Source organism: Tiliqua scincoides, chromosome 1 (genome assembly GCF_035046505.1).
Source record: "Tiliqua scincoides isolate rTilSci1 chromosome 1, rTilSci1.hap2, whole genome shotgun sequence".
Lineage (NCBI taxonomy): Eukaryota > Metazoa > Chordata > Lepidosauria > Squamata > Scincidae > Tiliqua > Tiliqua scincoides.
In genome coordinates this window covers 296,551,739-296,623,827 of record NC_089821.1, presented here as the reverse complement: position 1 = coordinate 296,623,827, position 72,089 = coordinate 296,551,739, and the positions used below count along the sequence as shown (strand labels likewise).

At 45.7% G+C, this 72,089-nt stretch overlaps 1 protein-coding gene and 1 long non-coding RNA gene across 2 annotated transcripts; both read right to left on the bottom strand.

The window, feature by feature from the left end:
• Nucleotides 1-15,064: 15,064 nt before the first annotated feature.
• Nucleotides 15,065-33,169, bottom strand: LOC136648079 (uncharacterized). Its single transcript, XM_066624070.1, has 3 exons — nt 32,556-33,169; nt 27,958-28,091; nt 15,065-15,182 (listed from the first exon to the last, which is right to left on the bottom strand). Exons 1-2 carry the CDS (start codon nt 33,167-33,169, stop codon nt 27,992-27,994), a joined length of 714 nt encoding a protein of 237 aa, XP_066480167.1. The 3' UTR covers nt 15,065-15,182; nt 27,958-27,991.
• A 37-nt stretch (nt 33,170-33,206) lies between these two features.
• On the bottom strand, nt 33,207-33,969 carry LOC136639606 (uncharacterized). Its single transcript, XR_010793704.1, has 4 exons — nt 33,811-33,969; nt 33,602-33,727; nt 33,442-33,528; nt 33,207-33,363 (listed from the first exon to the last, which is right to left on the bottom strand). It is a non-coding gene; the product is annotated as an uncharacterized lncRNA (long non-coding RNA).
• Between the last annotated feature and the right edge of the window lie 38,120 nt (nt 33,970-72,089).

Below are 72,089 nucleotides of genomic sequence, written 5' to 3'. Positions count from 1 at the left end.
CTGTCATTCATCATCTTTAACCATCCTCTGCTAGTTCCATTTTAATCCCTGCTAACTGGGCAAAGAGGCATTTTCCAAGTGGTGCTCCTCTTATATTTTGCATGGGGAGAGCAACTGTCCCTCTCGCCAGCCCAGGTCATTTCTAGAAGCTGTTGATGGTGTTCTTCTGCCTCTTTTTAGATTGTGAGTCCTTTTGAGGCAGAGTCGTTTAGTCATTTGATTTTCTCTGTAAACCACTTTGTGAACTTTTTTTGTTGGAAAGCGGTACATAAATACACAACATCATCATTGTGTGTGTTACATATTCTGTCTGAGCATCCTATATACTCGTATATAATCATTTCAGATAACTTCCAAGCACTGCAGAGAGATTTGACTCTCTTGACTTTTCTCGGCAACCATCGCCCAAAGTCAAGGAGTTATCTCTTTGAAATTAAATGTGAGTATGTTGGATTTCCTTGGCAAGAGTCCGCTGACATATTTGTTGAACCTAATGGCCCAGTAATCACTTACCCCAGCCAATTCAGCAGCACTTACAGCTCACCCCAGGTGCCTGGCACCATTAAGATGAAATGAAACAAAAATTTCAAAGCACTTTGTACATTAAATGCTGAATGCTTGGAAGAAGACAAAAGAGAGAGTTCAATACCTAAAGGAGACCAAGGAGGCAAGGAAAATGCTAGAAAACCAGGCTACTTCCTTAGCCTGTACTGAAAAGCCCACTATTGATAGCCAAGCAGTTGTCATTACTTTCATAGGAGGAATGAGCTAAGATGAGTTTTCAAGGGAACTCATTGTTTTCTCTTAGCTGAGTGTGGCCTAGTGGGGCTCACTTGCTTCCCTGCTGCTGCAGGGGAGCCTGTCCCTTTCAGTGCTGCTTCCTGCATTTTCTCTGGTCTGGCATGCCGTCCCCAAAAACAATTAAGGAAGTGTGTCTTAATGGGCAATCACAAGAAATAAAAACGGGAGACAGGAACCACTCCCCCAGGAGAGGCTGCGTGCAGCCACCAGGTAGATGACATGCTGAGAGATGGAGACATTATAGTTTCCAATTACAGTCTACGTGCTGTTCTGCCGAAGAAATAAAGCTAGCAGAGAAAAACAATTGCAAACCTCCCTATCCCATTTTGTGCCTGAAGTCAGTCAGTGTCTCTCTCTCTCTCTCTCTCTCTCTCACACACACACACACACACAGGGGAGAGAGAGAGAGAGAGAGAGAGAGAGAGAGAGAGAGAGAGAGAATTCTGTTAAAGTCAAAGGATGGTATGCTGTCCACCCAGCACTCTTTTCTGTGACCTCTTTTGAGACTTTCCAAAGTCACAGCTTAACCTTTTCAAGTTGTTCCTCTCTCCCTCTGGAGAACATAAGAAGGGTCTTTCTGGATCAAATAAAAGGTCCATCAAATTACCAGAGTAGCTGGAAGGTGTGCTCCCCCAATGTATACCTTCCAGGGCCATCCCCTGACCTGGACCATCCCAGCAACCCTCCAAACACAACTGGAGTGCCTTCCTAGAAGGTCTTATAAGGCTTAAAAAATTTCACTTCCAATTTTCGGCAAAACCAGAAGTGGCATTCTAAGGTCTCTTCCGGGGGCCTTAGATGGCCTCCTGAAGCCTGGGGAAGCCTCCCGGGGCCTCAGAAGGTCTTCTAAGGCCTTAAAATGTTACTTCAAGTTTTCCCCTGAAAACACCCACATGTGGCGTCCCTAGGTCTCTGAATACCCTCTGGACATGACCAGAGTGCAGCTCGGGATGTGTTCAAGGGGGTGCAGGGAGAGTGGGAAGGGCAGGACCCCAGTGGCTGCAGTGATAGCAGCACTGCTGCCCCCCCAAAAGAGTGCCAGCCAGGGTCCTGTGACCCCTGTGACCAGCCCGTCAGCTACGCTACTTCATCAGAACCAGCATTCTGTTTCCCGCAGTGGCTAGCCAGATGCTTCTAAGAGACCCATGAGCAGGACCTGAAGGCAAACAGCCTGTTCCACGGTTGGCCCCCAGCAACTGGTGTTCAGTGAAGGGAAGAGACTATCCTATATTCGCCAACAGTTACCTGACTGTCCTGCACATTGGTATGGCTTCCAAAGGAGATTACAGTTACAGTCCAACCTTGGTTGAAAAATGGGGTACAAATGTAATCAATTCTACATAAACAAATAAATGCTGTTCTTTCAAAACAAGAACTCCACCACTAAGGAGCCTGGATGCCTTGCACAGAGAAAGCTGTTCAGTCTCTACAGTGGAATCATCAAGCTGCTGTTAAAGGCACAAGAACAGGTCAAAGGAGGAGGAAGGCCTGGTCGGTTGACAAACTTAACTAAGATGGTTCATCAGTGAAAGGGGTCATTAGTAGGCAGAGCTATCCAAACCCCCCCTCCCAAGCTGGTGCAAGTCCCTTGCTCTGGCTTCCAAATGTCGCAAACTTGCTGAAAGCACATTTGTGGCTACTTGGGAGTTGGGTAGGCTGGTGCAAGGACACCCAAGAGAATGTGCTAGCCCAGGCAGGCCAGTGCAGGGGGTGGGTGGTGGAAGGGCACAACAGAGAAGCGGAGATGGCACTTTTGGGCAGGGAGGGTAGGCTAGTGGGGGGGAAGGGTTGGAACCAGCCTTGGCCTGGGAAGGGGTGGGACCAGCCTTGGCACTTTAGGCCAGATGCTAACCCCCCCCCCCCAGCCATCCCAGTGTTAAACTGGGCTGCTCGGATTTGTGTCAGTATTCACTGGCACAGATCTGAATAGCCAGGGGTGACCCGTAACCACAAAAGAAGACAAAGCACCCCAAAATGTCGGTCATCCAAGAAAAATGTAGGTGTTCCCTACAAAAACGGCTGGTATGCCCGAGGGCGGGTGGGTGGTGAGCGGGAGGCTGGGCCAGGATCCAGCAGTTATGCCGGATCCTAACCCAGTTCCCAGGCAGCCCAGGGCAGTCCCGGACTGCTCAGATTTGCACTACCTCTTGACGTGGCGCAGATCTAAGTAGTCTCATTGGGGCTGCTGCAGCTTTACCCAGGGTAAGGGGAAGTGATTCCCCTTGCCCAGGGCCGAGCCGCTTGCAGCCCCAATCCTGCCTTGGATTCCCCTTGCCCTGGGCTGAGCTGCTTGTAGCCCCAATCCTGCCTTGGATGAAGCACAGGACCGAAGGCCTGCCTGCTCCAGGGCAGGTTTGGATTGTGCCCTAAATAAAATACTGCATTAACATAAAGGTGGTCTATAGAAGATTCTTCCCCTCTGATTCCACAGATCTCATCCCATGATGAGTCAGACACACTTTTCCCCATGCAAGCAGCTACACAGGCAAAGGAATCCTTAATCCCGTTCTAGTTGTCCAGCAAGCAACAAGAAGCTGTAACCAATTTTTCTCCAGTGCACTTTGGCTGCTACCTCCTATATATAAATAAATGGGAGAGAGCTGCTGAAGATCAAACTTCATGTTATGGTAAGCACGTGGGTGTTTCTAATGTGCTGAATTTAACTTTCAAATGTATATAGATGTCTCAGAGTGACTTAGGCAGGCCATTGGTCTGCCTAGCTCCCTATTGCTTCATCTGACTGGAGGCAACACTCCAGAGTTTCAGGGACAGGAGGTCTTTCCCAGTCCTACTTGGAGATGCCAGGTATTGAACCTTGGACCTTCTGCATGCAAGGCATATGCTCTGGCCCCATTCCCTGGATCTGTTGCAGAGCCAGCATCTGCGAAAGAACAGTTGAGATGCATATCAGATCTTTCCCCTAATTGACAGTCTGCTTCTGTGGAAACCATTTAATCTCTCAGCTGGGACCATCTTTCCGATTTTTCATATTCTCTCCAGCTGATGAAGCTGATAAAATTGATGCTAGATTGTATGTATCCCCTGCTAGATTCCCCCCAAGGGAAGCACGGCTTTTACATAGAATCTCTTTTTACTAATTCATAAAGGTCCTTTGGTATTTGATGGGATTAAAACTTCATCAGCTTGTGAGTCTCCAATCCATTTCTTTATGGTGGTCAGCCTGTCTTTCTCCTCTTTCTAGAAATTTAAACCCCAGAGAGGAAGCCATGTTAAGTCTCTTGCAGTAAAAGCACAAAAGATCTTGGGGCAGCTCCATGAATGACCCATTTATTTCAGCATTGACTGTGGTGGACTACTGTCTTTCACAGGCTTGAAGTGCTATTCTCAGTTGGCAGGTGTTTATATCTACAGTGTCATAAGAACATAAGAACAGCCCCACTGGATCAGGCCATAGGCCCATCTAGTCCAGCTTCCTGTATCTCACAGCGGCCCACCAAATGCCCCAGGGAGCACACCAGATAACAAGAGACCACATCCTGGTGCCCTCCCTTGCATCTGGCATTCTGACATAGCCCATTTCTAAAATCAGGAGGTTGTGCATACACATCACGGCTTGTACCCCGTAATGGATTTTTCCTCCAGAAACTTGTCCAATCTCTAGCTGTGCTTTTAAAACTCATGTAATATGTGCACACGGGGTTGGGAGGGGTGAACAACTGTGTGCAGGGACCCAGAGTAATGGCCATTGGCAGGACAGTATAAGTATATAAATTTAACTTGTAATTATTTATAATTAAATAAACTGAATTTGGCTGTGAAGGAACAGAGACAAGGGTGAAGGCGCACAAAGGTTTACTGAAGTGCTCAAAATATTCAAGGAAGAAAGTCTCCCTTCCCTTTCTAAGTCAGGCTTAGGGACCAAGAAGTTTGGGCTTAGAGCAAAACAACTTATAAAGAGGAATTTTCTTCCATAAGAAATAATGCAAATAAGAGATAATGGGGACACTCAGTACAATGGAACCCTTGGTTTTCTTGCTAAAAAGCACCTTATTCTCATATTGACTTTCTCTGGGTGTTGCAACACTGACCATGTTCAGGAATAGGGTTTGTATCAGTAAAATTCTGTAGAAGGGGGTTTGTATGTTATGAAGTAGGAGGGAGAGTTACATGGTGCTTGATTTCTTGAAGTTTGTGTGTGTGGAGAACTCGTGCAAGGAAAGCGCCCTACAGGTAGACCACAGCTGCGATACAAGGACATCTGCAAGAGGGATCTGAAGGCCTTAGGGATGGACCTCAACAAGTGGGAAACCCTGGCCTCTGAGCGGCCCGCTTGGAGGCAGGCTGTGCAGCATGGCCTTTCCCAGTTTGAAGAGACACTTGGCCAACAGTCTGAGGCAAAGAGGCAAAGAAGGAAGGCCCATAGCCAGGGAGACAGACCAGGGACAGACTGCACTTGCTCCCGGTGTGGAAGGGATTGTCACTCCCGGATTGGCCTTTTCAGCCACACTAGACGCTGTGCCAGAACCACCTTTCAGAGCGCGATACCATAGTCTTTCGAGACTGAAGGTTGCCAATACAGCAGTGTGTGTGTGTGTGTGTGTGTAAACACACACATACATACATACATGCATACATACACATGTATACATGTATACATACTATACATGTATACATACATACATACATACATACACATACACACACACACACACACACACATGCACAAGTAATATAGAACTGATTGATCTTCTGTCTCCTATACCACGACTATTTCCACAATTTTGCACACTTGTAAACCTTCACAAAAGTGACTAATCCACTAAACTTTATACTAGTGTGCTATTCATACTTGAATATGTTTGAACAGGACGATCCATAGGGAAAAATAAACTGCTTTAAAAATTTTTTCCTGCAGGTCTCCTCAGGGCTATGCTTATTCTGCCAACAGCTCAATGCTTGGCATGTTTACTCAGAAATAAATCTCAGTTAAGTTCTATGGGAGGTATTCCCAAGTAAGCAAGAACAGAGCCCCGGTCTGTTCCCAGTACCACACCGCCTGCATCAAGGCTATTTCTGCCATGATATTGATCATTGTTACGCCTGCTGGCATCACCCTGTTTATAATTGTGTTTATATCGCTACATCAGCAATTCTCAACCTGGAATTCATCCCCAACATATAACATGGGGACCACTTTAAAAGTTTGTATTACAATACTGTATACAGTTGTCATTCTTAAAAAAAAAAAATTCTGAGCTACAGCAACATAAGAAAGTGGTACTGCTGCTGTCAGCATGACTTCCTTTTGGTTGGGATATGGTCCATGAAGGATCACAATGGCTGGGATATGGTCCACACGATGCACATTGCTTTATCACACTTGCAGCTACAAGCCCCAAGGCATTGACTTTCAACCTTCTCCGTCTCATGGCACACTGACAAGGTGCTGAAATTGTCAAGGCACACTCTCAGGTTTTTTTTTTTTGACAGTTGACAAGGCACACCACACTGCAGGTGGGGGCTCACATTCCCCAATGGCCCTACTCATAAATGACCCTCCTCCAGACTCCCATGGCACACCTGCAGATCGTTCATGGTGCACCAATGTGCCCCGGCAGTGGTTGAAAATCGCTGCCCCGAGATACAGATGATCCTATCTGAAACTCATTATGCTGCATTACTGTCATCACCAGCCAATCACCCACAAGCAAAATAGTGTCCGACACTTCTAACAGGGGAGTCCTGTTTTGAAATCACTGTTGTCATAACTTTCAAACCCAGCAATATATGCAAATCCACTGGCTAAATGGAATTGGAAGGCACATGGGCGCATGGTCCAAGTAGTTAATTGCATTCATCAATAAATCTGTATCTGCAACCACAACATAAGAAAGGAAAAGTTTTGTTAACAGGAAAAAGAGAGAGCCCTCTGTGTAACTACTAAGAAGAGACTTAGGAAAACTTGTCTGAAGTTAACAATCCACGTACATGTTCAGGAAGAAGCAGATGTACATACCTTCCCAGGAAAGACTTCAGTACTTCGTGGAGCAGGCAAGTAGCAGCTTCAGGGCACAGCAAAGCTGGGGCTGTTGGAGTGCTGTTGGAGTATTGTTCCATCTTATGTTTTGTTGGTGGTTTCTGGAAAAAGAACTGAAGCCGCTCCTCCCACTGTTGATGATGCTGGTAATCACTTCCACACCCATCTCTTGAAGCTTCCCCCCAAGAAGCTGCTTTGGATATAAGTCACTGGCCTTTGACTAACAGCTGTGAATAACACGCACAGCTGGAATCACTGATGATATTCTCAGAAACAAACACGGAGTGTGCAGATCCTGATGCTGGAAATTCATTTAGCTGAGTTGGTTGTAATACTTTTTTTTTTTTTTCTTCAAAGAAGCGGAATAGAAACAATATGTACTTTATTTATGCAAACACTATTTTATTATCACGGGGAAGGATACACCTATTGGTTTCTTTTTTTCTTAACTTTCCTGAGCAGAAAGAGAAAATTCAGCCTTCTTTCAATTTTTCCTCAGTAGGAAGACTCCTTTTCTTATGTTGTGGTCAGAGAAAGTTAGCCATATCCGACAGCCCAATCTTAATTCTGGAGTCGTGATGCAGCGCACTGGAGTGGGCTATACTGTATCCTGAGGGGAATTTGGGCTACTGCAGGTCTCCACAGGGTAAGGGATGGGAGAGCCAGGGTGGTGTAGAGGTCTGGGAATTGGACTTAGACGTGGAAGATCCAGGTTCAAATCTCCCCTCAGCCACGAAGCTTCCTGGGTGACCTTGGGTCAGTCACTTTCTCTCAGCCTCACCTACCTCACAGGATTGTTGTGAGGACAAAAGGAGGGGGCAGCTGTGTATTTTGGAGGAAGGGTGGTATAAAAATAAATAAATAAATAAAGCCCCAGCAGCCGCTATGGGTCAACTCAGACCTGCACCAGCAATATCACTGGTGCAAGTCCAAGTTGACCCACGCAGGCACTGACAATCCTGCACCCTTTCCAAATCCAAACTGTTGGTGCACCTACTATGTGCTTTCTTGTACCAGTCAGACCTGGCTACGGTTAACCATTCATTCGTTATATTACAATTGGACTACTGCAATGACTTTACCTGAGGCTGCCCTTGAAGACCACTTGGAAACTGTTGCATGAGTTTTGACCAGCATTAGGTTGTTACAATGTGTCATGCCATAGTAATGTCAGCTGGCCTATTTCTGAGTGCAATGCAAAGCAATACTTATAGTCCTGAATGACTTAGGATTTGGTACCAGAAAGACTGCCTCCCTTCTTCTGAAGTGGCCCATCCTCTGAGGTTAGCAAGAAGAGTCCTCCAGTGGTTGCCACTACTATTGGAAGGTTCACAGGCGACAACATGGGCCTTCTCCATGGTGACACCCTGTATAGTATGTGGAACTTCCTGCCCTTAGAGATCAGATTGGCTTCCTCTCTGCCTATGTTCTGGTGGTAGCTGAAAATTATTTAATTTCACTAGCATTTGAGGATTAGCACTAGCATTTTATCTTCTTTAGTTTTGTTGTGTTTGGTTATATTCTCTGCCATCAGGTTCACAGCCCAATCCTAACCTGTGCTGGAATAGACAAGCCAGCTGGCCTGCTCCATATCCAGTGCAGGGTTAGGGCTCAGGGTTGCCCATGTGCTGGCCTCCCGACTCCTGAGGTGGAGTGAAAGTGCCTTACGGCACTTTTGCAACACCTCTGGGCCGGAGCAAGAGACTTGCAGCTGCCCAAAAGTGCATTAGGATAGTGCCCTCAGTTTTATAGTCCTGCTGTTTTAAATATTGTTGTTTAATTGATTTTAATCATGTTGTTTTAAAGCTTATTTTAAGCCAATGTCACAATGCCAATTCTGAATGAGGGCCATGCTTCTTGCCCTCATGCTGACAGCATGATCACTTCACTACTCAAAAATCTCTTGAGAGGACAGGGCTGCTTTGCACGGGGAGCGAAAGTGTTCACAAAAAGCACCCTTCTGCTTTGGCTCAGCCCTAATTGTTACTAACTTGTTTCACTGATTTCAATAAGACTTAACAAAGGTTGACTAAGCATGACTAAGACTCACTCAACACAGTGGGATTTCCTTCTGAACAAATAGGCAGCATATAGGAAAAGGCTGTTAGTTTTCTAATATTATCTTGAGGTTTCCATTTTTTAAAAATTAACACTTTCCCCCCAAAGGTTCTAAAAACATGACAAAGCCACTGACACAGAGCCTGCTTACAGCCTTTACACTGGCAGATACAAAAAATTCTGGGTTGTGAACAGATGCCACAGTTCACTTACAAAAAGGCAATATATTGATACAGGGATGCACTTCTTGGGCCAGAGGAGGACTGCATAAAAACATAAGAACAGCCCCACTGGATCAGGCCATAGGCCCATCTAGTCCAGCTTCCTGTATCTCACAGCAGCCCACCAAATGCCCCAGGGAGCACACCAGATAACAAGAGACCTGCATCCTAGTGCCCTCCCTTGCATCTGACATAGCCCATTTCTAAAATCAGGAGGTTGCACATACATATCATGGCTTGTAACCCGTAATGGATTTTTCTTCCAGAAACTTGTCCAATCCCCTTTTAAAGGCGTCCAGGCCAGACGCCATCACATGCTGTGGCAAGGAGTTCCACAGACCAACCACATGCTGAGTAAAGAAATATTTTGTCTGTTCTAACTCTCCCAACACTCAATTTTCGTGGATGTCCCCTGGTTCTGGTGTTATGTGAGAGTGTAAAGAGCATCTCTCTATCCACTCTATCCATCCCCTGCATAATTTTGTATGTCTCAATCATGTCCCCCCTCAGGCGTCTCTTTTCTAGGCTGAAGAGACCCAAACGCCATAGCCTTTCCTCATAAGGAAGGTGCCCCAACCCAGCAATCATCTTAGTCGCTCTCTTTTGCACCTTTTCCTTTTCCACTATGTCCTTTTTGAGATGTGGCAACCAAAACTGAATATACAACAGTGCTCCCATGGAACTCACTGGGCTCGCTTCCTTCTTTCCTTCCTTGCCAGCTTAGCCCATGCCTCATGCACTCTCTGTTTGTACTTTCACTAGCTAGCTGCCTTCTTCATGCTTTCCTGGCATCGCAATGCATTCTAGGGTGATGCTCAGTTGCTTCAGGGCCTTCTGGGATGTGACCTGGCTGCTGCAAGGCATTCTGGAGTGTCATCCAGTTGCCATTCATGATTTGTCTGTGCAACAATGAATGTGCCTAATGACAGGGTTTGCAGAACATATCCCTGTCCTTAAGCAGTGCATACCTGCACAAACCATCCTTATTGTACGCCGTGTTGTGAATCCTGCTGTTGTGTTATACAAAAGGAACAAGGCATTTAGGCTTTGGTATAGATTGGTCGTTGATGGGGTCAGTGGCCACCAACAGAGCTGGCTATTCCAAACCCCTGCAAAGCAATTCATACCGGCAGTGCCCGTTCAAGTGTCCCTCTGTCCTAGGGCGAAGTCCTATACTGGGTCCTCAATGGTTCATTTGGTGCTGCCACTGCCACTGGTACTAGGGGGTAAGGAATTGACACAGTTGGGTGGGCATTTTGATGGGTGTGGACCTCAGCTAGTATGTGATCTGGTGACTAAATAGTTTGGGCTAGAAGATTTGAAGGCAGATGTGATGTTGCTGTGAATCTAGAAACATAGTTGAGGAAGGAGGGGGAGGAGCATTAAACAAGTGAAAAGCAAAAATGCTTAACCAATGTTAATTCATTCTGATAATATCAAGAGACATAACCCAAAAGAGCCACTGAGTGAAACTTTCTGTTAAAAAAATACATATGTTAAGCACGATAAAACCTAAATTCAGTTTTTCTATCAATTTTGTACCATATTGCGATAAATGTCACAATTTTGATAAGATATACATTAGTGCCCCTGGTTTGTCATTAAACCACAAAAGATCTATCAAAGGAAACTTCTGTTCTTCCTTCTCATCCCATATGCAAAGTTTAGTACTATACAATCATTTGTAGCTGCCAATCTCACAACAAAATATTATAGCTAACCAGAATGGAAAAAGAGGCTTTTTCAAACATGAACAGTGCAACACCGTGCATGTTTACTCAGAAGTAAGTCCCAGGAAAGCATGCAGCTGGGCAGTCCAATCCAACGTAAATCCCTATGCAGTTTGCATGGGCTACGCTGCATTCCACGGGGGATTTTTGTCTGCTGGTGGTCTCCTTGGGAGAAAGGGACATTTGTCCCCTTGGCCCTGGGTAAGCCCCAGCAGCCTCAGTGGGTCAACTCTACCTGAGCCAGTGATATTTTTTATGTAAGTCTGTATTGATCTGTAGTGGAAACATGCAAGTTTTCTGGAGGAGATAGGGTGTGGTGTCTGACAGGTCTGGGAAGCATAGGGCCTTAGAATGCCATTAATGTGCTGCCCAGCTGCAGCCACTTGAAGAAAGCAGGGGCTCCAGGAATAAAAGCACCACCTGGAAAAAAGGAGAAGGTGTGGGTAGCAGGAGGAAGGACAGAGGACTGACCACTGGACTACCAGACAGAGGGCAGAATCCTAACCCACTTTCCAGCACCAACATAAGGGCAATGCAGTTCCTAGGAAAGGAAACAGACATTCCCTTACCTTGAGAAGGCCTCCGTGAGTGCCCCCCAACTGCAGGATGCAGCACATGTCCCATTGGCACAGCTATGCCAGTGCTGGAAAGTGGGTTAGGATTTGGGCCAGAGGGACTAATGGACTGGCTGATGGACCGACAGATGGATGGACGGACTACCAGACCTGCTGAATGACCAACGGATTAATGGTTGACTGATGGACTGGCGAAGAGACTACTGAGGATTGCTGGAACAGGGATGGCTGGAGACTGCTGAGTGGGGGATAGCTGAGGGGGCACTGCTGTACCCAGAAGAGCTGTTGCTTTGAAAACTGGGACCCTGCAGCCCCACAGGCAAGCTACTTACTGGTTAGCTTCCCATTAGCACTGAGAGTAAATAGTAGTTTTGTATGCCGCTAGAGCAAGCCGGGTTTGAACTAATTAGCTCATAGTGGGCATAAAATCTCTAGCTTGGAACAGGAATTTGGAAAAACATGATCCAAGTAGGAGGATCAGGCCGAGGAAGGGCCCAGGATTCCTACTTCCTCCTTACCAGTTTACTGAACTCTTCCAGACAGCTCTTGGGAGAAGCTACACATGCCCATCAACGACAGCCAATCCAGTAAACTGTGGGAGAAGTAAAACTGGGGGAGGTGGAAAGGAGAACTGCCCCAGGGATGAGAGGACAGTCATGCCATGGGGAGGAAAGAAGAGCAATCCATGCCAGGAGGAGACTCACACACATATGCACCAGGGCCCCAACCATCCATCCATTAGAGTCCAATGTTTAGACTGTCCCATCTGCTTGCTTGGCCTAAGGATATAAATCTTCTGGAGTTTGGTAACTGTTCAATTATCTGCCAGGAAAATATGCCAACCTCCATTATTCCTCATTCTCTCTCTGCTGACTGGTTCTACTTTTCTCTGCAAACTTGCAGAGAACGTGCTTGTCTTCATGAGATCTTCTGACTGCTTTCATGACAGATCCGTTCATGCCATTCATTTTGGCGTTGCAGCAGTAGGTTTTACAGCTTATTAAGTGAGGTGGAGGGAACACAGGCAGAAGGTTTCACAGTCCATTTGTCACGCATTGATAGGGCTGTATGAATTCTCCTGGGGCCGTGAGCGGTGTCTGTGACATTGGGGGTTGTACTTCAGATGGAGAGCTAAATGCCTTCCCACACTGCTTCCTAACACACTCTTGGGGACAGATAATCCTTACAAATTAGCTGCAGACCTTCCAATGCTGGTCAGATGAAAACAAGAATGATTATTTCACCTGAAAGATTATTAGCCCATCACAGTCAGTGCTGAGCGTACGTGTTGCCCGTTAAGAAGAAAAATCAGAATTCAGCACCAAGCAAAATTGAATTCTGTGACCAGCAGAAGTTGTAAGAAGTGAGCACATTTGGATAGAGTTACTTGTTTTACACAATCCATCTTGCTAAACATGTGGAGGGCCAAGCAACTATGTATAGTGCATTGGCCCCTCAAACAGGAGGGCTCATTGTTTTGTGGTAGAGCAAATGTTTTTCATGCTTGAGACGCCAGGTTCAGTTCTTGGTATCTCTAGTTAAAATTATTTCAGAAATTAGGGCTGGAAAAAACCTGAGAGCTTGAAGAACTGCAGCCAATCAGAGTCCTGAAGATGTTTCATCTGATGAAGTAGACTACAGTCCAGTGGCGGACCTCCAATAGGCTTGATGGGGCAAATGCCCCAGGTACAGAGCTTTAGGACCCCTCAGCCTCTCCAAGGATCCCGACAGGGTTGGATACTGTGCTTCCAATTTACTGGAAACACAGTTTAAAGCTTTGGGGAACCTCGCAGGCTTCCCTGTTGCATCCTGGAGTTGCATGAGGCACCCTGCACTCCAGAAAAGTGAGAGGGGGCAGATTTATGCACGGGGAGGTGGCAGTTTCCCGTGGGGGGGAGCACCAGCTCAAACTGTTGCCCCTGAGCGTAGGGCTAGGGAGGTCCACCACTGACAATAGCTATATGCTGAATACCAGAAGAGCCCCACTGGATCAGGTCAAGAGCCCTTCTAATCCAGCTTCCTGTATCTCACAGTGGCCCACTACACGTCTTTGGGATCACTCAAGACAAGATACCTGCATCTTGTTGCCACTAACATTCAAAGGATAGGCTACCTCTAAAACCCAGAAGCTGCATACAGTCATCATGGCTTGTAACCTGTGATGGACTTTATCTCCATAAAGCTGTCAAATCCCCTTTTAAAGATCCTGTGGCAAGAAGTTCCACAGATTAATTACATGCAGGGCAAAGAAACATTTCCTTTTGTCTGCTCTAACTCTCCCGCCAGTCAATTTTAGTGGCTGTCCCGATTCTGGTGTTGTGTGAGAAGGTAAAGAATTTCCCTCTATCCATCCCCTGCATAATTTTATGTCTCAATCATGTCCCTCCTCAGCCTCCTTCTTTCTAGATTGAAGAGCCCCAAATGCTGTAGCCGTTCCTCATAAGGGAGATGCCCCAGCCCACAAAGCATTTTGATCATGCTCTTTTGCACCTTTTCCAGTTCCTTTTTGAGATGTGGTGACCACAATTGGTCACCAGGAAATCTCTTCCACAGTTCTAATGTTTGTTCAGCTAGAAGCAGGCGTGTTCAGCAGCAATAATAACCATTCTTGACTTCCCCACTTTTTACCAATTGCTTTCCACAGGGATCAATCCAGGAAAACTTCGGCTTTAAATGTTTCATTTCTTTATCTGTTACATGTCCTCTTTCAAACCAAAGCATTGCCATGCTCCTGGGAGAAGGCTGAAAGGCAGGAAGCCAAGACCGAGAGCACTGGTGTTCCTGGGGGGGGGGGGGAAATGTCCCAGAGTGCCACACCTGCCCTCCAGAGCCCTTTTGAGCGCCGGGGAGGCCTCGTGCAGCATCCTCTCACCCTCTGAAAGCCTTCTGAGTCCTTCAGAGGGGCCTGAAACATCACTTCCAGTGACAAAAACTGCAAGTGATGTTTAAAGGTCCTCCAGAGGCCTCAGAAGGCTTTCAGACAGCTAGAGGATGCTGCGTGAGGCTTTGGACACAACCACTAAGTAGGGGAACAGTAGTCTCCTGGGGGGACATTCTGTGGTCCTGGCCCCACAAGGGCTAGGATCGCAATTGACTGAGAGTCCATTCTTACCAAGTCATGACTATGGGATGCAACAATATAGCCAGGCATTGGCTTGCTCTACCTCACTGGGACTGACTGGGAATCATTCACCTTGGGAATGATTTACGACTGCAGAGTATTTCAGCACTTCCTTGAGAAAGTTTAGCCTAGACACCCCTCTCCTTCCTCCCTGGCCACAGCCAGGACAACAACAGAAGCTTCATTCACCTCAGCCAAGGTCAGCGCCTGCCTCGGGGGCTACTACGAAACCCTTGGATTGTCTTTTCGCCAGAGGAAGCATTCCTCATTTCCTTCCCTCGATGTTTTCTGCAGCTGGCTACACAAAAAACGTTTCAGTCAGGAAATTGCGTTTGAATACATGTGCTTGAGGAGGTTGTTTTTGCAGAGAGCTTCTTGTTCTTGGGGAGAGATGATTCCAGACAGCCTTTGGCTGATTTTGATGGTGTTTACTCCATCACTGTCACCAAGAGAGGCAACAGATGGGACGAACAACCTGGTAATGACACTTTCCAATGGAAAAGCAGCCACATGAGAAAGGCCGTTCCTGAATCCTCCCAGAATGCTTATGCTGTAGTAGTAGACTTTTTCCACCGCTTCTGAGATGCTAATGGTTTCTGCTTTGCTGGGGCTAGCAACCTGAGGAGATGATGTATGTGCATGTCCACTAAGCTGTTCATACTTCTTGGACTTGAGGACCTAGAAACATGGCAAGAAAACAGGGATAATGTGTAGATCTCCAAAGCATTTATTCCATAGCACCTATTTGCTTAATCAAGGTTGGCCCAATAATGAGGCCAAATGTAGCAATTGGAGCTGTGGGGAGCACCAGCCTCTACCCCCCGCCCTTGGATTAAAAAAAGAATGAGAAGAATGGAGTCTAGGGAAGTTTGGAGAAGAAGAGAGTGGAGGGCTAGAGTAGCGATTTTCAATTCATGTGCCGCAGGAGTTTGGAGTATAGCAGTTGAAAATCGCTGAAAAACTCTTCCAGGTTCGGAGGCTCTGTTTTTAGGCCAACTGCCTGTAGTAATGAATTGAATTGTCTGCTGGCTGTAAGGAGCTGGTGGGACAGAAAATTCATTACTATAGGCAGCTGTCCTAGAAACAGAGCCTCAGACCCAGAAGAGTCTCCCAGAAGCAACATCACAAGATGTGAAGACCATAGAGGTCAGTGTACCATGAAAAGAAAAATGAAGATCTCTGTGCTAGAGACTGAGGAGTGCTGCCTCATTCCCTTCTTTCTGTCTGAATCTAAAGGCAGGAGGTAGAGTGGCAGAAGCACATTGTCAAGAATTTGGTGCACCACCCGAGTTGCTGGAGGATCTTAGGCTGGGCCTGAGCTTAATTATAAGAGACTGATGAACCTGATGTGTTCCCAGATCTCAGTCATGAGAACTATGGGAAAAGTCTGGAGATAGCATGTAACACACAGATGATCACTTCATTTCGCTTGCATTACTCACTAGCTGTGAGTAATGTTTCTGAGCTGACTATACATTGCTGCACATGCTGAACGTGGTATATTCCTACACTCACATGGTGCCATGCAACTTGGATTCTGGCTTCCTTTGGAGGAAAGATAGCTGCAGGCTTACAATGACTTTACCATACTGTTAGGTGGTTTATTTCCAAATAAACAAGTTCAGCAATAGATGGAGGCAAACAGCAGAACAGTCCCATATACAAAAACAGGTTACATGGGTTTTTCCAAGAGATGCTCCTGCACCCCAAAATGTGCTGCTAACCTTCAGCTCTCTCTCTCTCTCCCCAACCCTGCCAAAATGGCAGTTTCTTTTGTCCCCTTTTAACACCCACACATCTTATCTGGTGGAGGTGCCATTTTATCAGATTCTGATGATTTTTCTCACCTTCTAGAGAAGTCTGGATATATAAGGGGGCCTCTTAAACCATTATCAGTGATCTGCCTAATGATGGCCCATCAGCTTTTATGATCCCAAGCGCATTACAATATGAACAGTACAGGGTTTGGCTTTTAATAGATCTAGCTTTGTTTCTGGAGGGTCTTTACATTGGAGGGGTTGAGGTGTTACATACATATGTAAAAATGAAACAAGAGTCTTGTGTATTCTTAAAGATTAGCAAATTTGTCTTTAACTCAAGCCTTCATAGATTTACACAAAGACATGGAGTGTTAGCCTAACACACACCCCAACAGAGAAGGGAAAAAAGTTAACAGTAGAGCTCTTAAAGAGTAAACAGCTCTTAAAAATAAAGAGTAACAGCTAACATTTCCCCCCCCCCCCGGACCTGTATAAATATGCATCTCTGACAAACTAGGATATGCATCTTCATGCATCTGATAAAGTAAATTATAATCCATGAAAGTTGATTCTGCTAGTCTTTAAAGTGCCCCAAAACTCCTTGTTATTTTCCTTGCAAACAAATTAACACAATTATCCCTCTGGAAATGGTTTTAATTAGAAGTCCACTGTGTCTCTATCTCCCAAATGAAAATATTTGAAAATTTTCCCAGATCATATAAGGATGCACAATGGCAGGCCCCCTCTATACCACAAACTGGAGATGGAAGGAAGGCTCTGCAGCATGGAGAAGCACAGGAGAAAATAAGGTCAAGAAGACTGGCAAGCTTGTTTCTTATCTCCAGTAATAATAAAGAGAACAAAGTGGATTAGAAAACAGAGTAATTCCCAAGGCCAGGCTCATGTTTATTCTGCCCACACTGTGCTGTGGGTCAAGATACCATCTTCCATCTCCCATTTAGGTAAATGGCAACACAGCCACAATAAGTGCCAGTAAATGAAGGGAGGGGAACACATTTGCTTCCACTTGAAGAGGCCCTAGATAAAAAAAGAGACAATTTAATTATTACAGTACATGTTCAACATCCGTTTCCTGGCTTAAGGCTTACAGACCGAATCAAATTGCATTTACTTTAGAAGAAGCACAGCAGGATAGCGGAATACGGGTAGTTTTCAGTGTATGTGCAGAAGGTAACAGAAACATGGAAGATGTCAACATGCCTGGCATCCCATCAATCATAAACCAAATCAGATTTGTCTCCCAGAACCCTAGTAAAAATGTCATTGGGGACATTGCGAACAACAGGTGGAGAGGGAAGAAGACAGAAAGAACAAGACTGGAGACAGGACGTGGCAGGGGCCAGACCACAAGGATTAGCAAGCACTCAGAGGTGCCATGGATGGTCAGTCTGAGAGGGACAGGGAACTTCCCAGGGCACAGGGAGAAGGGAACTGGCAGGGAACTCCAGGGGCTGTACTCTCATTTGCTAAGAATAAAAAAGAATGTTAGGGAAACTAGTCTCATATTATCTAGTTAGAGCATTTACCCTGCAGAGTATGTCACACCCAAATCTTTATATTATAATGTGGGTCTTCCTCCTTGGAAGGAGACTGTGGAGGGTCAACCACACCCTCATATCCTCAGGGGTTAGCAATGGGTGTGGGCCCATGCATGGGCCCTTGGTTAAAGCCCCACTAAGCCTCATCCATGGAGTCACTTCTGTTGCTGATGAGAGACTGGAATGGTATGTGCTGGAAATTGGAGGTGACTGCAAGGAGCAGTCTGTCACTATCTTTTCTGGGTTTGTCTTGGAGTAATTGCTGAGGACCACCCTGACCTTTCTACTTTGTCTAGTAGACAAGGCTCTGTGTCATAAGAACAGCCCCACTGGATCAGGCCATAGGCCCATCTAGTCCAACCTCCTGAATCTCACATTGTTGTATTGGCAACCTTCAGTCTCGAAAGACTATGGTATCGCGCTCTGAATGGTGGTTCTGGCACAGCGTCTAGTGTGGCTGAAAAGGCCAATCCGGGAGTGACAATCCCTTCCACACCGGGAGCAAGTGCAGTCTGTCCCTGGTCTGTCTCCCTGACTATGGGCCTTCCTTCTTTGCCTCTTAGCCTCAGACTGTTGGCAAAGTGTCTCTTCAAACTGGGAAAGGCCATGCTGCACAGCCTGCCTCCAAGCGGGCCGCTCAGAGGCCAGGGTTTCCCACTTGTTGAGGTCCATCCCTAAGGCCTTCAGATCCCTCTTGCAGATGTCCTTGTCCACCTTGAATCTCACAGCAGCCCACCAAATGCCCCAGGGAGCACACCAGATAACAAGAGACCTGCATCCTGGTGCCCTCCCTTGCACTGGCATTCTGACATAGCCCATTTCTAAAATCAGGAGGTTGCACATACACATCATGGCTTGCAACCTGTAATGGATTTTTCCTCCAGAAACTTGTCCAATCCCCTTTTAAAGGCATCCAGGTCAGATGCCGTCACCACATCCTGCAGCAAGGAGTTCCACAGACCGACCACACGCTGAGTAAAGAAATATTTTCTTTTGTCTGTCCTAACCCTCCCAACACTCAATTTTATTGGATGTCCCCTGGTTCTGGTGTTATGTGAGAGTGTAAAGGGCATCACTCTATCCACTTTATCCTCCCCATGCATAATTTTGTATGTCTCAATCATGTCCCCCCTCAGGCGCCTCTTTTCTAGGCTGAAGAGGCCCAAATGCTGTAGCCTGAGATTCAGCATGGCGGTACAGAGGGGGAAAATATCACATACTGTTTTGTCTTTCTGTTATTCAGTTGATCCTGATCTGTGGGTTGAAGCCTCTTCATTAACAAAAGGTGGCAACATTAGCAAGATAGTAAGAATGATGAAGACTTATGGGATGAGTGGAGTCTCTACCAGTATACTGCTTTCTTTACCAGGAGCCATTTCTCATTACTATGACAGCACACCAACTATTGAAAAAATCTAATGGAAATACATTGTTTCTAAACATGTGCCTAACTTAAAATAAAGAAGATTTCTCAACCATTAGGTTTTGCCAACTAAGGGCCCAATCCTATCCAATTTTCCAGCACTGGTGCAGTTGCAATGCAGCCCCAAGGTAAAGGAACAAATGTTCCCATACCTTAAGGAAGCCTCTGTGACTACTGCCCCACCACAAGATGGGGTGCATGCCCCATTCGCACAGCTGCACTGGCACTGGCAAATTGGATAGGATTGGGCCTTCGAACATTAATATGATTGGGGCAAAAAAATACCAAATATGTGTATTTCATAATATAGTAGGCCAACTCAAAGCCTACTCAAATCACTCTTCTGATTTACTCTTAGCAGGCATACAGAGGAGCGTGGGATTACATCTGCTCACTGGTCATGCTCCCTTTGCACATAGCTGAAAGAACCTTATGCACGTACAAACCCACTGACTTTTTTATTTCTAAAAATTTTTTCCATGTTTTAACATGCATAAAAAAATAAAATTACTTAAATATACACAGGTATTAACAAAAATTAAATAATATAATTAAGAAACTGGGAGATTGGCCCCCACTAATGAGTAGAGCACATCCCTCACAGGCAGAAGGTCCCAAAGTCAGTCTTTGCCATCACTTGTGAAAAGTGCTTTCTTCTGAGTAAATGTGCAGAGGCTCAAGATTGCAAAAATCTACTCACATCTGCCAGTTTAACTTTGATACTTGAAAGGCAAATGAAACAATAGGTCAGGCTTCTGGAAGATGGTTGGGCTGGAGCCTTGACAAAGCCTCCTTTGTCTTTTGCACTTAAGAAGTGAAAAGGAGGATGAGTAGAAGAGCTGGGGATCTCCTTGTACACAGATGACAGGGAATTGCTGCAATTGAAGAACTGTAGGGGGTTCCTCCAGGCTAGGTTTAGTTTTCCAAGTGTAGCAAAACCAAGAAACCAAGGCTGACCCAAGCTCTCCCCCCCCTCCCCATAACTGAGGCATCCCCTCTTGGTATCCAACTTCTTTTGAAAAATAGTCAGTTTGGATAAGCCCATAAATTTCCCCTCTGCAATGATTGGCAACTCTGTAGAGTGGGTGGCTGGGATTTGGATCAGATGAGGTGTAAAGAAAAAGGATTGGATCTCCCCTGTCCTCTCCTCCTCCCTTCTCCCTCTCCTCCTCCCTTCTAAGCCATTCCAGGTGGGAGGGAGCAAAATGGAGGCATTCACCTGTTTTGCTCCCCCACCCCGAATGGCTCCAAAGCAGAGGGGAAGGAGCTGCTTGCATGTTGCACTGCGGCTCCCTGCAAAACTTAGTGCTTTGCTCCCCTTCTAGCTACAACACTACAAGGTGGATTGGTTTTAACTTAATCAAGGGACAACCAATTCAAATGAAAAAGAACAGTTTCTCCCCCCCCCCCCCAAATATTTGCCCTTTGATTCAACATACCGCTCCAACTTATTCTGCACTTTGAACTGTCAAATGAAAATGGGAAAATAGTCATTGGTAAATCTGGCATGGCAGATTTATAAACAAAATGTCATAAACATTTTTATGTTCATAAACAAAATGTCGAGCTTTCTCCTGGATCTTCCTGCCTTCCGTAAAATCTGAGCTCCAGTTAGTCTTACAGCCCATCCCTACCAAAAGATGGTGAGATCAAAGACAGCGAGGATTACAGCACCGTGTTGGCAACCTTCAGTCTTGGAAGACTATGGTATCGCGCTCTGGATGCTGGTTCTGGCACAGCGTCTAGTGTGGCTGAAAAGGCCGATTCGGGAGAGACAATCCCTTCCACACTGGGAGCAAGTGTAGTGTGTCCCTGGTCTGTCTCCCTGGCTGTGGGCCTTCCTTCTTTGCCTCTTTGCCAGTAGGGATGATGATAGGTTTCATGGGAATTGGAGGGATGGGAAAGAGGAGGGGAGCTGGAGATTCAGAAGCAAATGGCTTTTCTTATCTTGATAAATAAGGACTGAAAACTCCTTGGGATGAATTAATTCTGCTCCTTGCCTTTTCTCACAGTTCAAAAGTTAAGGCCTTCCTGCTGTGCCATTAAGCACACATTTCTTAAAGGATGCAGTGTGCAGGATGAAATGCCCCCTCCACCTTGGATTAATTTCCATGGCTGCTTTTCTGCTGCTTGTTTACCATCCGGCATCATTACCGGCATCATTGCCATCCACAGTGGCGTCACTAGGGCTTGCGACACCCAGTGCAGGAGGCCAGAGCATCACCCCCATGACGGACCTCCTTCCATATAGTGGATGGGGCAACACCCTGGACAGTAGGCGTGGTGATGCATTATCACCCCACCTCTGCTATACCTTTTAAGCTATACCTTTTGACAGAATAGAGGTATTTCAACATGGTTCATTTCCTTGCATTCTACATGAAATTATGCATCAAATGACATATAACATGATGGTATTATTCGAAAATACCAAGATAGTAAAAATTTTCGGCCAGTAGCGGCGTCACTTCTGGCCATGACATCACTTCCAGGTTAATGACATCACTTCCGGTGGGTCCCAACAGATTATCATTTTTAAAAGTGGGTCCTGGGCTAAAAAGTTTTGAGAACCACAGCATCCATTCTCATTACTACAAACGTATTTGTTTTGTTATTCGTTTGGGAACATCAAAGGTATTCATTCTTGTTTCACTTGTTTTTGTTATTGCCATTCATTTTTCATTTCAAGTTGCTTCCACTAAGAAATTGGATACATTTGGAAAAACAGGTGCTAGGACAAAAGGAAGGCATTCGCTTCTCAGAAACAATTTTTTTTTGGGGGGGGGGGGGAATCCTGCAACCAAAACAGTCTTTGCATGAACGACAAAACTAAATGGATCACAAATAAGCTATTCCTTTTGCATGTGGCACTCTGGTCATTTGTTTTGGAACAAATGAAAAATGAGCCACTGGGCCTCTCTGAGCTCACCTTTTCATTCATCAGTTTGTTCCACCTTCCCCAAGACGTGTAGCACATCCCTGTGCTACTTGGAGCCCAACTCATCTCAGCCAGCGGCCAAGCCAGCAGCACTTGTATCTAGTGCTGGAGGGCTGTCACAGGCCATCCTGCCAGCACTGCTTGCTTCCTTATGTCCTAGCTTCCACTGCTTGGTTGTTTAGCACTGTATGGCACTTTCAGGGCAGCTCACACTAGCCTGTTGAATGTACAATTGAATTATCTGGTGTGCTCCCTGGGGCATTTGGTGGGCCACTATGAGATACAGGAAGCTGGACTTGATGGGCCTATGGCCTGATCCAGTGGGGTGTTCTTATGTACACCAGGGCAGTGTGACAGTAGGATTGTGCTGAGAATGTGTTCCAGTTATTAACATCTCTGCGATTAGGTACATCTCTGCGATCTCAGTGTTTTGCTTGAGATCATATAATAAATTCGTTTGTTAATCCAATTTGCAACTCATAAGTGACAGCACTGTTGTATAAAATACCTGCTATAGATTAACTATACTGGCCAGATCTTGGTTCAGATGATACTCTACCTGATCTGTCTCTATGTTGGCTACAGGACCTTCCTTCCTTGCTCACTAGATATGTCTGTCCCACTTCCAAAGCTACCAAATGTCCATGTCTGAGTATGCAATATTTGTATAGTGCTAACATGGGTAATACCCAATTTGTATGGGCACAAACTGTGCAATAAATATCCCAGATAATATCTGGGAATAGATAATTTCTGGGCCTACGTGCACTATACCAATATTTCTTTACTTCTCCCTCCACTGTACCATTTTGCATAGTCCATCAATTGGAAGTACCACCAGAAGTAACTGACAATGATGAGAGGCCAAATGCGATGTAACAAGTACTGGTAAGAGGGTTAAGGCAGATGGGAGAGCTTTTTCGAACATGCGAAAAGCACACACTGGAACTCTGTTTGCTGAGCCGAGCCTCCTACCACTGCTTGCCACACTGCATTGCTGGTCTCGCTGCCAGGTGGTGGGAGTCTGGGCGTCCTGTGTGTACCACTGGGTACCACCTCAAGTACCACCAGTGGTATGAGTACCACGGGTTGAGAAATGCTGCACTAGATTTTATACATGCACAGCATATCCAACTGAAATTGCGCCCATGAGTGGCAATTGGGTGGCTTTGGAGGTAGGGCAGGTACACCAAGATAACAGGAAGGGATGATGTAATCTCACTCCCCCATCCAGCACTGGGGAGTGTTCAGAGGATGCACTACATCTTTTAGTTGCTTTTTTACAGGCCTGATTCCTCTAAGAACTGCTGTTTTATGCTCTTTTTTATTCTGACTTTTATCTGACTACTGTTTTTATGGTTTCCGTTAATGTGTTTTTAATATGTTTTTATCTGTTTGTGAAATTATGTTTTAATCTGTTTTTATATGTTGTAAGCCGCCCTGGGTCCCTTTGGGGAGAAGGACGGGATAGAAATAAAGTTTATTATTATTATTATTATTATTACCTAAATGGGGCCTTTATAAGTGAGCAACGTCTGTCAATGGAAGCAAGCTTACTGACATTCAGTTTTTTTCATGTTTATAATGTTCTCCTGAATAACGGCTGCTTCATATGTACCTTTGAGATTGGGCATCTGTGAGTAGGTGTGGATTCATTCCTCTCCTATAGTTTCTGATCTCTTGTTCAATGAGAGCCATCACTTCTGGTGTCTCTAGGCCAGCCATTTTCAACCACTGTGCCATGGCACATTGGTGTGCTGCGAGTGGTCCATAGGTGTGCCACAGGAATTTGGGGGAAGGTCATTTATTAGTAGGGCCAATGGGGGATGTGAACCCCCCCTGGCAGCATGGTGTGTCTTGTCAATTGTCAAAAACCTGATGGTGTGCCATGAGATGAAAGGTTAAAAATCACTATTCTAGGCTGCCACAGTATAGCTCAGCACTGTACTATATTTGGAAGCCAATATAAGACCTACATACTCTTAGGAAGTGTTTGTACATGCTGGAACAAATTCCATACCAGCATGCAATGGGGTCTTCAGCGATTCGAAATTGTTGCACTATATGATGGAACTCCCAGTTCCATTACCAAATATGGAATTCAGTAACACTAGATGCTGTTCCAGAACCACCATTCAGAGCGCGATACCATAGTCTTTCGAGACTGAAGGTTGCCAACTATGTAACCACTGATGGCTTAATGATTTTCTAAAGAGCTCCTCTTAAAGGCATTTGAGTGTAATAAAAAACCATATTGTTTTGGTTTTTGTTTTGGTTCAAGTGCCAGGAACGCTTGAAAATTAAACTCTGCAAATGGTCTTAACAAAAAGCAGAATTTATTGCTGAAGTTCTCTCTCTGTTGATGGCCACACACAGACTGATGTCTGGTCCTTTTTAGAATCTTCCCTCCCCTTTTGGTCCAATATAAGTCTTGAAATAGACTTCTAGTCTGGGGCCAACCCAGGGCACTCCAAACACCAGCTTGGACCAGAGAATAGTTCGATCACAAACACAACACACATCAATAAATATTGATTAAAAAATCAGGCTGAGATACTCTATATAGAGCTAGTATTTTTAAAATGCACTACCTGCAGAGTACAAAAACAGTGGAAATAATTTAAATTCAGCAGTGCTTGAATCCGTTTTGCTCCCCCTGTCCAGAATGGCTCTGAAGGGGAGCGGGAGGGGACGTTTGCACGCCGCGGTGAGGCCCCCTGCAAAACTTAGTGCTTTGCATCCCCGCTAGCTACACCATTGCCTGCTCCTGCCTGCAGGTGATTCTGTGGCCCTTTGGCAATCTTTTCAGATGCCTCTCCTTGAATCAGCAACCCAGCAGTTGAAAAAAGCAAGGTGTTGGCATAACCAAGCAGGGACCGCCAGGCAGTTGCACACAGCAGAATAATTCTTCATGTTCTCAAAATCAAGCAGAAGTGAAGCGTGACAACATGAAGGTCCTCAGCATATTTTTGCTACACTGCACATTAACAGATATGATCTGCAGCAACACACATCTTTGCAGTGCATATCAGGAGGGAGAAGGAGTTGAGACACTGTTATCAGGAGTCCTCCTCCTCCTTTGGATTTCTTTGGTGTTAGCAAATCTGAAAAGATATGGCACATAACTCGATAAGGCTGCCAGACTGCAACGGAGAATGTGCGTTTGCTTTTAAACTCCTTGGCACATGTTGCTACAATAGATAATAGTGCTCCATAATAGTCATAACTATTTTGGACTGGCTATTTGTGATGAGACAAGGCACCTCTGTACACCTGAGGAGGAGAAAGTTGCTTGTTTGCAGCAGGGGGAGGACAAGGATATTGTAGCTCTGCAAAGCAAACAGTTGTTCCCGGCTTGAGGCAAGCTAATTCTGTTTGGATAGATGCAAGGGGAGTGCATGTGGCCAGGTTAAGATGCCCAATATAGGCGCATGCCGCTTAACAACCGTTCACTTAACGACAGACTGCATATATGCCGGTGCTCAGTGCACAATAAAGATGCTCTTAATGAGGCAATTGCATCTTCCCTAGCCTGCAGCAGAGTGTCTGTTTACACAACAGAGAGGCTCTTAATGCAAAAAACAGGTAATCTATTTCCACTAGCCTGAGCAGCCAGCTAGTGTCTGGCAGGGAATGTCTGTTTACACAAAAAAGGCAATAGATTGGACTGAATGTTCATTTAATGACCTAACCACATAACAAAAGGGATAAGAGAATGTTAAGTGGCACACACCTGTCTCCTAGTAAAAAAAGTAAACCCTTTTTTTTTGGGGGGTGGTGGTGGTGGTAAAACATCACTTCAAGCGGAGAAAGACCAGTTTGTACAAGCAGAGATTCCTGCCCACTGTGGTGCTTTGAAAAGACAAAACCCTAAAGAGAAATGGTTGTTAACGGGCCTTATTTTCCCCTCCACTGGATCAATTTTACACAAGCATGGCTCCAAAGGATTCCACCGAGCTGAAAAGTGTAATGGAGTGTGGAATATCTGGCCCAAAGCCTTTAAACAAGCTTAGTGCAATTTTTCTCCACTTGTATCTATTAAAAGTAGTAAGATTTACATTGATGTCAAAGGAAAATTCCCTAAGCAAAGAATGCTGTTTGATGTTCAGTGCTTGGCAAATGGTTACACCCAACAAATAAACTCCTCTGGCCTGCGCTGCCAATATTTCTAAGCTAAAGAAGGCAGGCAGAACTCAGTTATCCAGTATTTATGCAGAAAGGCTACGCTGGATTTACAAGAGGGGATGTACTAAACTGTCTAAGACAGCCCTTTAGAAGGAACAGTACTTTTACTGTATAGTCAGGAGTAGAAGAAACTTTTGGCCCAATCCTATTGATCTTCTGCACTGGTGGAACATGGGTTCCACTGGTGAGCGCTGTAGCAAAAGCACTATAAAGCATTTTCCGATAGTGTGAAGGCCAGACACACCAGTGTGAAGGCTGGAGCCTTCTCAGTGGCACCAGCAGCCACAGGGACACCTGCCAGAGCAGCTACGTCCAGTGCAGGGTGGGAGAAGGGTAGTGGGAGGGGGTGGAACAGGGTAGGGGGAGGGCAGCAATGGAGGGTAGGCAGATTGGGAGGGGGACAAGATCGGTGGTGCAAGTGTGCACCATATCCTATCTCCCTTCCCAGGCTTGATCCACCAACAACAATTCCAGCTGTGCTAGCAATGTCCCCTTACCCCCAAGGAGACCTCCAGAAGCTTACATTCTCCCATGGGATGCAGCATAGCTCGCACCGGTGCCACTGCATCTCCACATGGCCATTTATTTAGAACTGGGCTGTGCATTGCCTCCTGCTGCCTTTTCCTCCACTGCTCAAACCTGGCATGAGATAAGGGCAACAGGGAATATGAGATACACTTCATGTATGTTCATATAATCCTTTCGAACATACCAGTCGAACTAGGTAATACTGACCTCGTCTGACTGGCCCTGATGTTATTATGGACACAACCTGGCCCCTTCCTTTGCTTCCCAGTAAATTTATTTAATTTTAATAAATTAAAAATATGAATTTAATTTTTTAATTTACTAAAATTATTCTTACTATTTAAATCAGGGGTCTCCAAACCCTGACCTGGAAGCCAGATGCAGTCTGTGGCCAGCCTCTATCCGGCCTTTGATCCCGAGAGCCTCTGGCTCAGGTGACCAAACACAGCTGGCGTCGTGGGGTGGGGGTGGGGAATGGGGGTCCATTTAAGTGTGTGCTTTATTTCTTAGGCTGCTTGGAGTTATCCTGGGCATTTGAAGCCATTCATTTATTCATTCATCTAAGTTCCATCTCTGATATATTTATTTAAATTTTTATTATTTAATTTTTTTTCCCCGGCCCTCGACACTGTACCAGATATTTGATGCGGCCCTTTGACTGAAAAGTTTAGAGACCCCTGATTTAAATAATAAAAGGAGGGGGAGTCATCGAAACTGCCCCCATGCAATTCAGAGAAACTGACTGGGAAGTAAAGGAAGTGGCTAAGGTGTGTGTGCGTTGTGAGCACAAAATGTCCATAATCATATGAGGACAGTTAGATAGGGTAAGTACAAACCAAAGCAGCCCCGTACGCATCATTTTGTACTTGGAAATTGATTCGTCCATATAGAATATTGTGCATAGCATAATTTATTAATGGCCCCGATATGCCATTCATATAACTCTGGTCCCTAGATACCATTCACATTCATAGCATAAAAACTCTGATAGTACTTGACCTGTACACAACAATGCACAACACTGTATACTGTAATACACATCTTGCAGGTGGGACAATACCTTGTTATCTTCATCAGCGGCACATCCAGGTGTTTCATTGGCCTTCATGTGTTTCCAGGTTTAGCGGGCGATGTATGCAGATAGTACATCTCCTCCGCAAGGATGGGGACCTGCTCCTCAAATGCAGCTCAGTCCTGAAAAATAAAAATAAAGTCATGGCCAGGAAAAGACTGAATGTGAATGCATTTCATAGGACAGTGCCTGGAATGGAAAACAATGGAAGCCACTATTTGTAAATGCATGCCTTTTTTGAGTGACAGAATTGCTGGTTCATGACTTCAACCTTGGGCAAATGAAAGGAAAGAAGGAAGGGGCAGGTAACAGGCCAGGGATCCCTACTGGGGGCACAAGGGACAGCTGGGGCATTATCCAGTGGGCATGGGATTTCATGAGCAACCGGCTCGATATCAAGGTCATCTTTGCATCAACATGTGCACAATTTTCATAAACTGAGTGAGCATTTGTGACACACTGGATAGTATCTTCTGGTGATAGCTTTTTATTATCTTTTGATGGTAGTAAGCTTGATCAGAGAAAGGCTGCAATCCTATGCACCAGTGTTTTGGGTTGGGACCTACTAGGTGGATCGCGAGCCAATTTTCAGTGTGTCCTCATTCATTTCAATATTTTATTTTTTAATAGATTAGACTCGATGCTACCATGGTATATGACTGCATTGGGGGAAATGTTACAGGGGGGAAAAAGTCAGGGGGGGAATCCATCACGGGTTACAAGTCATGATGTGTAAGTGCAACCTCCTGATTTTAGAAATGGGTTATGTCAGAATGCCAGGTGCAAGGGAGGGCACCAGGATGCAGGTCTCTTGCTGTCTTGTGTGCTCCCTGGGGCATTTGGTGGGCCACTGTGAGATACAGGAAGCTGGACTAGATGGGCCTATGGCCTGATCCAGCTGGACTGTTCTTATTTTCTTAGGTTTGTACTTTTAACAGGCTACTGTGTATATGCTTTAAACCAGGGGTGTCAAACATGAGGCCCAGGGCCCAGATGTGGCCTGCGGAAGATTTTTTTTATGGCCCTCAGGTTTTCAGTTGCTGTGTAGTGCTGAGGTGTTACTGCTGAAAGGGCAGTCCATGTGAAAATTGGGCTCTCCCATATCTTGAAATATGATCAAGATTCATATATTTTCTCTTTTGTCATTTGCAGCTAATGAGTTCCTAAGTGAGAAAAAAGTGTTTATTTTTGGTTATGATCTGTTTAATGACATCACTTCTTGCCTAATGACATCACTTCCATCCCTCAGCAGGCATCATGAATGCTATGTGGCCCTCCGTATGAAATGAGTTTGACACCCCTGCTTTAAACAGTGATAGTCAATGGGACTTATTCTTGTGTAAGTGTGGGTAGGATTGCAGCCTGGGACTGTTAAAAATTTTCCTGTTTGATGATGTCACTCCCGGACATGACAGCACTGCCGGTGGATCCTGACAGATTCTCATTCTAAAAAGTGGGTCCCAGTGCCAAAAGTTTGTGAACCACTGCTATACTCATTTACCTGGAAGTAAGTCCCATTGAATTCAATGAGGGCACAATGAGGGCACATTTATTTCTGACAAGCATAGGATTGTGCTGAAAATAATTTAAATGCTACATGTTTGGAAGATGTAAGTAAATTTCTATATAAGCATGTGTAAAAATGAACTGGATGTATTTAATGGACAATTTATAAATTTCTGAATTTGTCTTGCTACTTTAAGAGTTTATTTGTAGAAATAAATTAAACAGTATGAAAATTCCTTTTATAGTTGCTGATTACTTTTGCTAACTGTAGTATCTCCAATAGTCAACATTCGTTTTTGTCATCATCATCATCATCATCAGTAGTAGTAATAAACATATATTATTAATGATAATTATTACATCATTAGTAGTAACAGTAATCTGCAATCTTGCTCATTCGGTAGGTTGCTCTTATTTCCTTCTACAAACTGCATAAGCAAGTTATTCTGCACTTGGGATGATAGGCATATTTCACCGACAAGGCTTCTGTGCCTTTAGCAAATACACCACAACCAGAAATCCAGTGGAGAAGGATTTTCCTCACTTCATCTCCATGCTGGGAAGAAAAAAAAAAATCTTCGCCTATTTATTTATTTCCTGTTGCTGAAGGCAGAGGAGTCCCACCATAACAAAGTTGTCAGCCCTATTACTGAGTAGTAGGGGTGTTTGAAAATGGTTTTATTTTTTCACAGATTTCGCTATTTGAAAGGCAGAAAGCAATTTTTATGTGTTTTTATTCCAAGTTCTAATTTTTATTAATTTTAAACACTTTAAAAGTGTACTAGGTAGGTGATAAAGGTGATACAGTGTCAGCAGATGCAGTATTATTTCTAACAGGAAAAGTAATCTATTTTAATTTCTGGAAAATATTTTAAAACACCAAAATGTGGTGTTTTGTGTTTTTATTCAGATGTTTGAAACACAAAATTATGGTGTTTTGTGTTCAAGTGTTGTTTTTGTTTTTTTAAAACTCTACCTAGTAGGATTTGAATCCATGCATCTTGAAGTATATATGGGTGGGCATTATAAGCATTCTGGAGAAGTGCCACCAAGGTGAACCAAGAAAGAGCTAATCCCCTTATGTCACTAGCATGCACACACACAGACACACTTCTGAGACATATCTGTTTAACCACAACAAATCAAGGGAAGGAAAAGAGCTCCCTTTGAGAGGGAGTCATGTCAAATTAATACAATAAAGCCTCTCCATGATAATAGTTTCAGTTCCTGTGACAGCCAGATGGGATATTTTTGGCATAAGAACACACGAAGAGCCCCACTGGATCAGGCCAAAGACCCATTTAATCCAACTTCCTGTATCTCACAGTGGCCCACCAAATGCCCCAGGGAGCACACAAGAAAAGGTCTTCATTTCTGTGCCTTCCCTTGCACCTGGCATTCCGAGGTAACCCACTTCTAAAATCAGGAGGTTGCACGTACCCATCATGGCTTGTAAAACTGCGATGGATTTTTCCTCCAGAAATTTGTCCAATCCCCTTTTAAAGGCACCCAGGCCAGACGCCATCACCACATCCTGTGGCAAGGAGTTCCACAGACTCCACAGATAAATAAATATTTTCTTTTGTCTGTCAAAAACAGACAAAGAACAGGCACGCAATAATACATCAGTGCCAAAGCAACAGCTGTCCAGCATCCCCAAAATCTTTTTCTCTTGTTTTAGGTATTCCCACTGTCATTTTGTTTCTTGGCTAGATTAACTTGCATGACAATGTTGAGGTAAACCACTTTTGAGGCAAACCATCAAGTTCTGAAGCTACAGTGGTGAGTGTTGCATGTGCCCAAAACAGCCCTGTGGCAGGACGCATTGTGTGACTTTCATAAGTAAAGCATTAAGGCATTTCAACAATAAGAGGGGAAGAACATAAAACATCCATTAACAGAAAAATCTGGAAGAATCCAACTTTTTAAAAGCGCACATGGGCATTGCATTAAAATTAATGCGGCTGGGAGCTTAAAAGGATGAAGTCACTATATGGATCTGTAATTGTCTGCGGTGATGCTTCTTGTAAATGAGCCTAGCATCACTTCTAAGATTAAATATTGCATTGAATTTCAAGGAGGTTTGATTTTCAGTTCAAATGGGACTGCTTTGCCCACGCCTTTTACCCAAGGAACACCTGCTCCTTGACAGCCTTGGGTGACAAATAATCACAGCTAAGATGGCTAGTCTACTTTCATGACTGGCAAGGATGAGCAGGGAGATGCAGAGGGGACCGGCCTTTTCCAGGTTTTGAGGCCCCAAACCGGAATGCAAACACAAAATGAGCGATTGTCAGCCAGGTGCTGTCCAACTGCTGCACGGACATTCATTGCACGGGCACCAGCCCAATGCCAAGGTGCTTATACCATTTCCAATTGAGGAAGAGTGAGACAAGGGCTGCCGGCACATGTAAACAAATGACCAACAAGTTGCTCAGATACAGCAACCAAGCAGCACATGCACATTTAAGAGGACTAGCCATCTTAGCTGTGATTGTTTGCAACCCAAGGTGATCATTCACAAGGGGCAGGTGGTCTTTTGGTAAAAGGCATGGGCACCTTTGGTAAAAGCGACCAAGCCACGCATGCCTAGCAACCGAGTCAAGCTGCTCACCAAACACAGCATCATACGTTGCCAAGCGACCAACAGTGTTCAGATCCGCATCCCTGGGTACCACAACAGCCTACATCCATGGGCACAGCCACAGAAGCGCAACCTGGCAACACTCATGTGGCACTCAGAAACACTCTTCCAAGCATTCAGGTATGCAGATGTGTGATCACCCAGGAATAAGGAGGCCTATCCAGCCGCACACACCAGGTACCCTGTGCATCAGCCGCTTGCTGCAGGGAAGCCTGTTGTCAGTACAGGGAAGCTGCACATGGCAGCTACACCCAGGCAGATGCCTATGCCCAGGTACAGCCTGGCACACAACCAAGCTGCCTACAGCAAGCGTTGCCACCCCCATGCCACGGTGAGGCTGCACATGGGATTCATGGGGGGAGGAAGCGGGGGCGGGTGGGGACAGGAGGGGAGAGGGAAGGGGACAGAGGCAAGGAAAAGCATGGCAGGAGCTTACCTGCCGGCCCCTCGACCACGGGCTCGTGGCCGTAAGCGTCGGGCACCAGCACCACTGGCAAAGTGCCGTCGTGGAAGACCACGCCTGCGGCCACTCCCCCACTCCATGTCCTGAGGCGCCACTCCAGCCATGATGGCCAAGAGCCGATTGTTCTCTGCCAGCAGTTGGTTTTGATCCCGGATCAGGGCTGCAACGTCCACAAGGGCCTGCTCCTGCCGCGAAAGGATCCGCTCCTGCTGTGCCATGGCCATGAGAAGTTCCTCCTGCCGCTCCACCACTTTGTCAAGGGCCCGCACCACTTGGGCCTGACCAGCACGGCTAGCGTCGGCTGCCTGCTGCCACAGTTGCCCGCCCTCAATCCGTGCTTGTTCGATGCGGCCCCAGAGGCTAGCCACATCAGCAGGCAGCTGCTGAGAAGCGCGAGGCCCACGAGCACGAGGCAGAATACGGGGGGCCTCCACCTGGTCTGCAGCTGGCAGGGCTGCTGCCACTGCCGCCGCCACTGCCTGGGCTGGCGTGTCTCCTGGTGGCTCAGGCAGCACCTGTGCTGGCTTGAAAGCAGGCATCTCGACTGGTTCCTCAGCAGGTATCTCAACCGGCTCCACAGCCGGCATCTCGACTGGCACTTCAGTTGGCATTTCGACCGGCTCCTCAACTGGCATCTGAGTCAGTGCCTCAGCTGGCCCCTGGGCTGGGAAGGCTGGTGTTCCAGACCCTCCAGCTGGGAAGAGTGGCTCATCCAGCCAGTCCAGGATGGGCTCGAGGTGGGGCTTCACGTCCTCTTCCCTCGCGCTGGAACACTCTGGACCTGAGGATGTGAAAGGCACGGAGTCAGAATGGAACACTAGCAGGCTGATCCCGATCCCCTCTGCCCTGGGATGCTCACCATCGTTTCTGTCCAGGCTGGGTGAGGGGGGCTCTTCTTTGGGCAGCAGCAGGATGGGTGTGGCCTCTTGACTGGAACATGTTGAACCTGGAGATGGGAAAAGCACGGAGTCAGGATGGAACACAACCAGGCTTACTGCCCCCCACCCCAGGATGCTCACCATCATTTCTGTCCAGACTGGGTGAGGAGGGCTCCTCTTTGAGCAGAAGGATGGGCGTGGCTGATTGGCTGGGCCCCAGCTGGGGGAAGGCAGAGGCAGTCCCTGAACACAGCTCCACTGGTGTGCCTGTGAGAGAGTGCAGAGTAAGCTGGAGGGGGTTCCAGAGCAGGGCCCCCCACAGAGCAGCCACCCACAGGCCCTGCACGCACCTGCGAGTGTATCGAAACCCTGGTCTTTTAACAGGTCCTGATGCAGAAGGATGCCGAGGGGCTCCTGCCCTTCCTTTAGGGCCTGGGACAAGGCGGTGTCGTAGTCCACTCCAGTGGCCAGGGCCGCCCTCGCAGCCTTCCGGATGGGACCCAGGGTGTCAATCAGCCTCTTGTGGCACGCCTTCCCTGAGCGGACATGCAAGCCCTGGGAGCTAACGGCCTCACCAATGGCATCAAAGAAGGCCGCGCGCCGCTTTGTGTACTGCGTGCCACGTCCCCAGCCAAGGGCCAGCCCGGGGTCCACAGCGGCCCTCTGGTACAGTTGCGCTAGCTCCGCAGGTGTCCATTTTGGGGCCCGGGACCGGGACTCCTCCCCCTCGGGGGCAGAGGCAGGGGCGTCGGAAGTTGCAGCAACAGAACATGCAGGGTGGGCAGGCTGAATGTGCCTGGGAGCATGAGCATCCATGGGACTACTTCCAAGAACCTGATAGCCAAAGAGCACAAACAGTTGCAAAGGTCCTTTAAACCCCAAAGCCAGATGGGTGTAGCCCTTGGATCAGAGAGGTGTGGCCCTTCTGTCAAGGGGGGGGTATTGTTATGGACGGATCTCCCCTCCCTTCCCCCCTTTTTGCCCTCCCCCCTTTATTTTCCTCTCTATTCCTTTTTATGTTTTGTCCTCACATGCGACTGTGGGGCAAATCTGATGCCAAGCACCAGTGTGCATGGATGCCAGTGCGCAGGGCGAGCTGCTGTCCCACAACGCCTGTGCTTTTGCAAAATCAACAGCAAAGGCGCCAGTTCTCTGAGACACAGGCCATGTTTCCAAAGGAGCAGCTCCAACTCTTGTGCACGTGGGCCCTCCTCTCCTCCCCCCCCTCCCCCACAGTCCCACATCCTGGGAGGAACAGAAGCATCTTGCTTTGTGCCTGCGCTGGACACAGCCGGGTGATCCCTTCCATGCACCTCCTGCCTGCCTGGTGCATTGTTTCCCTTTGGCTTCAGGGAATGCGGCTTTTCAGCAGTCCTGGCAGTGGGGAGCAGAAGCTTTGCATCCTACCTGTTCTATTGTGCCTGCAATCTGCATGGAGCCCTAGGGCTGCCTTCCTTTTTTTTCCAGCCAGAAGCAAAGTTGCTTTTCATTGAAAAAAACCATAAGGATCATAATGAAAAGCAGGGCCTTAAAAAAAAAAGGCACTCAAATGGCCTCGAGCGCCCGTGTCGCGAAATTTCGTGCCGGCCTGAAAGTTATCAACTTCTGCCTAATACTTTTAAAAGCTGGAGAATGGATGGCTCCTTTTGTCCAAGTTCAAAAACCCCTCCTCCACCGCCTCCCCCGCCTGCCGTACAAGATGGCTGCGCCCAGCCGCTTCCGCGGAGCCAGCCCTGAAACCGCGTCGCGTGACTCCTGGAGGCGGCCACGTTTTCCAGCCAGGAAAGAGAGCGGGCCTGGCCAGCGTGACCCCAGCGTGCGCCGAGGGGGAGGGAAGGGGGCGGGGCGAGGGCTCTCCAGCGCAGGGGCGCCGAAGCCGGCCTCGCACTCGCGGCGCCTGCCGAGGGCCGGAAGTGACATCATTCAGCAGAAAGTGACGTCATGAAGCAGACGGTGCCCAGAAATAAGCACTTTGTTCTCATGTAGGAACTCATTAGCCGCAACGGGCAGAGGAGGAGAAGACCTGCAAATCTTGTTTGTTTTCAAGATATAAGGGAGACATACAAAATCATGCGCGGGAAGGACAGAGATGCACAACATCGGAACCAGGGGGCAGCCACTCAAATGGAGTGTCTGTGGAACTCCCTGCCACAGGACATGGTGATGGATAGAGTGGATAAGGGGATGCTCTTTCCCCTTCCACACAACACCAGATCCAGGGGATGTCCACTCAAATCAAGTGTCTGAAGAACTCCCTGCCACAGGATATGATGATAAAGTGGATAGAGGGATGCTCTTTTCCCTCTCACACAACACCAGAAGCAGGGGAGAGCCACTCAGACTGAGTGTCTGCGGAACTCCCTACCACAGGACATGATGCTAGAGTGGATAGGGGGGTGCCCTTTTTCTTACACAACAACAGAACCAGGGGACATCCACTCAAATCAAGCATCTGTTGAACTCCCTGCCACAGGATATGGTGATAAAGTGGATAGGGGGATGCTCTTTACCCTCTCACACAACACCAGAAGGAGGGGACATCCACTCAAACTTAGTGTCAGTGGAACTCCTTGCCACAGGACACGGTGATGGATAAAGTGGATAGGAGGATGCTCTTTTCCCTCTTACACAGCAACAGAACGAGGGGACAACCACTCAAACCAAGTGTCTGTGGAACTCCCTGCCACAGGACATGATGATGGATAAAGTGGATAGGGAGATGATCATTTTTCCTTCACGCAGCACCAGAACTAGAGGATATCCACGCAAATTGAGTGTCTGTGGAACTCCCTGCCACAGGATCTGGTGATAGATAGAGGGGGGCGTTCTTTTCCCCCTCACACAACACCACAACCAGGAGACAGCCATTCAAATGGATTCTCTGTGGAATTCCTTGCCACAGGATATGATAATAGATAGAGTGGATGGGGGGGTGCTCTTTTCCCTCTTACACAACACCAGAGGCTGGAACAGCCACTCAAACGGAATGTCTGTGGAACTCCCTGTCACAGGATATGAAGAAAGATAGATTGAATACGGGGATGCCTTCCCCTCTCACACAACACCAGAACCAGGAGACAGCCACTCAAACTGAGTGTCTGTGGAACTTCTTGCCACAGGATATAGTGACAGACAGAGTGGATAGGGGGATGCTCTTTTCCCTCTCACACAACACCAGAACCAGGGGACATCCACTCAAACTGAGTGTCTGTGGAACTCCTTGCCGCAGGATATGGTGATACAGAGTAGATAGGAGGATGCTCTTTTCCCTCTCACACAACACCAGTACCAGGGGACATCCACTCAAATTGAGTGTTGGGAGAGTTAGGACAAAAGAAAATATTTCTTTACTCAGCGAGTAGTTGGTCTGTGGAACTCCTTTCCACAGGATGTGGTGATGGCATCTGGCCTAGATGCCTTTAAAAGGGGATTGGACAGATTTCTGGGGGAACAGTCCATCACAGGTTACAAGCCATGATGTGTATGTGCAACCTCCCAATTTTAAAAATGGGCTACACCAGAATGCCAGATGCAGGGGAGGGCACCAGGATGCAGGTCTTGGGGGCTCCCTGGGGCATTTGGTGGGCCACTGTGAGATACAGGAAGCTGGACTAGATAGGTCTATGGCCTGATCCAGCAGAGCTGTTCTTGTGTTCTTAAGGGGGGGGGCAGATATGTGAGCATTCAGGGTGCCTGTTGAGGGCCACTTTCATTAAGCAGAAAGTGACATCATAAGCAGATGATGGCCAGAAATAAGCACTTTGTTCTCACATAGAAACTCTCATTTGCTGCAAATAACAGAAGAGAAAATGTGCAAATCAGATTTTCAAGATATGAGAGTCCAATTATCAAGCTGCAAGAGCCCAATTATAATGGGGGCCAGACAGATTCCTTCCAGGGGCCACATTTGTTCTACGGGTCTTACATTTGACACCCCTGCTCTAGTGCTTCTAGTGCTAGAAGTTGAAAAAACAAACACAGGCACAATAACACTCATTTCAAGATGTCAGACATCTCCCTGGTTCCTCCCCTCCTTTTGTCTTCACAACAATCTTGTGATGTAGGTGAGGCTGAGAGATTATGACTGACCCAGGGTCACCCAGAAAGTTTCATAGCTGAGTGAGGATTTGAACCCAGATCTCTTTCGCTGAGAGAGAAAGGCTGCAGTCCTAACCACACTTTCCTGAAAGTAAGCCCCATTGAACAAAATAGAACTTACTTCTGAGTAGACCTGGTTAGGATTGCACCCAAAGCCTACAAAGAGAGTTCCTGAGTGAACAAGCATTAACAATCCATCTACATTAACACAAACTAGCACCAGCCTATGATTTGAGCAAAGTGAGGTAGTTATTAGTACAAAAGGCGATACTTACCACAAAGTGAGGTGGTTTCTGCTCCCAGAAAAGGTTTCTGCTTCAGCAAAGTCTCCCCTTGAGGAAGGAGATTGTGATAGCCCTGAGCCACACACTCTTATCTGAAAATGAGGATGCCAGAACAGATGGATGGGTGCATGGCCCAGGGCAATAGAGTATCAGCCAATCACTGCACACCCACTACATCCATGTGCTCCATGGTGTTGAGATTGGGTTGGTTTAGATTAGGTAGGAGAGTTGTTGTATTGGGGGGGGGGGTGTAATTTTGACATGTGCATCAGTCATGTGCATTTATTTATTTGTTTATTTATATGGATTCCTGCCCTCCTTTTATCCTTAACAACCCTGTGAGGTAGTTGAAGTTGAAATATAATGAGTGGCCCAAGGTTGCTCAGAAAGCTTCATAGCTGAGCTGGGATTCGAACTTGAATCTTCCAGGTCTAAGTCCTACTCCCAAACCACTACACCATCCTGGCTCATCTGTGGACTTTCTGTAATCCAGGTCCCTTGCTGATGTAGTGATTTTTGGATGATGGGGTCATGTCTGCCATTTAGAGCGGGGACAGAATTTAGCTTTGCTGCGACTCTTTCACTGCTCTCACAACACACCTTATGTTCTTATAATTCTTATAAGAATTAGGCTGCAATCCTAACCACACTTTCCTGAGAGTAAGCCCCATTGAACAAAATCGGACTTACTTCTGAGTAGACCTGGTTAGGCTTGTGCCCTTATGGTCTTATAATTAATCTGTGGAACTCCTTGCCACAGGATGCGGTGATTGTGTCTGGCCTAGATGCTTTTAAAAGGGGACTGGACATATTTCTGGAAGAAAAGTCCATCACAGTTTACAAGCCGTGTTGGGTTTGCACAACCTCTTGGTTTTAGAAGTAGGCTACCTCAGAATGCCAGGTGTAAGGAGTGGCAACAGGATGCAGATATCTTGTGTGCCCATGAGGCATCTGGTGGGCCACTGTGAGATACGGCAGCTAGACTAGATGGGCCCTTGGCCTGATCCAGTGGAGCCAGGGTGACAAGATATCCTCTTTTTCCAGGACATGTCCTCTTTTTTAGCCTCGTGTCCTGGAAAGCAACTTAAATGCCCTTCTTTTCCCTGTGACCGTCCCTGCAAGCAGCGCATAGCCTTCTTGTAATTAATAAAGTATATGTAGTAAACTATATGTAATATAGTTTTAAATTTAATAATAGGTAGTATAGTGTTTAAATTAACCACATGAAATCAATATACAAGTGATTTTAGCTTTTATTTTGCCATGTCCTACATTTTTCTTAATGTCCTACATTTTGAGGTGCCTTGTCCACTTTTGTGTTTATGACATCTGGTCACCCTGAGCTCTCCTGATATTCTTATGTTCTCACCTATGCCTTGCCGATGCCATGTGCACAGAACACCCCCCTGCATTGCTGAGGGTTGCGCTGCTGCCCAGTCTGCGCTCAGCCTATGAGAGCACAGCATTTGGGCTCCACTGCAGGGGCGCTGGGTTGTGTCCATCAGCAGAAGCTGTCTTCTGTCCACATTGCTGTCTCTCCACCAGTGTTCCCAGCGGACAGGACTGGGCCGTATGTCACATTTTGGTCTGAGGGGGCTGTGAATAAAAAAGTAAACAAATGTTTAAATTTGAAGCCCTTTTTGTGCTTGAGATCCAGGCCAAATGGCCCTCCTGGCCCCCCTCCAATCGGCAATGGAGGAGGATCGTGGCCTACCTCATTCTTGCCATGCTGGCCCATAATGTTTGCCGTAACATTTATTCCCCCAGTTCCTTTCTTCCTGCAGCTCTACCCCCTAGTTCCTTTTCAATTAGGTAAGGAGGAAAAGCAGCATGGTGGAATGTCATCTTCTTTGCATTGCAGGTGGACCTGAAGGGGGGGCAGGGGAAAAAAATCCACCATGACAAAACAATCTATTAAGCACAAAACAATTTTATTATAAAATTAATTTGGGTACCTCAATCTCAGCCTATCCAGGGCTGCATTTCCACTACAGCTTTAATGCACTTCTACTCCCACAATGCATTTTGGAGACTGTGGGCACAATCCTAACCAGGTCTACTCAGAAGTAAGTCCTATTTTGTTCAATGGGGCTTACTCTTAGGAAAGTGTGGTTATGTTGCAGCCTGTAGTTTGTTAAGGGTAGCTCTAACAACTCTTTGATTCCTTGTTTCTCAAACTGTGGGTCAGGACCCATTAGATGGGTCACAAGCCCATTTCAGATGGGCCTCCATTCACTTCCATGTGTATTTTATTTTTAATATATGAGACTTGATGCTACCATGGTATGTAATTGCATTTGGGGAAAGGTTACAGATCAGTACTTTTAACAGGCTACTATATATATGTTTTCAACAATGATAGTCAAAGGGGCTTACTCCCTGGTAAGTGTGGATAGGATTTCCAAAACATTTGGGATGTTTCGGAAATTTTTTTTTAAAACGGATCAGCAACTTTTTGGGAAGGTTAGGAGATTTCTTCTTTATTTCAAATAATTTTTAAACTTATAGTTATTGTAATCTTTTAATTTACTTACTTAATTGATTTGATTTTGTCGTAGGGAGGGTGTTAAAAATTTTCCTGCTTGATGATGTCACTTCTGGTCATGACATCACATCTGGTGGGTCCTGACAGATTGTCATTCTAAAAAGTGGGTCCCAGTGCTAAAACACTTGAGACCCATTGCCTTAACAACATGTATGAGTACAATTCAGACATGGGAAAATGAATCTTACATCTTCAGACCTTAACTACTGGGACCTAGAAGTAGGTCACTCAGATCACAGAATTCCCAGGCCCCAATTGTCAGCTCCATCCCTTCTCTTAGCTTAGGCCATGTCTAGAACACATGGCATTACATTGTCTACATGTGTTTTGACATCATTTGATAGTTAAATTAACAGTATGGAGAACAAAGATAAGTCTGATGCACACGAAAAAAGAAGAAAAATAAAAAAAATAAAAAAGGCCAGGCAAGTTAATTTCACCTGGGCTTTGTTTCAAAACCGTCACATAATCACAAGAGAGGGAGAGAGTGAAAGCATTATTAGAAGAAGAAAAAGCAAATGAGGGGGAATTTGCTGAGGTAGAAGAAAAGAAATGCAGTAGCTCTAGTTTAGCATTCTGTCTGAATCAGGCCTAAGTATAAATTGCTGAATTCCTACAAAAAATGCCTTTGAGATGCATTTCTCAGGGTTGTCAATCTTTGTGTGAAGCCCTGCTCTCATGCAGTATGCAAGTTAACATAAGAACAGCCCCACTGGATCAGGCCATAGGCCCATCTAGTCCAGCTTCCTGTATCTCACAGCAGCCCACCAAATGCCCCAGGGAGCACACCAGATAACAAGAGACCTCATCCTGGTGCCCTCCCTTGCATCTGGCATTCTGACATAACCCATTTCTAAAATCAGGAGGTTGCGCATACACATCATGGCTTGTACCCCATAATGGATTTTTCCTCCAGAAACTTGTCCAATCCCCTTTTAAAGGCGTCTAGGCTAGACGCCATCACCACATCCTGTGGCATGGAGTTCCACAGACTACAGACAAAGTTATTCTTTGTCCCTTGTTTTTTCCATTTCTTTTTCCCTGTGTGGCAAGCATTTTCGGCAGAAAGGATTTTTACTTTCTCAGTTGATGGTACAATAATTGAATCGGGTCTGAAAACTGCCAAAAAAAAGTGTCTGGATTGCTCCTGTTGGAGCCGAAGCCTTTGAGGATGTTGGTTTGATTGACAGAAAACTTCACCGTCCCCCAAAACAGTTCCCAGGAAACTAGCAGTTTCTAGATGAAAGGGTTTGCATCTCTCAAACCTCCTCCTCTCTGGAGTATAACAGAGTTCTGTGTAATGTCAGTTAAAAAAAAAAAGTACCTACTTCTAGTGGGAGTTATTGGGGAAAAAGAAAAGGCTCATGGATACAAATGCCTGAGATAGTTTACACATCCTTTAAAACTTTTCTTTGCATTTTTACAGTGTCAGATTTTGACAGTTGTGCACCTGAAGCAAAACAATAAATAAGTAAATTATGCGTTGAAATGCCATTTTGTGTTTCAGTTCAGAAGAAAAGAATGAAGAGATTTCAATGGGATCAGGATAAGGATGAATGACCTATTCTTAGATATAGTCAAAGGTAAATTCCAAACAAGCAGTGAATTTTTGGATGTTCTTTTGTAATTCCTCAGAATTACAATGGCATGGTATGCCTTTGAAGGGGATTGAACAGATTTATGGAGGAAGAGTTCATCACAGATTACATCACAGGTGACATACCTGTGGCATACCTGGTGGGGGAGTAATGGGGCAATGCCCCAGGCACTTGGGCACTTGGGGGGTGACACCGCGACCTGCTCCCCCGCCACCGGTTTTGTCAGCATGGTTAGAAACCATACTGACAGTGGCTCAGTGGCGTCTCTAGAGTTTACATCATCCAGTGCGGGAAGCCAGTCTGTCACCCCCATGTTGGACCTCCTCCCGTGCAGTGGGCAGGGCAACACACTGGGGGGTGGGCATGGTGATGCACCACTGCCCCACCCTCACTGGTTTTTTGGCTATAACTTTTGATAGAATAGAGATATTTCAACGTGGTTTGTTTCATTACATTCTGCATGAAATAATGCAATGAATACGTAGTTCATAATTACGTTGAATAAGGTGATGCAGTTGTTATCATGCTCCTGGGCATTATGGTCTGTGATACTGTTTTTAAATCATGATGCATGTTGTATAGAATGTGTGGGTGAGTGTGTAGAGTGTGACTGTTGGAATTGTTGTATATATTTATGCTTCTATCTCAAAGGTGCATAAATTTTGTTGTGCTGTAGCACAATGACAATAAAGTTACTACTACTACTACTACTGAATGATGTATAACATGATGGGATTATTCAAGAACACCAGGATTTTAAAAATTATGGCCAGTAGTGGTGTCACACCCCCATGCGCATCACTGGATGTGGCCCGCACCCCCTCGCGACACCACTGCAGTGGCTGCAGTAGGGCAGACACTGTCAGCGTGGTTCCGCGCTGATCTGAGGGCCGCCCTCTTCTCCTCCACTTTAAAGAAAGGGGAGGAGAAGAGGGCGGCACTCAGAACGGCCGGGTAGCTAGCCAGAAGCAGCGCTCAACTCCTCCAATTTCAGAGGAGGCACGCCCTGCTTCTAGCTTTGATGGAGCATTTTGCGCTGCTACAAGCAGTGTGAAAGGCTCCCTTGGATCTTTTTTGCTCCATTGGAAGCTGCTCTGTGGAGGTGAGCACTGCTTCCAGGAGACAAGTGATAGTTGCCTCTTAGGTGCCACTTCCGGCAGAGTGAAACAGCTCCAATGGAGCCTTTTGCACTGCTTAGCAACAACATGAAAGACTCCATTATGGCCTGGATCACCTCCTTCCTCCCCCCTTTTTTTCAAAGGGGAGAAAGGAAGAGGTTGCCTGGAAGAAACTGCGGTGAGGATGACGTCACCACAATTACTTCTGAGTTGGGGGAAGCAAGTGAGGGGGTGGCCCCTGGTGGGAAAACCTCCAGGACCGCCACCGTACACAGGTTACTTGTAACATGTGATTGACTTTTTCTCCATAAATCTGGAGGATCCATCTCTGTCTCTAACACAGGGGTGGGCAAACCTTTAACTTTAGGGATCCTGGACCTTTAACAACTGTAAAGAGGGAATTTCAGCAGGTGCAGCTTGTCATCTCACACATAACAAGCTGTACCTGCTTAAATTCTCTCTCCTACACATTTGGTAAAGGTCCAGGATCCCTAAAGTTGAAAGTTTGCCCACCCCTGCTCTCATCAATCTAATCCTGGCAGGGTTCTAAATTGATGGTATGCATACCGCCAGTGGTATGCTGGGCAGTGTTGGGTGGTACGCACAGCACTCACAGTCCAGTAATGAGATTGCAATGGGAGCTTCCAAGAGTGATAAAGCTCAAGCTGGCGGGCAGAGCACTAGTACGTGGTTTTCAAGTGCAAAAAAAAGCTTGCCCACCCGCCCTGAGCCTCTTACTGACCTTGGAAGCACCTGTCATGAACTCCAAATCCGGAAGTGACCAGCGATGACATCATCGCCAGACTTCCGGTGGTACCTCCGAAGACAGCAAATGATACGTCAGGGGAACAGTGTTGAGACACGCTGATCTGATCTGAGTTTTAGAAGTAGGCTATCTCTGAATGCCGGACTGCCTTCAGATTGGTTATGAGTTCACTGTCTTCAAAGCTAAATCCTTATGCAACATTCTCTCCAAAATCCAGAAGCAGCAGCTTAAACTGGAGGGGGGAGGATACTCTAAAGGAGCACTTGAGTTTTCAGTGTACTTGCACCCAGAGCTGACCCAAGGTCTCCTAAGGCAACATGTCAACTGCTGCCCCCCTTACCGGATGATGTGCTAGTGCTGTGAATCAACCTTTTTACAATTTTTCCTTAATGGGCACCAGTGTCATACCCACCTATTATGAGAAACGCCGTTGTAAATGTTGCTGCCAGATAACACAAGCGCCAGCTTTGCATGCCAGCTTATATGGGTGCTGCAGGATGCACTGTTTCACCCAGAATACAAGCACGCAAAATGGACACCAGGACACTGCCTTTCTGAGCCACCGGCCAAGTTCCCAAGCAACTCTGGTCAAGCTTCAAACTCCTCTGAATGTGCTGTTCCTTCCACTCACCCCCTGGAAGGGCTGGAAGAGTTAATCCAATCTCCTGTCTCTGTTGAAGATGCACCTCCTGTCTGAATTGCCCCCCCCCCCGGTTGAATGTTACCTCTTTGGTTTTTGTTTGTGTCACCTCCAGATTGTATTTGCATCTCTTCTCCCCTCCAATGCCATTTGTGTATTTTTCCTGTAATGCTGTAAAACACTTGCATTTTATCTGATTGCATGTAACAATGCAACCTCCTGCTCCCACCTGCTTTTGTGATGATGTAACCCTATACTGTGCAAGGCTTTTGCTGTAATGTAATCCGATGACCAGAAAGGCGGTATATAAATACCAGTATTATTATTATTATTATTATTATTATTATTATTATTATTAATGTAACCAGACATCCCCCTGGCATATGAGCATTTGCATTTTAGCTGTTGCCAGTATCCAGCCTTTGGCAATATCCCCTGTCCATCCCCTTTCGGATGAGAAGGGATTCTCTTAATTGTGTGTCAGAAATGGGAACTATCTGAAGCTCGTTCACCCACCTGGTTACACATCTGCCCACTAAAACAGAAGAGTGTTCCATTTTAGTGTATCTGCAACCTCCTGATTTTAGAAATGGGCTATGTCAGATGCAAGGGAGGGCACCAGGTTGCAGGTCTCTTGTTATCTGGTGTGCTCCCTGGGGCATTTGGTGGGCCGCTGTGAGATACAGGAAGCTGGACTAGATGGGCCTATGGCCTGATCCAGTGGGGCTGTTCTTATGTTCTTAGTGTGCACATGTGTACACTACAATGTGCACATGTGTACACTTATCCCCAGAGCTGCACATACTACAGTGGCAGATCTCTTATTCATTTGATGGGGCAAATGCCACAGGTGCGGAGCCTCTTGCAGCTTTAGGACCCTGCAGAAGCCTCTCTGAGAAGCTGACAGAGGGTCAGTATGGGGCACTCTAGGGCCCACTGTCCTTGAAGAGCCCAGCACCACTGCCACCGGACTGCCCCTTTCCTTCCCTCCGAAGCCCTGTTAAGCTTTCTTCTTGTGCCTGGAGGCTGGATGACACTTGCGATTTTAATTTTTCCAAAGTCTGCCTGTATGACTAATCACTGGACTTCATCTGTGGTCAAGTCAAGTTAGGATGTGGTAGCATTTCTCAGTCTTGGGCCAAACAGAGTCCACCCATCTTTATCTGAAGTGCATGTTCCCTAAAATTTACGTTGAAGTTGAACAGAAAGACCTGACCTTTTGGAGACGGACAGCCTCTTTGGCTAGAGAGACAAAAGAGCACTTTCTCCGCTCCTTGCTTGGTGGTTCCCAAGGTACATACCTCTGTGGATGAAGAACAAGCTGGGCCAGACAGAAAGTACAGAAATGAATGTAAACAGACAGTGCTCTCCAGAGGCAAGCAATGAAAAGGCCATTGCCAAGGCGGTGTCTTCAGCTTTCAATCCAAAGCATGGTGGATGATGGAACTGCTGAGTCTTCTGAAAGGTCTCAGAAGGAAAACGAATGGAGAGAAGAGGAAACTTTAAAGCTATGCTAAGCAATTTATTGGAGCCGAATGGCTTTTGTGTCAGAAAACTCTATTTCAAGGGCAACTGACCCTGGTTCCTGCTACGTGAGAGCTTTAACAACTGGAGAATTTCTCCAACATACAACAGCATTCCATATGGCGAGCTGGGGCTGGCCTCTGTATAGGTTATCTAATCCAAGCACGCACAATAAATGAAAGTGATATTATTGACTTTTACTTAGACAATGCTGAAAATCAGCTGCCAATTCAAAACCTTACACAACCCCATCTAGCAATTGACCCAGAGGCTAAAAATATTGGACAAGCTATTTTTTTTCCTCTATTCCTCTATTGCTTGACAATCTTAGCTAACTTACTACAGCAGTGTCTGCTCAGTACTATACTTTACTGAAGGGAAGATAAACACCTAGCCCAATCCTATGCTATTCCCCAAGCAGTGATGCCCCCGTGATGACGGGGCATATGCTGTATCCTTCGAGGGATATGTGGAGGTATCCTTGGGGTAAGGGAACATTTCTCTTTGTCTACTCAGCAGCCAGTGATTTCCATGTGAACCCAGGTCTGGCGATCGAGGCCGCTGATACTGCCCCCTTCCTGGCCTTGATCCTCCCTCCTCCCTGCCACATCTCTTCCCCATTCCTCCTTCTCCCTGCCATATTCCGTCCCCTCCCCCCTTCTGTCCCACCCCTATGCTGACTTCCAGTAGTATAAAATCATAATAGGATTGGGCCAACTCTGAGAGTTGAAGGGACTCGGTCATGCCCTTGGTAGACTCTAGTCGCTCAGTAAGTATTTAACAGAAAATAAGAGCAGATTCATAAATTACAAGGAGATGAAAATAAATGCATGTTTAAAAGCAAGGCGTATCTTAAGCTTCCCAATAGAAGCATGTAAACACTCTGTCAGAGGCTCGTGAATACACTATTAATTTGATCTCTAGGCTTTTGGAACACAAACTAATGAGTCCTACGCAGCATTTTGGAATCTCCATTCTATTTTGCTCCATTTTGCTTATGATTCTTCCTGTTGCCATTTCCTTGTGACTAACCAGACGATAAGGAAGACAAGTACAGCAGCAAGAACACTGTAATTTCCCATCTGATAGCACAGTGATTCCTGGATCACTCTCATTGTATCAAGCTAGAATACAGCAATATAACAAGATCAGAGTTCTTATCAGTTATGACTCTCATGCTGTACACAGTCAGGAAATAGGAAGGGCAAAAAGTCAAGGGCTTGAGGGTGCATAAGCCTACCAGGGAGGGAGGTTCTACCAGAAGCCTCATCCTTCAGGTAACCGAATTTATTCCAACACTCTGCTCCACTTTCCCACAGCATGACTTGGATTAGCCCACAGAGAAGACATGGCAAATATCAAATTTAAAACCCTTTAAAAATGTTGGGGGATTTCCTGCATATTTATGCAGGTTCTGGCCATATTCCAAACTTTGTATTCACCCATTGCACAACTTGAATCAAGTTCTGAATTTCATGGATCTACTTAATACATTATGGCTGCAATCCGACCCTCTCTTTCCTGGGAGTAAGTCCCATTGAACACAATAGGACTTACTTCTGAGTAGACCTGCATAGGCTTGTGCCCTATATTGCTCTTAATACATTAATATTCTTCCATTATGGAACTCAAGACTGGGCATCATGTGATTCTAGGGCAATCATTGTAAGAACACAAGAAGAGCCCTGCTGGATCAAGCCAAGGACCTACTTAGTCCAGCTTCCTGTATCTTACAGTGGCCCACCAGATGCCTCTGGGACCAAATAACAAGATACCTGCATCCTTAGTGTTGCAGTAAGAACTGTTTGGGCTTAATGCCATGGTCACTGAAAAATTTCATGTCCTAACATCTTGCCCACAACTATTGGGGGGGGGCGCATTTTCAAAGGACTACAGATGAGAATAGCAGTTCATTTGTCTCACCCCAGAGCAACTGACAGTAACTGTCCACTGATCTACTTGTTCACCATGTGTTCCTTAAAAGACTATGTGCTTTCTTTCCACAAACCAATTCTTTTTCTGTTCTGAATTCCTGAATTCTTTCTAAGGGATGGTAGCCAAGCATTGCTGATACTCAAAGTCTCTCCCTTCCTAATCATATTTCTGAAGTGTTTTTGTATCCCAATCACGTTCCTGGAAATTGTAGTGTGGTATGGGGTAGTCATTGACAATACTTGTGCACATTGGAAATCCATCTTATGACCTGTCTTTGCCACATGTTCAATCACAATTAATTTGTCAATGAAAAATCATAATGACTGGTAGGTAACCTGTGATGGGCTTTTTCTCCAAAAATTGCCCAATCCCCCTTTAAAGGCATCTAGGCCATGTGCCATCACAGCATCTAGTGGCAAGGAGTTCCACAGATTTACAAGCTGATTAAAAAAAAATTTCCTTCTTGTCTGGTCTGACTCTTCCACCAGTCAATGTTAGGGGGGACCCCTGGTTCAGGTGTTGTGCAAGAGGAAAATGAACTTCCCTCTATCAACTCTTTCAATCCTATGCATAATTTTATGTCTCAATCTGTCCTCCCTCAGGTGCCTTCTTTCCAGACTGAAGCCCCAAATGCTGTAGCCCCAAATGCTCCCTTACAAGGTAAGGGAGGTCTCCAGCCCACTCATTATTTTGGTTGCTGTCTTCTGCACTGTTTCCACCTCCATTCCATGCTTTTTGAGATGTGGTGGCCAAAACTGAATACAATACTCTCGTGGTGGACTTGTCATCAATTTCTACAATGGCAAAATAATATTGGCCACTTTATTCTCAATCCCTTTTTTAATTATTCCGAGCATGGAATTGGCCTTTTTCACAACTGCTGCACACTGGGTTGACACTTTCATTGAGATGTCCACCACTCCAAGCTCTCTCCTGACCCATCACAGTCAGCTCAGAACCATCACTGTATATGTGAAATTTTAATTTCTTTCCCCATTGTGTATTACTTTACACTCACTTACATTGAAGCGCCTCTGCCATTTTACTGCCCACCCCCTGCAATTTGGACAGATCCTTCTGGCGTTCTTCACAATCCATTCTAAACTTAACTGCCTGGAAAAATTTAATGTCATCCACAAAATTTGGTCACCTCGTTGCTTATCCCCAACTCCAGGTCATCCAGGCATTGACCAGCCTGCTTAACTAACAAAGGGTGCAATCCTAACTACTAGTTAAGTCAGCACAAGTCCCTTGCGCCAGCCCAGGAGGGTCACAAATTTGCTGTAAAGCAGATTGGTGCCTCCTCGTGTGTTGGCTGGCCTGAGCAGGGATATGCCTCCAGTGAGCCAATTCTGGCCCCAATCTTGTACTGGATACAGCGCAGGCCTCCTGGCCTGTCCTTTCCAAGATAGGATTGTGCTGAAAATGGCTGAATCAGACTATACTCTCGGACCCAGATTTACTATCTGATCTGAGCCTGTTGGAACCATGCAACCTTTCAACTCAGATTACTGAACTGACCACTGGCTTCAGCCAATTCCTGCTTAAGGAGATTACAGAGAAAAATTTTTTTTCTCCTTTTTACTCTTTACAAACTTGCTTTCTTGGTAAACAAAGAAATTAATTATTCCTTGACAGCCTCATGTAAATATGCTTGTGGCCTCTCTAAACAAAGTGGTTTCTTGAATTGCAGCTAAGAGTTTATACTACTTTCCTGTTCCAGCTGAACACATGCTACAAATACCATTTATCATTTTAATCCCTTCTTACTCCCGCTGAAAACATACAGCGATTGCTACAAGCTGGAAATCCCATAATTTTCCAACTTTTGCCTAAATGTCATACTTCAAAACCGATGACTAACACTGATAGAAAAGGCAAGGTGGGAAAGCCAAGGATTTCCAAATATTTAGTACTGAATTATGAAATCCACCCACAGGTTGGCTGAAAATGCCATGTGTGAGTTTACTGAGTAGGCAATATTTATTCATTTTATGTGTGTGGTGGTGGATGAATCATTCAGTCATGTAACTCCCCACCATCACAGATACTGTCTAGGAATAGTTTTCCTAGTGCTTGGATGTAGCACCCGGTGGCATAGCTAAGTGGGGCTGGGGAGGTCAATTGCCCTGGGTTCCTCATCTGGGAGGTGTGAGGGGGTGCCCTTCTAGGTTAGGGGAGGCCACGCGTGGCCTTCCTGAGCCCGGAAGGCTTCAGAAGGACTGCCAAAAGTCTTAGAATGGCACTTTTGTTTTTCGCTAAAATGGGAAGTGCTTTTCTAAGGCCTCCAGCAGAACTTCTAAGACTTGTGGGGCCATACATGGCCTCCCTGGGGCTCAGAAAGTCTGCTGGAGGCCTTAGAACAGAAATGCCAGTTTTAGCAAACATGGGAAGTACCTTTCTAAGGCCTCTGGTAGGCCATGCGCAACCTTCGCACCCTTAGAAGGTCTGCCATAGGCATTAGAAAGGCACTTCGGTTTTTTGCTGGAAGACTGGAAGTACCTTGAGGGGAGGGGTGTTAAAACGTTTTTGCCCCCCAGGTGACAGATGGCATAGTTACGCCACAGGTAGCACCATCACTCTTCCTCACAAACATACAGATTGTTAAGGCACCTTCAGAAGAAAAAGTACCAACAAACACATCCATAGGCTGCTTTTCATAAGTGCCTTGAAGATGATTTACTGCAGTTCTTCCAGCTCTGGTTTTAGTTGAACCAAAGGACAGCTATTTTCTGCATTCCCTAGAGTGGAGACAAATGAGAAATGCGCAAATGCATTGCTCCAGAAAGAATCGGGAGCACATTAAAAATGCTCAGTGTGTTGACAGCATGGGGGCACAGCATCAGAATACACAATCCTACTGTAGTATTTTTATTCCACCCTTTTAGCAAGCGAACAGCTGCTAAGCTAAGCGACTGTGGTGGATGCAAAGTGGATGTCAGCTGTGCAAAGAGGCAAAAGTGGGCTGGGAATTTCAGGGTTCTGACGGCCACAGAGGTGATGCATCCAGAAGGTGAGCAAATGAAGAGGCAACCAAGCAGAAGGACAAGAAGCTCGACAGGAAGCCAACCCTGGACACGGCAGGGCGATTCCTTCGCTTTTAACTATATAAACCAGTAGGAAAGAGTGAGAGCAAAAGTTATGAACAAACCTTACTAGAGGAGCAATGGTTAGATGTGTGAATCAAGGAGATTTGGATTGGCCTGAGCATGTTGTTGTATCTCTATTGGTCCACCCACCAGTGAATAGCATGCAGCCACACCAACAGAGGACATACTGCATGCTATTTGACGACGTGGGGGAAGATCAGACAGCCAGAGAGGTAAAGATATCTTTTTACTTACCTCCTGATAGGCCACATGATGGCCAATGGCTCTCCTCAAACCTACACCATCTATTCTGCTGACTTAAGTTTGAGGAGAGGAAAAGGGGCAGGCTGGGCTGGAAAAATGGAGATAGGGTCCCCAGGGTGTTGATGTTGAGATCCACTCCCTCCAGCCCTTCCCTGACCCTGCCTTCCCCCTTCCCTCCCAAACAATCTATGACCTGCTCCCAATGCCACCTTACCTGCTCTGGCATGAACCGGGTCGTAGGTGGTGAGCGCATGGAGCTGCTGGTCATTTGCATCAGTGGCTCCAACACACTCAGCAGTGACATGCCATTCATGGTGCCTCTGTGGCCTTTACAGTAGCAGATTGTAAGACCCGCTGTCGTAAAGGCCCCATAGGATGTTCTAGCTTTGGGACCTACATTTTAGCATCAAATGTTTTAACACTGAGACCCACCTAAAAAGAAGTTTCACTTTACCAGCTGCTGAAGCCTCTGTGGCTATAATGGTGTTTGGGCAGTACTGCTCCCCCCCCACCCCCTGTAGCACATAGCCTAATCTGCTTTGTCAGTTTTGCGACTCTCCAAAAATTGGGTCATGACCCACTGGTTGTCACACAGTTTGAGAACTACTGTCTTAGGGTATGAAAGTGTCAGGGTCCATTGGGGTTTGAGGCAAATGGCGTGGTCAAAGGAGGCTGGTGGCCATGTTTTCAGATGAGGTGGACAGTGTTTCCAGCTGCAGATGATGTAACTGAAGGTGAGCAGGTTCCAGAAAGGCTCACATCAGCACATTGTTCTCCTTATGAACTGTCTCACGGGTGCAGGAAATAAGGCACCTGAGCCCTGCTGCCAGAGTTCTTGCTTTGAGACCCCTGGCACCTTAGAAAAAGTGACACAGGGATGATGTTAAGGCTAATCGGATGAGCATCCCAATCTAGGAAAGAGATCAATTGACAGAGACATCCTTCCTTCTGTGTAGCAGAAGCAGAAGCGAACATTATGATGCGCATCAGGGCCCCGTTGAGCTGGCTGGCCGTGTCTGCACAGGTAGATGGAAATTTCTCACCCCTACTGGAGCTACTAGCCGTCGTGCTTGACGATTGGTGCCTAGATCTAAACCTAGATCAGAGCCAAAGGTTAGAAAGTGTGTTGTACATTTAGGAAGTGCTTTCGTTATTGCTACAAAGCAAAAAATGAAACCGTAGTTAACTGAACCCATCCATTCACCTAGCCTAGCACTGTCTACTTGAGCAGGTCTCCACTCTCCTGATATGCCTGATGTACGTATTTATAAGTATAGATGCTGGGAACTGAGCCTGAGACATTTTACAAGAAAAATGTGAACTTTACCATTGATCAATGGCCTTTCCCAGATCTTAATGAATATAGATGCATATTGAACAACACCAGCTAGGTCAAGGTCATGTTCTTTTGGCCTTATTCCCTGGAACCATCACTATATATGCAAATATGAAGTTGCCTTCTACTGACCATTAGAACATAAGAAAAGCCCCACTGGATCAGGCCATAGGCCCATCTAGTCTAGCTTCCTGTATCTCACAGTTGCCAACCAAATGCACCAGAGACTTGCATCCTGGTGCCCTCCGTTGCATCTGACATAGCCCATTTCTAAAATAAGGAGGTCTGTCTAGCTCAGACCATTGGTCTGTCTAACTTAGTTTAGCCTATTCTGACTCGCAGTGGCTCTCCAGGGTTTCAGGATCTTGCTCTGGAAATGGCAGGGTTTGTACCAGAGATCTTCTACATGCAAAGCAGGTGCTACAACACTATGTTCCTGGGTATGCTTCTAAGACATGTATAACATGTGCATATGGGGAAAATTTATTACCTGTGTTAGAACCAAGCCCAATGGTCTATGGTACAACTCATTCAAGAAACTCATTTTCAACTCATTCAAGAAAGGAGATGAGGTTCAAGGTGCAACAGCAGCAAATTTTTATTGCAGGAACAAAAATACAATAATAAGGAGAGGGAATCAGTGTTGCGAGCTGCCTCTCCCCGTCCAAGCTGCTCCGAGACCGGTCTCCTGCTGGAGCTTTGCCAACGGCTTGGCAAGGGAACGCTGTGCAGCTGTTGTTTGTCGTTTCTGTGCCTTACAGCCCAACCTCTTGCACCCCCGATGACAAGGAAGACTCAGAGGCAGAAGTTCTCCTCCACACTCCTCCTTTACTTATGTACAGATATTTACAAGTCCAAAGTAGTACAAACAGTACACGATCCACTCTCCAACCAACGTAGCCTCCGGCCCACAATGCTCTGCTTCTCCCACACACTTGCTTGCCTCTGCTGGATATTTATATATCTTACAGCCAATCACAGCATTGGACATTACTGCACAGTCATGCTGACTATGCTACTGCTGCCACACACACACGCACTCACTTGAGATCTCCTGATGCACATCACCCGATGTTGCATCAGCTTGAGACTCCCAGGACTCCTGGTTTGGCCAAGGCTTCAAGCCTGATACTGTGCAGCCAGTAAATTACCTGTCAGGCTGGGGTTCAGCCCGTGACAGAAATGCAATGCAGTATACATTCAATCATTCGCAACTAGGCCCCAAACGTAAATGGTTTCTAAGTAGAAAAAAGGAAAGAAAGGAAATCCTCACAAGGAGAAGGGAGTGTATAATGGCACAAGCAAATAAGAGAAAAGGAAGGGGGATCAGGATGAAGTGAAATCAAGATGGCTACCCATCCTGGGGAATCGGGGATGAAAAACTGGGGGAGAGTTCTTTTCCCTCTAACACAACATCAGAACCAGAGGACATCCACTAAAATTGAGTGTAAAGAAAATATTTCTTCACCCAGTGTGTCATTAGTCTGTGGCACTCCTTGCCACAGGATGTGGTGAAGGCATTGGCCTGGATGCCTTTAAAAGGGAATTGGACAAGTTTTTGGAGGAAAATCCACCACACGTTACAAGCCGTGACAGGGATGTGCAACCTCCTGATTTTAGAAGTAGGCTTCCTCAGAATGCCAGATGCAAAGAAGTGGGATACTCAACTTGTAATTCATATAATGCAACAAATGAAGGCTAAGCAAAGGGTTCACCTGAGTGTACAGATAGTCATTTTTTCTACACCCCCAAATCTTCATTGGTTCAGAAAATGAATTCACTTCTTTTTTTCAGTTGTCTCACTTTAACAAGACATATAAAGGATTTTCCGAGTTTTATACTGGCTGCCCCATTTTTTAGAATAAAATGAAAAATGAACTGTTTGCAAAGAAGTGGGACAATCTCTGAAAGTTCCCTTTTGTTTTGATCTTCTCTGCTTCATAGTCACCAGTTACCCCTAAGGAACTGTAATGGAATAAAAGTGATAAATGCACCCATAAAGACAGTTCAATCAGGCTTTTAATTGCAGGGCACAAAGAACTGAGGAAATATGCTGATAAAGATTGAGAGATGAGGCCCCTTCACTGAAATGTCACCCAAACTTAGTTAGCTCAGGAGGCCCAGAGGAAATGGGCTGTGTTTCTGAGTAGTACATCCAGCAATCACATCTCTAACAGGAAGGAAAAGGCAGCTGGTTCAAAACGCTGCTGCCAGGTTTATTGATGGGAATCTTTTGGACTGGAACATGTCACCCCTTCATATATAAATTTCATTGGCTTCCTGTCTGCTTCTGGGTACAATTTATGGTGCTGGCGGTTGTCTTTAAGGACTGAAATACTTTGGGCTCAGGGTACCCACATGATCATGACTGCCTACTGCAGGAACATAAGAACATAAGAAGAGGCCCACTGGATCAGGTCCAGGGCCCATCTAATCCAGCTTCCTGTATCTCTCGGCAGCCCACCAGATGCCTCAGGGAGCACACAAGACCACAAGATACTTGCATCTCACTGGCAGTCCCCTGCTTCTGGCATTCCATTTACTCTTGCACCCCCCCCCCCCAGAAGACACCAGAGTGCACTCGGGTTGAACTTGAGCGTCTTTATTAAACACAAGTGTCCAATTTTTAACACAAGAAACTTGCTGAACACAACTTCCCCCTTTTGCCTGTCTGGGATAGGCACTGGGGTAGGTAAAAACAAAAAATGCCATCCATCGCGGCTGCTCGTGTGGTGGCTGGACAATGTCGGTTTGACTCTGTCGAGCGGTTGCTTCGGCGACTACACTGGCTGCCGGTTCTGTTCCGGGCCTGATTCAACGTGCTAGTTTTGATTTTTAAAGCCCTTTACGGCTTGGGTCAGGGGTATTTGAGGGACCGCCTCCTTTCTTACAATCCTGCCCAGGCTCTTAGATCATCTGGGGGGGCCCTTTTGACTGTGCCACCACCAAGAGATGTGAGAGGGGCGGCGGCCAGGAAGAGGGCCTTCTCGGTGGTGGCCCCCGAACTTTGGAATACCCTCCCCTTAGAATTGAGAACTGCTCCCTCTTTGTTAACATTTCGGCGTGGACTGAAGACCTTTTTATTTCAAAATGCTTTTCATTGTTGACAGGCTGGCTGACTTTCTTGCTTTTTTATATGAGAATCCACTGGGTTTGTTTTTAGATTTTTAATTATTTGTAAATTGTTTTAATTATTGTTTTTAATGTATTTTTAATTGTTGTAAGCCACCTTGTGTGCCCTTTGGGCATAAAGGCGGGATATAAATTAATAAAATAAATAATAATAAATAAATCCACAGGCATAAAATTCCTACCCGGCCCTCATGATGAGCCACCAGCTAATCTCAGACTGTACATACCCATCATGGCTTGTGACCTGTGATGAAGTTTTTCATCAAGCTTCAGAAGCACCATGTGGAACAGCTGACTGCAGCCAGCTGATTTGTTGTCAATCATGTGGAACTAGGATTTCTCCATGGCAGTGTGCAGAATTTGGAACTCCCTCCACTGTGAGCAACGTGTTCCCAACCCTGACCTCTAGATGTCTCCTCAAGCATCTGCTTCACTGTGCTTTCAGGTCAGGATGAAGAGGGCTTTCTGTCATTTTATGTAGCTGGTTTTAATCTGTAATAATTGCTATGGTTTTGGTGTTTTTAACTGAATGTGGGTTTGTATCCTATGTGTCAGAGGAAGAAGTTTTGTGTGCGCATAGGAATGGGGAAATTCCCTTTGTCACTGATTCCCCTTCCTGCTGCAGCCCCCTGGACCAAACATGATCCTGCTCCAGAGTCCGTCCGTCCCCAACTCTTAGAAGGAGATATTTTGGGGACACAGAACTGTAGAGCAAAGAGAAGATCAGCAAAAAACTCACCTTTCTTTTGCATGAGTGGAATGTCTTCCACTCACCATACTCAGCACTTGGGACACTACCTTTGTTTTTAATTGATAGTGTTAACTATCCCCTGGGGGCTGGGGATAAGAATAGGTCCTCAGTTTGGCTGTACTTGTCATAAGAGGTGACTAAACAGCCACCGGGTAGATGGGACTCGTCAGCCTGGGAAGGCAGCTCATCTGAGAGAAGGAAAACTCTGATCCCAAACCTCCACTGCCTTGTGGCTACATCCAGTTATGGAAAAGGCTTCAGGAGTCAACCTCGAGGCAAAATCCGGAGCCGGAGTCCCTGAGGCAGTTCATGGCTGAACACAGTCACGTTCTGGCAACTCCTGCGACGCCGCTGGAACCAACCGTATTGGCTTCTGCCTTTCCATTGGACCATTTCAGTGACGTGGAGAGGGGGGATTTGCTGCATGGGTAACAGCCTATCCTCCATACCTACTTTACCCAGGCTTCGCACACTGGAGAGGACACTGTTCCAGAACCACCATTCAGAGCGCGATACCAGAGTCATCCGAGACTAAAGGATGCCAACATGAGTGTTAACTGCTTTGAAGCTGTACACCTAAATAAATGAGGTTGCCACAGCCAGAACAATATTCAAGTTTGACGCTGACTTGCGCTCCAGAGGTTTCTCTTAAAATAGGTATTGTGGGAATATGGATTAGCTACCAAAAATCAAGAAGAAATTCATTCTTGAGCTGTGGCACATTGGTGTGCCCTGAATGGTCCTCAGGTGTGTTGTGGGAGTTTGGAGGATGGTCTTAGGGTCATTGGGGGATGTGAGGCTCCCCACCAGCAGCACAGTCCGTTGTCCAAAAACCAATGTTCCCCGAACATTTTAGCACCTTATCAGTGTGCTGTGAGATGAAAGAGGTTGAAACTGTTTCTATACAGTTAACATTTCATGTATCCCATGAGCTGCAGTTCATTTTCTTGACTTTAAGTTTGCTCCTTTAATGGAGATGTAAAAAAATTTTTTTTTCCTCAGCAAGTTAACCTTCATAGTGTAATGGCACAAACCGAATCATGTATAATCTGGTTTGCCCTCTCTGGTCATCAGAGAAGACCATTTAGATGTCACTGCTGCCTACAGAGGTGAGAGGAGCGGTGGCCAGAAATAGAGGCTTCTTGGTAGTGGCACCAACTTTATGGCACTCCCTCCTATTTGGTTTATGAATTGCTCTCTCTTTAGAAACCTTTCTGCAGGGTCTAAACACATTTATTTTTAGATTAGCCTTCTGATTTCATTATGGTCATTTTCGTGCTGGCATATTTTGTGGTTTTCACGATCATGTTTTATTGTTGTTTTTGTATATTTTAGAGCAGTAAGTTTTCAACCTTTTTCATCTCTTGGCACACTGACAAGGTGCTAAAATTGTCAAGGCACACCATCAGGTTTTTGATAATTGCCAAGGCACACCATGCTGCCAGTGGGGGGCTTACATCTCCATTGGCCCTACTAATAAATGACCTCACACATTCCTGTGGCATACCTGTAGACCACTCGCAGCACACCAATGTGCCATGGCACAGTGGTTGAAAATGGCTGTTTTAGAGCCCAGTCCTATAATTTCCTCCCTGCTGGTACAGATGCGCCAAAAATGGGTGCACTGTATCCAGTGGGGGGGGGGGAGATTGAGAGGCTTAAGAGGCAAAAAGGGATTTAAATCCCTTTATATCACTATAAGCATCCTACTCTGGAATGGGTCTCCTTGGACCTGCGCTAGTGATTTTGCAAGTGCAAATCTAGGAGAGAAAGGGGCAGGGAGGCTGCAAGAAAGTGTGATAGGATCTGGTGTGCACCATTGTCGCTGGATCCACCCCTCCTGCAGCCTCCCTGCACCATTATGCCCTCATTCAGTTCTACCCCTCCCCGCCCCGTTTTGCCCTCCCTCACCCCCTCCTGCCTCTCCTGCTGAGTTAACTCCTCTGGCAGGCAGCCGGTTAGATGACAACGCAGGTGCAAAGGCAGGAGGTGTGGTGCTGAGGCATTTTGTGGGTATGGTGATGCATTGGACATAAGAGTGTTGTTGCTGGCAACCTTCAGTCTCGAAAGACTATGGTATCGCGCTCTGAATGGTGGTTCTGGAACAGCGTCTAGTGTGGCTGAAAAGGCCAATTCGGGAGTAACAAGCCCTTCCACACTGGGAGCAAGTGCAGTCTGTCCCTGGTCTGTCTCCCTGGCTATGGGCCTTCCTTCTTTGCCTCTTTGCCTCAGACTGTTGGCTAAGTGTCTCTTCAAACTGGGAAAGGCCATGCTGTACAGCCTGCCTCCAAGTGGGCCGCTCAGAGGCCAAGGTTTCCCACCTATTGAGGTCCACTCCTAAGGCCTTCAGATCCCTCTTGCAGATGTCCTTGTATCGCAGCTGTGGTCTACCTTTAGGGCGCTTTCGTTGCACGAGTTCTCCATAGAGGAGATCCTTTGGGATCAGGCCATCATCCATTCTCATGACATGACCGAGCCAACGCAGGCATCTCTGTTTCAGCAGTGCATACATGCTAGGGATTCCAGCACGTTCCAGGACTGTGTTGTTTGGAACTTTCTCCTGCCAGGTGATGCCGAGGATGCGTTGGAGGCAGCGCATGTGGAACTATACAGATATCTTGAACCTGGTACAACTAGTTTGGCCCTCCTTGTTTTTTCTTGAGAAAAGCCCTATGGAACACAGAAGGACTTACTTCAGAGTAAACATGCATAAGATTGCACTATACATTGGTCAGGAATGGCTGAAGACCTCCTGATGTCTGAGGAGGCATGTCAAGTACTGTCCAGCTTACCTGATGATACACTAGCCATCCCACTCTCCAGTGTTCTATTTCAGAACTCTCCTCCCCTCCACATTTCCTTTTCCTCTTTGTTTCCCTCTTTCCAATCAAGGAAGTAAAAGAAGCAGAAACACTGAGATGGACTTTCCTTCAACAATCTGCTACCTGAAGCAACCACTTCAGTTTACCTCCTGGATGACCCGGTCCTGACACTGGAGTTTCCAAACTGCCTAGCAAGTCCTTCTTTCAGTGAATAACTTACAAAACTGCTACAGTATTCTGCTCATTCTTTATGGGAAAATAAAACTTGACATTGAAGACATAGTACAACTATGTGAATTTGCAGGGAATTTGCAGGGAAATAGCAATTTGGCCTCTCAACCGATGCCTTTAAGTTAGAATAACTTTTACCATTAGTGAACTGTGAAGGCACTGTTAATATTTAAAAGCAAGCAGCTTTTTCTCTGCCTTGAAAAGGGTCTTTTCAAACAAAGAAAAGTGCATTTTCTTTTCAAGCAGGGATGTTTGCCGTTGTTAACATCCAAGTTAAGACAGAATGATGAAACTTAAAATTGTAATAGAATAACAACCCACCAAACCATATCCTTTAAAATGTTCTAGGTTGCATCAAGAAAATAGGAAGTTGGTGCTCTTGCTTTGAGGAACTTGCTTTGAGGAAAGGGGCAAGTTGATGGGCAATTGTGGAAAACCGGATGTGGGATAATAATAATAATAAACTTTATTTGTATCCCATCCTTCTCCCTGAAAGGGATTAGATGGGCCTTTGGTTTGAGCCAGCATAGCTTTTAGTGTTTCTTATGCAGTGTTCACATGCTACTAAGTTTGTCATGAAAGAAACATCACACATTTTTCCTCTTCATATCTCTATGCCAAGCCAAACAAACAAACAAACAAACAAACAAACAAACTTCACCGGTCCTTTAGGACAGTGATTTTCAACCATTTTTATTGCACTGCACACTGACAAGGCATTGAAATTGTCAAAGCACACCATCATGTTTTGACAAGGCACACCATGCTGCTGGTGGGGGCCTCACATCCTCCATTGACCCTACTAATAAATGACCTTCCCCTAAATTCCTGTGGCACACTCACGGTACACTAAATGTGCTACAGCACAGTGGTTGAAAATGGCTGCTTTATTTATTTATTTATCACATTTTTATACCGCCCTTCCTCCAAAGAGCTCAGGATGGTTTACACAGCTGCTCCTCCCCTCCTTCTTGTCCTCACAACAACCCTGTGAGATAGGTCAGGCTGAGAGAAAGTGACTAGCCCAAGGTCACCCAGGAAGCTTTGTGGCAGAGGGGGGATTTGAACCTGGATTATCCTTTAGGAAGTTCAGAGTGATTTGCAGGGGAGCTCCTGCTGCAGCAAAATGGTTCTCTTGCCCAGACCATTCAAGGAGACATACGATCTCATTGAGCCCCACTAGGGAAACCCTGGCAGCTTTGGATATGCCACCAACACGTATATCGATGGATGACTGTTTAGTTCAGTGACAGGCTTGGCATGGCTCTTAGAGCTCCAGGCACCCTTGTTCCTGGCCTGCAATCAAGGCAGTAATTAAATTTCTAATATGCAGACCAAAGATAAATCAAGTCTTCTTTTTAAAAATTCAACTTAACACCCCCTGCCATGTATTTAGACTTACAAAAATAATTGCACTCCTCAGGGCCCAATCCTATCCAGCTTTCCAGCACTGATGCAGCTGCAATGCAGCCCCAAGGTAAGGAAACAAATGTGATCTTAAGGAGGCCTCCATGCAGGGCCTCTGAGAGGAATTTTATCAGGGGGCACAAAATTTCTTTGGGGCCCCTTTACAAAGGGGGAGGGGTGAAAGAGAACAGGGGAGGGTGGTGATGACCAGGCAGAATGGGGCAGGGAGCAGCAAAACAGGGGAGGGTGGCGACAGCTGGAAAAGTCTTCTGAGCCCTGGTCTACCCATTCATGTGGCATCGGCAGATAGATACAGCAATATGGAAAACCAAACACACTCCTAAGCATATATGGCTTGCCAGTAGCTGCAGCTTCATACTTGTGGTAGTGTCCCCAGCGTCCCATGCAGGCAACAAGTCTGAACAGATAGGAAAATGTAAGATCCCAGGGACTTTCTGGGCCCCCTCCTTTGGCTCCTGGGCCCCCTTTTTGACTCTGGGCCCAGGTACAAATTACCCCCTTTACCCCCCTCTCCTAGGCCCTGCCTCCATGACTCCCCACCACCACCACTGCAGATGCAGTGTGCATTCCATTGGCATGGCTGCAGTTACACTGGAAAGCTGGATAGGATTGGGCCTTCATTACATCTCCCCCCCCCCAGCTGATAAATTGTGGGACAATTGCTATGGGGGAAAGGATGTTTAGGATTGGGACTGGAGTGCACTGGGAGGTGCCTATGTGAGCATTTGTCCCAGGGCTAGGAGTACATTTGGAGATCTGTGTGTGTGTGTGTGTGTGTGTGTGTGTGTGCGCGCGCTCCCGCTCTGTATGCAATGGTTCAGATCCTGATCTCTCACTTTCATACCTGGAGGCAGCTCTTTTACTCCAGGAAAAAAGGAAGCTGTAATGATGCATTTAACATCACAAAGACAAGACAAAACCTTCAGTTCTGTGTCTGAGTGATGAAATAATTGGCTTCCCTGTTCTCTCTCTGTCTGCCTTTTTTGCCAGTCTGTGCATTCACTAACAAGGCACAGAAAAAAATTCCATTTTTTTCTAACTTGTACACAGGGCCAGCCCATCCATGAGGGATGGAGTAACTGAGGCGGTTACTTCAGGTAGCAGATTGGCAGGATGGGTGCTAACCTCTGTCTGCCCCATGCACCATTCCTATGTCTCCCCTTCCTCCCACTCCCTGAAATGGAAAAGGATAAGGGGTCTGGAGCAGGGGAGGAAGTGCGAATGCCCCTGCTAACTGGGGCAAAGAGGCATCTTTTAAGTGGTGGTTCTCTCATATATAGCAGGGTCAGAGCAACTGTTTCAGGCCAGTATAGTATCTTCTCTAGTGCTAGTGGCTGGTGTCTCTTTTGCATCTTTTAAAGACTGTAAGCCATATGGAGACAGAGAACCATCTTTACATCGATTTTACCATGTCACCTGCTTTAAACCACACCATAGTATTTTCAATTCAAAAAACAACAACATTGATATGGCCCTTATATAAAATAATCAGAACCAAGAACATTGTCCAGTACCAGGATCCCGGTTTAAAAATGATATTGTAACAACAGTATTGATAATTTCCTTTCCCTGAAAAAGAAACAACTTAGAATTCTTTGGGCCATGGGGGAATTGTGACTATCATTGCATAGCTGAGAGCCAGATGAGGAGATGGAGATACATAAAGACAAGGTTAGTCAGCTACAATCCATCCATCAATTAAATGATTTATACCCTGCCTTTCAGTCTCCCAACAGTATTTTGGTATTGGTAAAAAGCAGTCATGGGGAGATGATCCAGATTTAGGTAGGCAAGGAGCTAGAGGGCTACAGCACAGGAAGAGTAGCATCCAGTGGCATAGCTAAGGGGTTGCAGGGGGTGGCAGTTGCACAGGGCATCAGGCTTTAGGGGGGCAACAAGCTGAGCTTGACAATAGTGACCAAAATTGAAAAAAATCTTGCTATGTATGAGTAATACCATCATGTTATATATCATTGGAAAGGTAATTTAATGCAGAGTGCAATGAAACAAACTGCACTAGAATAACTGTATTCTATCAAACGTTATGGCCAATTAACCAGAAAATTAAAACACAACTGGCTTGTGGAACAAAAAGTAGATTTGCTTAACTCCAATCTGACCTATAAGACTGATTGTTCTGAGTGCCAATGAGATGTTATTATTATACAGCATGGAACCAATAACGTTTTATTTATTTACTTAATTTGATTTTATCATGCAGGGGGGCTACAAAATCTTCTTTGACCCTGGGTAGCAGATAGATGCCTTAGATATGCCACTGACTGGGGGGAGGCAGCAGAGCAAGTGGGTGGTGAGCTGCTGGGGGGAGGAGGTGGGTTCCTCCCAATTTTCCCTTTTTAAAAAGCCCGGGCGTAATGTCGCTTCTGACTGTGACATCACTTCCGGGGCAACATTTTGAACTTGGCACTGGGCTACATAATCATTAGTTACACCACCGGCAGCATCAGTTGGAACCCAAGCCTAGAGGGAAGGGTGGAAAGCCATTTGGGCTACAAATCTGTACACACTTATGTGGGGGGGGAAGTCCCATTCAACTCAGTGGGGCTTACTCTTCCATAATGCAATGGATTCCACTGCTCATCTCATGTTACCCCATCAGCACCAATTGCTTGATATTAGGTGCATTGGAAATGAATTCATAATGACCATTTCTCTACCTTCAGCTCTTTCCAGAATTCAGTTTACCAGGAGCATCACATTGTGAAATAAGGATGATGAATCTCCCTCTGTTTGTTTATTTTGTACAGTATCTTGGTAAGTATTCCCATTCATTGTTTTAAACACTACAGAAAGTGAAGAGGATCTGGTCGGTCTCTCTCTCTCTCTCTCTCTCTCTCTCTCTCTCTCTCTCTCATAATTATATAGCTCAAGCAAAGTGTCTCCCCCCACCACCGCACCACAGCTGCTTCCATAATGGAATTGACTGGGCCCTCTCAACTTAACAGCACTTGGAGGAAAAGAGGTACGAAATGGTGGGGTTGCATTATGGGAAGGATCATGACATCTCAGAGCAATAAATAAGATATACTCAGCTGAAGCGCCGAGCCAAGGTTAAGCACTTTGTGTCCCATTGTTTCCATTCAAGAGATTTAAGCATGCACCTAACTCTCTCCTATTAAAGCACTTGACTCTACGGTTCTTAACTTGCATGAGATTGTATCCTCTTAGTATGCTTTTAGTGTTCTAGATTTGTATATTAGTAAATAATCCAACTTTAAAAACACACACACAACCAAGTTAAGTTTCGGGTGCCCACTCCTCCAAAGGAAACCAAACACCCTTCTTGTTGTGTTATCACTGTAATTTCTCTGCTCTTCCAGAAGTGGGAGTGTGCAACAATATGATTATATACGTATTAAGCCAGGGATGTCCAAAATTTTTGGCAGGAGGGCCACATTATCTTTCTGACACTGTGTTAGGGGCCGGGGAAAAAAAAAAGTACATTTCAAATTTGAATAAATTTACATAAATTTACATAAATGAATGTATTAGAATGGAATGTATATAAATGAATGAAGGTCTTGGCCCTCAGCTCGGGCGAGAGGTCAAATAGTCTGCTGAGAGCAGCTGCCTCCGGCCAGCATATCCTCCAGCAAGTGTCCAGCAGGCCAGAGGCTCATTGGAGACTGGGAGCTCCTTGGGGGCCAGATTGGCGGTCCTGAGGGCTGCAAATGGCCCCCAGGTCAGGTTTGGGCACCCCTGTATTAAACTTTTAAAATGGTGGGAGTTCCTTTCCTGGGTGTTGTGTTGTTGTGTATACTTTGGTTCTTAGTCTATAAAAATCTACATATTTGATACTTCTCCAGCTGGCTCCCTTTTTTGGGCAGCCAATCAAAAACAAGAAAGAACTGTAACCCCAGATGTTAAAAAGACCAGAAAAAACTGTTTTTTTTTTCACCGTTTGCATTTGCATTGGAGGCCCTTCCATGGGCTGCCATGTGATTTATATGCAAAACACAGAGGATGGGGAATTATTTTAATTTACAACCCAGGAAGACAGACAAACTTAATGTGAAATAATGATGATGTGTCACAGGAACAAGGTAGCTTTCCACCAGAAATCTGTCTTCTGTTCACTGATTTCTAATTATCCCTCCAGGCTATGGAATTGAATTATGGAAGAGTCAGATTGGATGATATGGACAAAGAAGAATATTTGATTATGGTGGCAGCAGAGCTAAACATTAAAGTATGAGTAGAAAGAAAACTTTCAAAGAGTGATTCATAAATAGGACAATTTACATTATTCAGAATAAGGTCTGTACATTTCTTTGCAAATATAAGCCATGATCTGATGCCTCAGAGGGAGTAATACAGGTGCAGCCTATTTACCCATGGATTTTTTATCTGCGGATTTGTCTCAACATGAATGGGGTGGGGGAACCGAAAGTCACACACACCTTTGCCTCCTTTGCTCTGCGATGGCCAATCCGTTTCCAGGCAGCCCAAAATGCTGCAAAAAGTCTCTGCCTCGCCCAGGCAGGGAAATAGCCCTGGAGCCCTGGAAGAGGTTTCCCTTGCAAAGGAACAGTAACACTCCTGGAGCCCCTGAGCCAGCAAAGAGGCTGAAGAGGGGAGGGGGGGGCTGCAAATCTCTGTAGCCAGAATACGTGCAGCAAGGTAGAGCTCTCTCTCTCACTCACTCACTCTCACTCACACAGGGGCAGGTGTGGTAGCAACAGAGGGGATTGCTTTAACAAACCCAGGGAGTGTTTGCCAAATTTCCCCCCCCCCCAATTGAGATGGTGCAGGCAATCACTGACACAAGCAACCCCCCCCCCCCCAATGATGCAGGCTATCAGGGACACAAGCAAGCCTTCCCACCAAGCAAAGCATGAGATTTAGCCTACAATTCTCTCCACACTTTCCTGGGAGTAAGCCCCATTGACTACAATGGGGCTTACTTCTGAGTAGAAATGCATAGGGCTGGATTCTTAAAAGAGCAGCATCCCCTGTGAGAGAAGCCAGCTGAAAGATGGCAGCTGGCAATGGGGAGGCTGAGTATGGAGGGAAGGGGATTGATAACAGCTGCCTTAGTTTCCTTCCAACCAGAAGTGTCAGGCTGTAGTGTATTTGCGTAACTCTATGGAATTTAGCACAACACGTTTTTTGTTAATCGCGCCATGAAACGGAATCAAGTCATGAAACGGAACTAACGCGGATAAATAGGCTCCACCTGTAATAAAATTACACAAAAAGGGGCTACAGAATAGGTATTTTTTTCCCCCAAGGTGCAAATGTAATAGAGTGATTGTTCTTTTAAGCACTTGGAGAAAGGCTGATGTACCTTTAACTATCACAGCTGAGAAAAACTGTGTCTTGTTGTATTCCACCATATAAATATGGTGGACAGACATAGATGTGAAAGTCATACACTAGTAGTGTGGTTGCTGCTTCCTTGGGACTGGATGACACAGTGCACCAATAATGGAACCACACTGGGATAGCCCATCCCTCTTGATCAGGGTGACCAGAAGTCGCCAGACCAGAATGTACCCCAAAATGTAGGGCATCTAAGAAAAATATAGGACACGATGAAATAAAACCTAAAAACACTTGTATATTGATTTCATGTGGTTAATTTAAACAATATATTTCTTATTATTAAATTTAAAACTATATTACATGTTGGCAACCTTCAATCTCGGAAGACTATGGTATCGTGCTTTGAATGGTGGTTCTGGAACAGCGTCTAGTGTGGCTGAAAAGGCCAATTCGGGAGTGACAATCCTTTCCACACTGGGAGCAAGTGCAGTCTGTCCCTGGTCTGTCTCCCTGGCTATGGGCCTTCCTTCTTTGACTCTTTGCCTCAGTCTGTTGGCCAAGTGTCTCTTCAAACGGGGAGAGGTCACGCTGCACAGCCTGCCTCCAAGCGGGATGCTCAGAAGCCAAGGTTTCCCCTCTGTTGAAGGTAGATGGGACTCCTTAGCCTGGGAAGGCAACTCATCTAAGAGAAGGAAACTCTGACCTCAAACCACCACTGCCAATATATTACATAGAATTTATTAATTACAAGAAGGCTATGCATTCACAGGGAAAAGGAGGACATTTAAGTTCTTTTCTAGGACACAAGGCTAAAGAAGAGGACATGTCCTAGAAAAAAAAGTCTGGTCACCCTACTCTTGATTCTGTTATTTAAATGATATCAGGAATCCATCAAGAGAATCCACCCTCCCTCCATCTTTGTTCGTGAAATGAGGCCCTGTTCCAGTTGCCATCTCTCCATTAAATATGAACATCTGGCACCCAAAGCAGGGCCTTCTTAGCTGTGACCCCCAAGGTTGTGAAATGCGGTTCTTTTTAGTAGCAAGGAATTATTCCTGTTTACTTTTTCTCTTTTTCCATCTGGTCTTTGGGATTCCACCCTAGAGGGCTGTTTTGGAGTGTCTCCAGAAGCAGGGCTACACAGACATGTCTTTGTTCTGTTCATTTTTATGATTGCAGCTTTAATTTTTGTTGTTGTTGTTGTTGTAAGTTGCTTTCAGCACCTGTTGAATAAGTAGCCATACCTGGATGGAACAATATATTTTCAAGGACTGAGACTGGGACTACTTGCATGTGAAGGATGTGCTGTGCCACAGAGCTTTCAATCACACTCCCTCCACCACGGCTGTAGCTAAGTAGGACACTGGGGATTGAGGATGTCGCAAGAACATGCAGTTACATTCCTTGAATATTTACAATAATAGAACCTGTTGCTATAGCAACAGCAGAACAGGACCCAGGTTTCCCCCCTTTCTCTCTACACTTCCAAGCTCTGGATAAGATGAAACCTGTTCTTTCATGACAGCGGAAGCAGGATCTCCTGCTCCACTCACTTTACAGGATGCAAAGGGGGTTTCAGAAGCAACAAGCTTTTGGATGGCTGCAGAACCTGGGGTGACTCGGATACACAAGTGATGGTTGGTCTACTTCAAGCAGGCCAAAGTTATTGGACCTTTTTGATGGGCAAACAGTACATCACATGCAAATGTGTGTGACAAAGCCATTTTTTCCAAAAAGCAGCCTGCAATTTAAATAGGGGTGTGGCAGCAGGATGGATGGATTCATCTTTTTTTTTTTTTTTTTTTTGCAATGATTATTTTTACATTCATAGGTGTAAAATTCTAAACCCTGCAGCGGTTCCCAGACTGTGGGTCCGTGACTCAATGTGTCACGACTCACTTTTTGATGGGTTGTGAAACCGTCAAGGCAGATTAGGCTAAGTGCATCAAGGGTTATCAAGGGTATCTCAAAACACATAGACAAACAGGCCTTGCTGAGGGAGAGTCAGCATGGCTTCTGTAAGGGTAAGTCTTGCCTCACGAACCTTATAGAATTCTTTGAAAAGGTCAACAGGCATGTGGATGCGGAAGAACCCGTGGACATTATATATCTGGACTTTCAGAAGGCGTTTGACACGGTCCCTCACCAAAGACTACTGAAAAAACTCCACAGTCAGGGAATTAGAGGACAGGTCCTCTCGTGGATTGAGAACTGGTTGGAGGCCAGGAAGCAGAGAGTGGGTGTCAATGGGCAATTTTCACAATGGAGAGAAGTGAAAAGCGGTGTGCCCCAAGGATCTGTCCTGGGACCGGTGCTTTTCAACCTCTTCATAAATGACCTGGAGACAGGGTTGAGCAGTGAAGTGGCTAAGTTTGCAGACGACACCAAACTTTTCCAAGTGGTGAAGACCAGAAGTGATTGTGAGGAGCTCCAGAAGGTTCTCTCCAGACTGGCAGAATGGGCAGCAAAATGGCAGATGCGCTTCAATGTCAGTAAGTGTAAAGTCATGCACATTGGGGCAAAAAATCAAAACTTTAGATATAGGCTGATGGGTTCTGAGCTGTCTGTGACAGATCAGGAGAGAGATCTTGGGGTGGTGGTGGACAGGTCGATGAAAGTATCGACCCAATGTGCGGCGGCAGTGAAGAAGGCCAATTCTATGCTTGGGATCATTAGGAAGGGTATTGAGAACAAAACGGCTAGTATTATAATGCCATTGTACAAATCTATGGTAAGGCCACACCTGGAGTATTGTGTCCAGTTCTGGTCGCCGCATCTCAAAAAAGACATAGTGGAAATGGAAAAGGTGCAAAAGAGAGCGACTAAGATGATTACGGGGCTGGGGCACCTTCCTTATGAGGAAAGGCTACGGCATTTGGGCCTCTTCAGCCTAGAAAAGAGACGCCTGAGGGGGGACATGATTGAGACATACAAAATTATGCAGGGGATGGACAGAGTGGATAGGGAGATGCTCTTTACACTCTCACATAATACCAGAACCAGGGGACATCCACTAAAATTGAGTGTTGGGCGGGTTAGGACAGACAAAAGAAAATATTTCTTTACTCAGCGTGTGGTCGGTGTGTGGAACTCCTTGCCACAGGATGTGGTGCTGGCGTCTAGCCTAGATGCCTTTAAAAGGGGATTGGACAAATTTCTGGAGGAAAAATCCATTATGGGGTACAAGCCATGATGTGTATGCACAACCTCCTGATTTTAGAAATGGGTTATGTCAGAATGCCAGATGCAAGGGAGGGCACCAGGATGAGATCTCTTGTTATCTGGTGTGCTCCCTGGGGCATTTGGTGGGCTGCTGTGAGATACAGGAAGCTGGACTAGATGGGCCTATGGCCTGATCCAGTGGGGCTGTTCTTATGCTCTTATGTTAAACTGCCTGGAGCTTGAGGGGAGCACTGCTGCCCAACCACCATTGTAGCCACAGAGGCTTGAGTGGTTGGTAAAGTCAAACTTTATTTTTATGTGGGTCCTGATGCTAAATAGTTTGGGAACCACTGCTGTAGGGGGAACTAATCACAGTGAGAGATGCAATATTGAGGGGGGAAAAAGAAAAAGAAAAAACAGGAGGGAAAGGTTTCAGCAGACTCTCCCCTGCTACTTTGATGCTCAAAATTTTTTTGTTTGTTTGTTTGTTTGTATGCCACCTTCCCAAAAACGCAAGGTGGCATACAAAACTTAATACATAAAGCATAGCGTAAAACTCTAGCTCATTTAAAACCAGCACAGTGGTAAAATAATTCTAAAAACCCATAGGTGGTGTCAAGTAAAAAAGCAATACACAATCAGCTAAAAACAAGTGAATTCACAATAAAAACAGGTTACATAAAAGACAACCAGGAGTGTTCCACCCTTACCCAATCCCAAAAACTAAAGTGAATAAAAATATTTTTAGACCTTGCTGGAAACTCTCTCTTAAGGGGGCAAATTTTAGGTGTTCTGGTAGTGAATTCCATAACAGTGGTGCCACACATGAGTGCCTTCTCAGATGATCTAAGAGAGCGGGCAAGATTATATGGGAGTAGGCGATCCCTCTGTTGCAAGGTCAAAGCAAAGTTCCAAAGCAAACTCAAAAGCAAACTCAGTAAGCAAGAGTGGTGATCGTCTGCAAGCTTTATTTTGTTGCCAGCAACGGGCCTCTCAGGGGCTCCTGTCCAAAGTGAAGAGAGCAATGAGAGTCATGTGGGAGCTCCCAAAGCTTTATTTCTCTAATGGGCATTCAAATACCTGGGAACTAGGGGAAGAAGAGATGGGCAAACTGGGGGAGTGCAGAGGGAAAGTGGGGAAGGTTTAAGAATCTCCTCCCAGCACCTCAGATTGGGCTCCAAACTGGTTCCTCCTGCTGTATAGAACAGAAACAGTCTGTTGAGCTTTCCTACATACGTTTGCAGGTGTAATAGAAGTGAATCCACAAAAGTTAAAACACACACACACACACACACACACACACAAAAGAACATCATATATGTTATAAGCCTAAGCCTTAATTCTCTTGCATAGAATGCAGAATACTTCATAATATGCCCTTTTTCTTATATATGGGCATTCCTTAACATATTTCCCACTGTACATAGATTGGTGCCTCTATTTTTTTTTTGTCCCCTTCAAACATTTTTATTTTTGCTCTTGATATAATTAACGGTGTCTGCCGCTTAACAACGGTTTGCTCAATGATGGACCATATATATGGTGGTGGTCAAAAAACAATTAAGATGCTCTTAATGAGGCAATCAGGTCTCCCATAGCCTGCAGCAGAGTGTCTGTTTACACAACAGAGAGGCTGTATAGAAGAAGCTTAAATCACTGGACTTTATGCAAATGTTTCTCTAGCCCCCTTGAGAACACAAAACATTATTCCTCATCTGTTTCCTGTTGCAGTAAACTACTCATGTCAATATATTTTTATTTATTCCTTTAGATATTTCTTAGGTTAAGTTCTGCCAGTTTTGAGCATTGATACCTGTAATCTGACCAGCATTGTTTTCCATAACAGAAATGCAAATCTGTGGTTTTGGTTTGGGGGGGGGAGGGTTGGGGGGGGGACACAGATGGACAGACAGGACTTCATACAGTTTTAGGAGGCATTAGGAAAAAGCAACAGCAACAAGGTGACTACTTTTCATTCCAGACAAATTTGTTTCAGGCTGAGCTTCCTCGCTTGGCTTAATCAACTTTGTTCCTTTGCCCAGAGCTCCTCTGCAAATGCCAGAATCAGTCTTCTCTTGTGCATGTGATAAATCAATAAAAATAAGGATGACCCCATGAAAGAACAGTTGAGCCTTTAGCCTAGGGCACACATCAGTGGGAAAAGCAATTATTTTACCAAAAAAAAGCAGTGTGGGGGTTTGAGGGAAGATGTTACTTAACAGGAAACTCACAGAAAAACTTGATTACACATAGAATGGGGCATGCCAAGGCCTTTAGATTGTAGTCACTTCTTTGGTCCAACTCTCTGTTTTTTTTCCTCCCAAAGTACATGAGTATGAATCATCTGCATCCAAGGAAGTGACTGGTTATTGCAAATCAATATGTGAGGTTCAGCCACCCATCTTCTGGGCCCTGGTTACCCCTTAATGGTTGCCAGCTCATAATTTTGTAATAACATTAGTAGACATAGTGGGCAGCATTCAGCAGGCAGAGCCCCTGCTGTCAATGGGTGTGGCCTTGTCAATGGTCAAAAAACGGGTGGTGTGCCGTGACAATTTTAGTGACTTGCCAGTGTGTCATGAGATGGAAAAGGTTGAAAATCACTGGTTTATAGGAAGGT

Bases quoted from the DNA above. Each gene is read 5' to 3' on its own strand.
- LOC136648079 (XM_066624070.1), bottom strand. From the start codon at position 33,169: ATGCCGGCTGTGGAGCCGGTTGAGATACCTGCTGAGGAACCAGTCGAG. The intron at 28,092-32,555 runs GTAAGCTCCTGC...TTTATTTTTCAG, and splicing joins CGTGGTCGAGGGGCCGGCAG to GACTGAGCTGCATTTGAGGA.